Source organism: Sapajus apella, unplaced genomic scaffold (assembly GCF_009761245.1).
Source record: "Sapajus apella isolate SASKATOON/1434 unplaced genomic scaffold, GSC_monkey_1.0 scaffold4, whole genome shotgun sequence".
In the NCBI taxonomy this organism is placed as follows: Eukaryota; Metazoa; Chordata; class Mammalia; order Primates; family Cebidae; genus Sapajus; species Sapajus apella.
Window position 1 is genome coordinate 34724912 of NW_022436944.1, and position 72089 is coordinate 34797000.

Consider the following 72089-nt stretch of genomic DNA (forward strand, 5'->3'; position numbering starts at 1 on the left):
GGATACTAGAGGCCAAAAGCATGACTACGGGGTGTCTTAACTTCTTCTTAAGAGTTTTGCGTGATCACATCAAGATGAACTATTCATGTTAAAAACACCAAAGAGAAAATTCGAAAAGGATGAACTGAGATTTTTTATAATTATAATACCTAACAAAAGTGATTATAAACATCATTATCAATAATTATAGTCAGCATTATTTTAGTTATTACTATGTGCCAGTTACTGTGTTGAACACTTTATATACATTAGTTCCTTTAATCTGTAGGTTACCTTGTGAAGGAAGTATTTTTTTTTAATCATACTTTAAAGATGAGGAAGTTCAGAGAAACTAAGTGATTCACCTAGATGCATAGAAATAGTGACAAAAACAGGATTTGAACCCAGACCTGCCATTTCTTAAAAAACCATGCTCCTGGCTATTATATGAGTTATCAATATTAATTCCTCTGCTTGTGCTAACGTTGCTGGTGGAGGAGGCAGAAGCATGCGAATGGGCCAAGAGAAGCTTTTCCTTTTGCTAGATGTTTGGTAACATAAGTTCAGGATCTTTCACCCAGCCATGGTTCTGGGGTTGCCTCTGCTTCTGCTGCTTTGGTAGTTCTGGCTACTCGCCCAGTATTACACACCAGATTTCCACATATTTTTGAATTTTTTGTTATTCAAGTATAATTCACATACCAGGAAAGTCCCCATTTCAACATGCACAGTTCAGTTGTTAGTACATGCACAAAGTTCACACATCTGCAACCATCACTTCTAAGATTTCCAAGTGTTTCAGGAGCTCTTATTATAAATATGTGGCTTCTGGAAGAGCCAAGCAACCATATCCTATGACCCTGCCTGTAAAGAGTCTGCAATTTAATTGAGAAGGCATGATTTAGAAGCTTGAGGCTTCTCAGTGCTTATAATAAAAGAAAATGATACCATGCAAGAATATAAATATATATATATTACACACACACACACACACACACACACACACACATCCCACACAGGAATTGCTCAGAAAAGAGGGGAGCTAACAGCCAGGGCTACTGATTATGAGAAAGTCCTTATGGAGGGAAGGGGCAGGCCTAAGGCAGGCCTTGCAGATGAGGGAGAATAGGAGAAGTGGTGTGAGCAGCGAGGGCCATCAGATGCAAGGAACCGTCAGACTAAATGGTTCAAGTGCTAAACTCTTGCCAAGCGTAACTGTTTGCCCTACTGAGAGACTGGCTGAGACTTCAATAGAAAATAAAATAGAGATTAGATGAAGCGTAGTGATTTCAGCGACAGAGTGCCGGGTCTATTTGAAGGTAATTTATATAATCGTGACCAGAAGCTCATCTCAGAAGCTCAGGTGTGATGCTTATTGGCTTCAGTGGGAGGTATGCTTTGTGAAGCAAGGATACATTTGGCCCTGGGTTGGAAATTCCCGCTTTAAAAAGCCATTTTGTTCCATTTTGAAATAAAGGGACAGTGAAAGTCATGCCCCATGATGCTTCATGGTTACTAAAAGTGCAAAGGCATTTCTTTCTGCCGGACTGAAAAGGATTATTTTAACCATCATCTCCCGGGTTCCTTGGTTACTAAGGGAATCCTGTCTTGTCTCAGCTCAGCGGCACAGACGGGCAAGTTGCCATGACGATCCTGAAAGGCCTGGTTGGAGTCTAATACCACAAATGGAAAGACCACTGTCACTGCATGACCCCTGAGCAGGCTAGCAGTACCCTTTCTTCCCCTAACAGTTTGCCCATTCCTCCTACTGGACCCACCTCAGCTGCCCAGTCCTTGTCACTGGGGACCACAGGCTGGGTCAGCAGCTGGCCCTGTTTGATGGTAAATCTCCCCTTCTGTCCCACACTGGGCTGTTGACGCTCAGTCATAGTCAAGTCCCCATATCCTCTTGGGCATCCATAATTCTTCAAGCCAGGCCTTTGAATGGAGGAGACACTAGGTATTTATCCAAAAGCTTCACTGGGTAGCACAAGAAAAATATAGAATAAAGCTCATTTTTTCTCCTGTAAGCCAGCGAGACATAACCTGAAGCTTTTTCACAAGGTAACTCTGTCATGATATTCAGAATGAAATTACCCAACAAAAAATTTACCATCCTGCAGTAATCCTACTATTCAGGAAATATCATAAACATAAGAGCTAATGGCAGAGCTAATGGCAAGAACACATGGAAAAGATTATTTCCAGTGAACTCTTGGTTTGAAAGCTATTCCTTCTATGACAATTCTCTTGCATTGAACATGGCTTTAGTGATTCAAAATGAATCTATTCCTAGGTTTTATTTATTAGGAGAAGGTTTATGTTACCATCTGTTGGTCTGAATTAGTGGGGTAAGAATTATAGAACTGTAACACTAAAAAGAGACAGTGCAAATAATCTTTGTTCCAATGAGAAATTGAAGGCTTAGAGAGGCCTTAGTCATTACAGTTTCAGGGTCTAAGGCAGTTTCTGAAGGATAACATCGGAAATAACAGGAAGCTCTAGGTCAGTGCCTGACTGCCTTAGAAAAGCCTAGGCTGGGTCCCTTGAGAATTGGGACTGGTAATTGTCAATTAGCAGGATACTGCAGTGACTAAATCAAGTATGACACTGCTCAATCCTAGCTGGCAATCAGGAGATACGTTTTTCATGACAGCAGGCAAACCATGTTTGCTTTGATTCAGTTCAGCAGTGGTGCCACTGAGGGTTTTATTGAGTCCAGTTCCTCCTTCTGGATTAGAAGATATTTGATACTATGGGAAAAGGTGAGACCATATGGCTAACTCCTCAATCCTGACTGACCACTGTGTGTGATATATTCACTTACCAATATCCCCTTTAGCCTTAAGGGATTTCATATTTGTCATAGAGAGCCAAAGAAACCAAATATCTAAAAGCATAAGTTCTACGGTCACAGTCTTTGGCTGTACCAGTTAATAACTGGGTGACTTATTTAAGTTATGTAATCTCTGTATGCCTATTTTCTTGACTGTAAAATCCAGATAATAACAGTATTGTCACAGCAGGTTGTTATAAACATTAAGTAAAAATATATATATACTTACAGAGTAAAAATGAATACTATTAGTAACTGGACTGCAATGTTTATAGCAGAACATCAATACAATTCTTCTAACAGACCATACTGTAGACCACACCCACTGCTACAAAATGACTAACAGTTCCTTATTCTGAGTGATTGCTGCTTTCTTACAAACATCATGCCCACTCCCTCTCTGTTCTTCCTTTCTCTAGAAAAAAGATTATCAAGATGTCCAGTTGCTGAACTGTCCTTTCTTCTTGACAGCATCCATTCCAAAACAAGTTCCTGCTTCTCTGATGCCACCTTAAAATCACTCAGCATTAAGTCCAAATTCCATTTTAAGCCCCTCCCAGGTCACTCTTTTGAAAACATCCTCAGACATATGCTGCCTCTTGCTGCATCAAACTGATTAAACTCAACTTCGTATGAGTTTACGTTTTCTCCTAGTAATCTTGGCTGATGGGCTTCCACAATACTAAGCAGATACTCTAGCACACTATATGCACAAAAAATGTTAGCTATTTGCAATAGTATGGAAATCTTCTTATTCTCAACTTCTTGCATGTAGCACACCTCAAAACATGTTTATTCAATGAAGAGCCATCCTTAAGTATCTGGGAAGCAAGGCAGCATGACTAGAATAAAGAGATGTCATTTTTCCCTCAAGGTCTAAAATGTTAATGAAAAGTGTCTAAGGTAACTATAACAGCAATGAATGGAATGATTGGACAAGCAAAGCAGAGACTTTTTAGCCCACTAAAGTCCAAGTAGTGGTCAGGAATTGACTATTGTCTGGACCTGTCAAGCCAGGATAGCCAGATCTCTAGTAAAAAGAGAGGGTTGAAATAGCTACACTTTTAAATTCTTATTTCCAAATTTCTACAAACACTAATCTGACAAATAAGGGAATTAGTAGAAGAATAAATGTCCTAGTCTCATACATGGTGATTAGGCTGGAACTGGAACCCAGGACAGGAGATTGTTTGTACGGAAGGTGTATTAGCTATCCATTGCTGCATCACAAATTATCCTAAAGTTTAATGACTCAAAAAAACATTAATCATTTATTTTTTCTAGCAATTTCTCCTGGTCAGGAATTCATGAATTGCCTGGCTGGGTGATTCAGGCTTCTTAACACCTTCATGAATTGCAGACATCTGAAAGGTTGCCTAGGGCTGGGAGATCCACTTCCTAGATAGCTCAGTCATGACTGCTAGTTGATTTCTCTTCATATGGTCCTCTCTGCAGAGCTGTTTGAGTGTCTGCAGGAAATGATGGCTAGTTTTCACCATAGGGATCAATACAAGGGACAAAATCTGAAGTAACAGTATGTTTTATGATCCAGCCCTGGAAGTCATACATCATTTCTATGGCTGTAGTCTATTGCTAATACATGCCAACCTTGTTTCAGAGCCAACTCTGCTCCTCTGCCAGATGTGTTGTTTTGGACCAGCACCTAAATTCCAAGTCCGTTTCTTCATTTATAATAGAAAAATAACTACTTCCTTTCAGGACCGTTTTTTATGATTAAGAAATACAGAATTATCAAATGTTGCTTAGCATAATGAGTTGCCCCACAACGGGCACTATTTAGAAGTGTTTTCATTTTCCTTATTGATCTCAGGAAGTCTGTCCTTATTCTTCTAAAATTTAAACTCTGAACATCCCTTTTTTTTTTTTAACCCTGGAGAGGCGAGTCAGTCGCTGCCCACCCTACGTACTCCAATTCAGATCTAAAGTAGGACTACAGTGGAAGCGGAACTCTAGTTTCCGGGGAGTGAGTCCAGTGCCCGGAGTTCATTGTAAGATGGACCGGAAGTGGGTCCGGAGGCTTTCTTTCCGTCGCAGAGGGCATTTGCTGGCTGCCATTGCGACGACTCCCGGGACTGCGTCCGCTGCGTCCGCGTGGCGGTGGTGTGTGGACGCCCTGAAAGCAAAGCGGCTGGGCGCCTGGAAGTCGTCCTCCTCGGCTAATCCATGCCGGGTTGGAGGCTGTTAACGCAGGTCGGCGCCCAAGTGTTGGGTCGAGTCAGGGACGGCCTGGGTGCTGCTCTAGGCCCGGGAAACAGGTAGGAAGGTGTGTGAGAGTCTCTACGTGCACAGCCGCGTCCTGGAGCAGTGGAATGGCCTGGTGCAGTTGGGCCTCCGTTGGGTGGAGGAGGAAGGGGCTCTGTTCAGACGTGGGACACCGAGGAATAAGGGCCGCTAATCTAAGGAAGCACGTTCTAAGGGATTTAAGTGGTGATTTTAAAAAAAAACGCTTATGAGCCAGCCACTAGCAGCAAATGCTATTAGTAGCAATTATATCTTCCAATTAGTGAGTGTTTGCTAGGCACTAAGCCCCCTGCTATGTGTATTAGATACCTTATCTCATGTAGCCTCACGTCTGCAAACTAAGGTTTACAGATAAAACTGAAGGTTAGAGAGGGGAGTTAATTCGCCCAAAGCTACTTAACTAATAAGTGGAATCTTGGGAGTCTAACCTAAATTTACCTAACTACAAAAGGAGCGTAGACTGCAGAAAGCTTTACTTCTGTTTTTACCCTTCATGCAAGAAGTAAATAAACCCCTTCTTCCTGACCTCCACCCACTAAGGTCTTTCTTGGTACGTTCACCTGTTCGTAGGTTATGCCTTTTTTGTATCTTTTAACTTTGCACACCCAGTTTCTTCACTTCTTTGAACGTAGGCCATGTCATTGCAGGGAGGAGGTGAGCTTACTATACAAGATCAGTATGCCACATTCTGCCACCTCCACTGAGTGTAAAACTATTAGGTACGTGTTCACATGGGTTAGTGGCTTCTCATTTCTATAGGTAGGACTGGGTTTTTCGGCAGAAGTGGAGGGGGGCATCTGTTTATCTGCGAGGAGAAAAGTTTTTTTCTCCAGGGTAACCGCTAACCGTTTAAATGTGAGCCTTATCAGAAGGAATGTTGGGAGTCGGGGGGCGGTGAGGGAGAGTTTGGAGGGATGGAAAAAAGGTGTGCAGAATCCAAGCCCTTTCCTAAGGCCCTGACTACACTTCCCAATTTGTGACTTCTCTTTTCTGTATTAAATGGAGGAAGCTTTTAAATTGTGGTTTGGTTATTTTTTTTTTTTTTCTTTTTCCTTTTTATAGAACACAAATCTGGCTTTTTGTTAGAAGTCTGCATGGAAAGAGTGTTACTTGGTGGGATGAGCATCTTTCTGAAGAAAATGTCCCATTCATTAAGCAGTTGGTCTCTGATGAAGATAAAGCCCAGTTAGCAAGTAAACTATGTCCTCTGAAAGATGAACCATGGCCTATACATCCTTGGGAACCAGGTGAATATTTTGTATTTGATGAGCTCTCATTTCCTAACTATTGTGTGGCTGGACACATTTAAAATCTAGTAACTGCTTTATAAATTTATCATTTTTTGAATTTATTTTTCATGTGCTATGTCTGTTTTATTGTGGTTTGTTTTTGCAAGTTTATTTCCAACTTCCTAGTCTAGTTTTAGTGAATGTCTGGTAATTAATAAAGACCTCCTTGAGAAGCTGTTTTATAGGTGAAAGGAGAATCATTCTGCATACATTCTCTTGTTTACCTCAGCTAAAAAGAATATAAGTCAGGAAAGAAAGGCTGGAAGAGTATGATGTAAATTGTAATGCATTCCCCGTCTCTACTAAAATATAAAAAATTAGCTGGATGTGATGGCGCACGTCTGTAGTCCCAGCTACTCGGGAAGCTGAGGCAGGAGAATTGCTTGAACTTGGGAGGCGGAGGTTGCAATGAGCGGAGATCGCGCCACTGCACTCCAGCCTGGTGCCTTGCGACAGAACAAGACTGTCTCAAAAAAAAAATTGTAATACATTGCTTGGATGTTCAGTTGGGATGCTCTAGCACTGTAGTTTGGGCAAGCATAACCCCTGAATCCGCTCTTTGTGTCCAGTAGGTCGCTAAATCCATGTGTGGCCAGACCCAGAAGAATAAGGCCTTTTCTACTGAGTGTGTGGTCCCTGGTTAGGGTTTATTGTGGCAGTTGAATTGGATACTTAACAAAACTTCTTGGGCAACTTTACCAATTTATGCAAGAAATCTAAATGTCTTGTTGTAGACTGACATTTTAGCAATATATGACCAGTTGTGGCATCTCTATAGCCTCAGCTGTCTTCTTAGAGTTTGAGTGGTAGATGTTTTCCAATGAATAAAGTTGGGTAAGAATTGATATTAGGAAAGCAAAGTGATGAATTTATCATGCCCTGTATGAATGCCATTATTTCTAACTTATCTATTTTCTTTATTTCATACATTTATATTTGTTCATTTTACAAATATTTGTTGAGTACCAGTGTCATGCCAGGCTTGGCTGAAGGCACATCTGTAAAGAACAGTCCTATTTTACTCTGTGAATATATTAGCGTATTTCTTACATGCCTGCTCTTCATAGTGAAACCTGTTTTAGGAAAAACGATTTCATCATGTTAGCAAATGTTGAAAAAGCTTTTGTTTACATTGCTTTGGTTTTAATTGCCAGGTTCTTTTAGAGTTGGCCTTGTTGCCGTGAAGCTGGGCATGATGCCTTTGTGGACTAAGGATGGTCAGAGGCATGTGGTCACCTTACTTCAGGTAAGAAAGAAATAGAAGACATAAGGGATATCTGTGTGTTCCAAGATCTGTTTGTGTAAACCTAAACAAGTATTTGTATCCTGAAACATGGAACTGTATGGTGAAGAAAGGGGTAATGTTGAACATAAATAGTATTATAGAACTTATGATGACTTTAGGAATGTTCTGACCCTTGCCTGAGTAATGACCTTCTGATACTGGTGTTGGGATAACTGGAGCAATGAATTTTTTGTTTTTTTTTTGTTTTTTAAGTATAACCAACTTTTTACAGATCCACTTGTTTACTTCATAGTAGGAAAAAATCTCACTCCCATTTTATTTTATTTTATGGAGTTCTTTCAACTCCAAATTACAGTTTTGATCTTTTTGCTAAAAGAATATAATACTCTTGTCTGGTGAAGCTGTATTTTGTTCACTAAAATAAGCTATAATATAACAGATAAGAATGTGAGTCCTGAGACCAGATTACCTGAGCTGCAGCCCTGATTTTGCCACTTGCTGGCTGTGTTCCTTAGAATACTGCGCCTCATCTGTAAAAGATACTCTATTCTGTAAAAGAAATAATTATGACCTACCTCAAAAGGTTGTTGTATAGATTGCACAAGATGATAAATGTCAAGCCCTTGAAACAATGTTAAGTGTCCACTAAATATTGGCTAATATTGTCTTTATTATTGTGGTGGTTATTGTTGTTGTAGAAAGATCACTGATAAGAGATTGTCACTTCCCAAATCACTTTGAACAACTCAGTTGATCCTTGGAGCTTAGTCTTAGGCAAGTAATGATACAGGTGATGATTCTTAAAGTAAGAGCTCATGCACCTAAGTGCTTTGGAGTGCTGATAAGGCACAAAGAATCTGTAGACCCTTTGCAAGTTATTGTTGGCTCTCAATGATCAAGTATGAGACAATAGTTTTGTGAACTCTGAAGAAACTGGGGGTGCTTTCAGGAATGGCTGGTGAGATTGTAAATTGTTACAAAACCATTTTGGAAAACACTTTAGCATTATGTGGCAAAATTGAGACAGGTAAGCTTTGTAGTCTAGCAGTTCCACTCCCAAAGTATTACTAGAAAACTTGAACAGTAGCATCACGCTTAATCCCAACAAACTGGAAATAACCCAAGTGTCTGTACACAGTGGAACAGATAAACAAATCATGTTATATCACATAGTGGAATGCTGTACAACAATGAAAATGAACAGAATAGAGCTACACACAGTATAGATGAACCTTACAAATAGGTTGAATGAAGTAAGACATGGAAGAGTAGGTAAAATCTGATTCCATTTACATAAAGTTTAAAGCAGACAACTCTAAATTTATTATTAAGCAATACTTTCACATATAGTAATTATTAAAAAAAAAGTAAATGGTTACATAAATGTCAAGAGTTATTTCTAGGGCAGTGCTTCTCAAACTTTAGAGAACCTCAGAATCACTTAGAGGTCTTCTAAAACACAAAGATTCTGATTCATTAGGTCTGGATTGAGGCCTAAGAATCTGCATCTTTATTAGGGGATCCTAACACTGCTTGTCTAGTGACCATACTTTGAGAACTCCTGCTCTGGGATAAAAACATGAGTTGGTGATTGGGAAGAGACACACACAGGCTTTTGGGATTTTAATTCTTGAACTGAGTAGTGGTTACATGTACATTTTGTTTATACTCATTTTGTCATATATTTATGTTCTTTTCTGTATGTTGTATTTAATCATTTCGTTTAAAGGTTTATGTTTTTAAGATTGTGGTTGGTGTTAGAGGAAAGATGAGGTAAGTAACTGTAGGGAATTCCTGTTTGTCCTAAGGTCTCAATGTGGCTGGTTTGCAATGTTAAAATATATATTGGCACATGCTTTGTTTGTTTGTTTATTTATTTATTTATTTATTTTTAGGTACAAGACTGTCATGTCCTAAAATATACTTCAAAGGAAAACCATGATGGAAAAATGGCAGCCCTGTCTGTTGGAGGAAAAACCGTATCACGTTTTCGTGTAAGGATGTATTTTCATAGCTAGAATACTGCATTTTTCATTAGTTTCAAATCTGGATGAGTTTATGTTTTGAGATTGTTCCACAGCCACAAACTTGCATTTGTTTGTGAGGTAAATTGTGTATTTGGGGGAGGCAGTCTGGCCAAGCCATTTTGCCCAGGAGTCTGGGAGACTTTTGAGTTTGTTCTAGTACCTCTTCCTGTATCTGGAAGAGGTAATTTTACCTCTCAAAGCTGTAGTGTTTGTATATCTGTACAATGGGAATAAAAATACTACTTCCCTAATAGGTTTGTCACAAGGATTAAATTACGTTTTTCAGATGTGCCTGGAATATAATAGACACTCAATAGATTTGGTTATTTTGTTACTGTTTTATGTTTCATTTCACTTTCTTCCTACGGAAAATTGTCTTAATGCTTGACACAAAGAGCATGTGGAAATTAATTTTGTGTATTCTAGAAGGAGCTTTCAGTTTTTGGGAGAAAGCTGTGTAAGAACCCACATCAGATTTTTTAGTCAAGCATTTTTTTCCTAAGGAGAGTACCGAGTTTGTAGTTTTGAGTTTGGAAAAGCTGCCCATTGAGTATCCTGTATTGAATAACTAAAACCAGAAAATCTTTCTTTATATGTTGATGGTTTTCACTAAACATCTTTCAGTTTACTAGAACACGTTGCTTATGTTTTTCATTGTAAATGGTTTATGAAATGAACATGGCAGAAATTAGGATACAACCCATACTCTCTGACTGTCAAAACTATCAGGTTGTTATTGTGTGCCTACTGACTACTCTACTTTCTTATCATAGTTAAGTTTTATTGAACATTTATTACATGCCAGGTGCATAAGCATTAGACCTTTTTCATTTGTTACCTTATGAAAGTTTTCAGCCTCTGAGGCTAACACAGTTAACAAACTCATTCAAAGTCACCCGGTGGTAAGAAGAGGCAGAGTGACAGACTCCAGAGCCTTACTTAACTGCGTCTTGATATCTCCCACTGGGAGCTCATAGGCTAGTGAGGAAATAAACCAGCCATCCCAGTACAATACTGTAAATCCAAGGAGCACAGAACCGGAGATAGCCAGTTCTGCTAGGGAAAAGCCCAGGAGGTTTCACAAGAAGAACAGAAAGGAAAATGGGTGTTACAGGCATGCCAGAGAGAATGGCCTCTGCAAAAGCAGAGACAACATGCAAGAGCATGTGTGTTTGGGAAGAGAAGTGTGATGTGGCCACGTTTTAGTGTGCAGGCCTGGGCCAGTGGGGGTAGGGTCATGAAGCTGCAGCTATCAAGGTGGTGTGTGAAGGAGTTCAGATTTCATCTTGTAGACTTTGAGGAGCTTTCTAAATTCTTTAACTAGGTCAGTAAGTTGTTCAGATTGTTAAATTAATTAACTAAAATTTTAAAAATCTGGTAGGAGGGAAGGCTTTTTAGGAGATTGTTTTAAGAGACCAGGGGAGAGTTGATAAGAGCCTTTAGAAGAAGCAAGGCAGTTGCATTGAGAATGGAAGGTGCAGGGATTGGAAAGGAATGGGTGGGAGGATCCAGCTAGGTCAATGCCGATGCCATACCCTGGGATAGGAACAAGGAAAGGGAAGCTTTGGAGGACAGAGATGTTTGAGGTGTTCACAGGAAATTATAGTTTTATAAATGGTGAGAAATATTGATTGGTCAATGAGTGGTGGTGGAAGTCATTGGAATCTGTGACATGGTTTATTTTGTTTCGTGTTAGAGAAGTTAGCTATTTTGAATATTATGGTAGTATAGTCCATTTATTTTTCTTTAAAACTTTATAGTGATATCTATCCTGCCATTCTTGACAGTTTATTGACTAACAAACTTAGGTTTCAAATAACTTCCTAGTAATTGTAAAGTACAATGAGATAGTTATGGGAACTTTAAAAAAAAATCAAGTGTTTGACTTTTTAAAAATGTGTTAATATGTACCAGCCTTCATATGAATGATTCTTTGGTTTGATAGATGCCACTGTTTTCTAATTGATTGTACTTCTGTGTTTTTGTAATGACTAGCGTCATCATCTTCATTTTCATTACCAGCTTTGTAAATGGTTGACATCATTACCTTGATATTTCTAAATCAGGCATGCTAGGGTAATCCATTCCCAGCAGGTCTGTAAAGATTGCTCCCTCTGAAATATGAGGTGGTGAGAAAACGAGTGATGTGGGATCAGAGGAGTTAAGTTCTAATCCTGATTTCTACCTTTAAATCCCCTTTACTCACCTTTTGAACATCTATTTTCTTACTCATAAAAAAAGAGAATAGGACTTGATGGTCTCTAAATTATCTTTCAGCTCTGAAAGTCTCACATTGGTACTCTGAAGATTTTAATTCTCAAGAACAACTCTGGGGGAAAAAAGTACATGGGAGCTCAGTTTACTGTATTTTACTTAGTGATGAAGATGTGTTATAATCAAAATTTTATGAAAATACTTAAAGTATTACTATAACTTAGTAATAATTTAAAAATTATAGAAATGTTAGGTACTGCATTTTCATGTTTGAAGCTGTTCATACATTTTCTCTTTAGCTTATGATAGCTTTATTCTCTTCAGTGGTTATATAGCACAGCAGGGTGATTTGGATGTTGTGTTCTAATGTTGCAGTGGATTTTGACCCACTTAATTTACATAAATTTCACTTCTCTAGCATAGAAAGTACTGCAAAGGCCCTTCTTGTGTGATTTCTTCAAGATATAAAATTTCTGCGTCCAGATAACATTTATTACAATATCAAGAAAAAGCCTTGTCTATAAACTGACCTTTATTCAGAATGAAATGTGAAAATAAAGCTTTACTTTGTAAGTAAAGCATTTTTGTTTGAAAATGAAAAAGATTTTTGAAACTAAAAGTATACAGACTTCCATATTATAGCTCTTAGAGAAAATGCAAATAGATTGATTATAGAGGATTTTTTAAAAAATGAAGACCTATGAATATAAAATTTCATATATCAACATTTGGAGATAATCAGTTTTTTTATGATAGCATTAGAGCCTTTTTTTTTTTTTTTTAATCCGTAAAGAATTTATGCCTCCAAGAGATTAGACTACGTTGCCTTTTTTATTTTGTACCTTATTATAAATAGAAACTGATGTGGTACATAGTGTTTTCGAATGAGTAAGTCAAGTGGCCCTAAACATTGATTAAATCAATTCGTCTTAGGAGCAGAGGCATTTTCATTGTGGTAAGGATAATTGCAGAGAACTTTGAAGTGGGGGAAAAGAATGCAACCTCATAGATGGGATTATCCAAGTGTGACAATACTGTCAGTCTTTTAAATTGCCTTTTGAAATCATTTACGTATTTAGAAGCTTGAAAAAGAAAAAAAAAGTCTTTTGCACTGCCTCTGGCTTTAACTCTGCTTGAGCATTTGGTTTTCCTCCTGACTGAGACCTAATTAGTTTTATAATATTTTGATTTTAAAAGAAAAAAGTACTATTAGTGAAATTGGATGATAATTAAGAAGTATATTTCACCTTGGTTCTATTTATGGTTTAGTCTAAAAAGTTACTTAGGTTGAGATGTTTATATAGTCTGTTTTGTATTACTAAAAAAGTAAAGGATTTTTCTCAGAAGCCTCCAGATATGCTTAAACTTGGCATTAACAAAATAATAATATGCTTTTAAAATCATGTGGAATATGTGAATGTCAAAAATAAACTTGAAGTCTATTCAAAAATTTAATAAATCTGAATTTGATACATCAGGAAAATAATTTCAAGGATCCATACTGTTAAATGAAAATTTTGTGTTTGCTGTTGTTGCAGAAGTGAGTGTGATTGAAGATGAAAAGCAGGGGACTTGGTAATAGTGGTGTTGGGTGTTAGTGTTAGATTTCAGCATGTGGGAAGTAAAACCATAGAGAATGATTGGAATGAATTTGTGTTATCATTCTGGTGGAGGAAAAGTTAGCTTCTTGGGAGAACTCTATGATGTGTAAAATAGTCTTCAGTGGACATCAAAGTAGAGCTTCTTGGCATTTGTTGTATGGCTCCACTGGAGAGCTCCAGGAAGATTCTTATGAAGTTGTAGACTGATACAAAAATTAAAGTTCTGTGCTTATAGTCCAATGCCACCCAATTTCTTGTCACCTATAGGCAACTGAGTAAGTTATAAAGGGGTACTAATGGTTTACATTTTAAACTGAGCAAGTAAGTAAAGTTTACTGAATATTCACATGTTCTACAAACAAGTCTGACCATGCAAGCACTCCATTGGAATTTGAGGGGAGGACAGTTTGTTATTATCAGTGTCACCTTGAGTTAGTTAGGGTTGTTCAGTTGTTGCTATTCTTGCTTTAAAATTATGAGTAGCTGTTGTTTTATAATAGTTTAGCTTCTTGCCGATTTGTTCATCCTCAGAGGAAGTCATGATACATATTTTAGGCCTATAATTTTGCAGTAACTAGACCTGAAGATAGAGACCACAAACAGTAATATCGTGTTCCCAGAACTGATGCAGCAAAATAGAAGAGTGGGACGAGTTAGACAAACTTTATACCCAGATGGATGCCTGTCCTTTATCTTCTTTCTTTCTTTTTTTTTTTTTTTTTAACCGTTCGTCTCTGCTACTGTGCTTAGCTATAAAGCTAGAGACACAGATGAATACAAAACAGCCTCTACTATCCAGGTGCTCACAGGTCAGCATGCTGACCAACATGTGAGTAGATAAGTATTTGTGATATGGACAATAATTGAGATATATTCAGTGTCTAGTGTTGTTATAGACAAAGGAGCAATGTGCTCTGGTAAGGCTGCTCAGAGAGGGGTCTGGATAGGAAATATAACTGAATTTAGTACCAAAGACGTGTTTATATTTCCCAATGTGGAGAGTGCCTCTTTCACCAGAATAAAACCAACACAGGTATATCTACCTACTGTTCTGTCTTCCTCAACTTTGAAGCTTTGGAGATGCAGGGTAGGGAGGAAATCACAGCTGAAGAGAGCGGTGCAGATAGATACAGGTAAGCATACATAGAGTACCGTAGCCACTGGGGGCCTGCAGTTTCTTTATGGTTAGACAGCTGAGAGAGAAGGAAGAGCAGGAAAATAGATATACCTATGTTAGTTACATTGTGATGAAAGAGGCACTCTTCACATCAGGAAAATATAAAGGGATATAACTTTTTTGTCAAGTCCTATAGCAATCTATATATATCAAGTCGTAAGAGTTAAGATGGAGGGAAGACACAGGAATTATAATAAGATGTCCATAGGTTTTGTTTTTAATGATGCTGGTTGTAGTGACATTTACAATAGCAGGGGTGGAGAGCAGACAGCAGGATCTACCCGGAGCTGGGGATATAGCAGCAACTAAAGCAAGTCTTTGCTTTCAGGAAGCTTACATTTGGGTACGTTTGGGGGTGAAATGGGGAGGCTGTTGCATAGAACAGGAGTCCCCAACCCCTGGGCTGCAGACTGCTTTGTGGCCTGTTAGGAACAGGAGACTGCACAGCAGGAAGTGAACGGCAGATGAGTGAGCATTCATTAATACCTGAGCTCTACCTCCTGTCAGATCAGTGGCAGCGTTAGATTCTCATGGGACCGTGAGCCCTCCTGTGAACTGTGCATGCAAGGGATCTAGGTTGCATGCTCTTTATGAGACTCTAATGCCTGATAATCTGAGGTGGAACAGTTTCATTCTGAAACTACTTTTCTTGCTGTCTCCACTGGTCTGTGGATAAATTGTCTTCCATGAAACCAGTCCCTGGTACCAAAAAGGTTGGGCACTGCTGTCATTGAAGACATAGAAACAGTAAAAAATGTCTATCATGACACATGGAGATAAATGCCTTGGAGAGTAGTGCTAAAAATGTAAAGGACTTTTCTCAGAAGTTTCCTGGCATGCTTAAAAAACTGATATTAATAATATGCTTTAATAAAATAATAAGTCTGAGGGGATAAGTGACAAAAAATGGTGCTATTTCAGATTGAGTAATTAGATAAGGTAAGTTGATATTTTGATGGATACCTGAATACGTTTGGGAGCTAGTCATGCAAAAACACGGCAGAAAAGCATTCTAGGCAGAGGCAATAGGATGTGCAAAGGTCTTGAGGCTGGTGTTTGATATGTTTTTGGGCCAATAAGGGAGTGCATTTTTTCTAAAGCAGGGTGATTCAGGAGTAGAGTAAAAGATGAGGTCAGATTGTGTAGAACCTTTTAAATCATGGTAAGGACTTAGGACTTGATTCTGCAAGAGGTAGAAGCCACTGTATAAATATGATACCACTCAGGTTTTAAAATGATAATGCCAGCCTGTGAATTGAGAACAGTCTAGAGAGTCAGGAGTTTGGAAGTTTGGAGACCAGTTAGGAGGCTGTTTAAATAATCCAGGTGGAAGACAGTGGATGAGGGTTGACATTGGGTGGGATGGTAAGTGGTTGGTGTGGACTGTATTTTTAAATAATCTGGAGGAATTGCTGACGAATGGGACGTGGAATGTGAAGAAGAAAAGAATCAAGGGTGACTACAAAATTTTTGTCCTAAACAGAAGCATTATGGAGTTGCCTTTTTTATTGAAATTTGGAAGGCCAGGGAAGGGCAGGCTTGGTGAAGGGAGTTGAGTTCAGTTTTAGACACGTTAAGCTTAAGTTTCTATATGACATTGAAGTGGAGATAATGACTTGGCAGTTGGACATATGAATTATAGTTCAAAGTAGAATTTGGAATTGAAGTTAGAAATGTGGGGATATTCACATATGTGAGAACTGAGAGAGTGGTAACTGGAAGCCAAGAGAAAGCCTTACATAGAGATAGTGGGTGACCTGTGTTATAAGCATTGCTGTTAGATTCAGTAAAGTGAGTATCAACCAGTGTGGTTGACCATGTGGAGATCCTTGGTGGATGACAAGCACTTTCCATTGAGTGCTAGGGGCTGAAAGCGCCTGATTAAACTGGGTTCACAGAATGGGAGGAGAGAGTAGATTCATCAAGCCTTTCAAGGAGCTTTGCTGTAAGGGGGAGCAGAAAAATTAGCTAAAGAATATATGGTCAAGAAAAAGTTTGTTTTAATATGTGAATTATTGTGACATGTTTATATAGTGATAGGAAAGTTCCAATAGAAAGGGGGAAAATGAAAATTTCTTTAGAAGAGAGTGGGGACAGTTTCAGGAGGAAACCATTGAATAGGTGAGAAGGGAAGGAAATTAGTGTTTTTAATAAAAGTATGTATAGTTCATCTAGCAGCATGATTTCCAACCCCATTTTGACATAGAAATCATGTCAGGTGCTTGAAAATTAGCAATGCCTGGACCCCACACCAGACAGTGAAGTTACAAACTCTAAGCAGAGTGCCCTTGGCATTGGCATTTTCTAAAATCTCTTCATGTGCATCTCGTGTAACCTAGAGTAGGGTGGGAGGATAAGGGTATTAATATATGAGTGCTGGTATAGACAGTTTGATTTGGTAAAAGCATGGGGAAGTTCTCTTAATCTTTCACTTGATGAACTCAAAGGAGGAAGAGGAAACGGCTGAAGATTTTAGAAAAGGATGTGACATAGTTTCCTTAGAGAATGTGAAAATGATTTAACCAGAGATATGTAGATTGGCCAGGCCACATTAGAGATTCTGAAGTTTGTGGACATAACATTTAAATATAACATACCATATTTTCTTCCAGTTGAGAATAAGTGCAGAATAGGTAGAGTTGATTTTTCAGGGTTGAGGTTCTTGATACAGACAGTCTCCAGTCGGAATTTAAATATGAGCACAACTCTTTATTTTTCTGCAGAACAGAGGTCTTTCCTAGGGTACTATATTTGAACACTGTGTACATGGTTGGAATCTAAGTAGTAAGATTATTCACGGAGATGTAATAACATAGCTATAAATCTCACCTACCTTAAACAAGGGGAATTGGGTGCCCTTTGTTCATTAGGGAATAAGGTATGCTTTGATTTATTTTCTGGGGTATTAATAACTTGGTTTAGATCTCTATGCATTCAATTCCACCTTTATTTTCAATGTGTTACTTATGTCTGCTGCTTTTCCTCTAGAAACCTACACACATACTGGAATTTTACCGAGAACTTGGATTGCCGCCAAAACAGAAAGTTAAAATCTTTCGTATAACAGAAAATGCTGCACTTAAACCAGGTAATCTGAGGTCAGGGAGAGGAGGGAGGTAAAAATACCCAAATATAAGATTGGTTTAATGTCAGCCCTTTCACTAAAGCAAAGTGTCAAACACTTGTTTTTAAATTAAAAAAAAAAACAAACCATATCTGATTTAATCACTAGGAGCAAACAAGTCTTTTTTTTTTTTTTTTAAAGTAGAAAAACCTGTAGAGAACTCTTTGCTTTCTGTGAAAGAGGGAGGAACACTTTGGTTTTTAATATAGAGAGAATTTAACATTTTAAAAAGCCACCTCAAAGAAATAGACCAGCTTTTAAAATTCAAAGATTACTGTTCACAGGCTGACATTCCTAAAAAAACAGCCAGGCTCTTGCTTAGATAGAAGAACTCAAGAAAATATAACAACAGAAGGGACCAACCATAACACCCTATTGTAAAGATTCTTACTTAAAAATTCCAAGGTATTTTGCCTAATCCAAGGAATGCCAAAGAGTAAAGATTTGTCCTATGATTACATTAGCTCACGTGGTTAGCAAAATACAACATTTTGATGTCTGAACTTCAGAAAAGCTCCCTGATCTCTGAACTTGAGTTCTGACAAGAAGATAGTAGTAGAATGCTGTTTTAAGATATGGTATTTAATATCTGAACTGAACTGCTTGAAGTAAAGTATAGTTGCAGTAAGCTCTTATTGGTGTGACAGAGGATCAGCCTTGATATAAGGTAGAATTAAAAGTATTCTTTGAGGTTAAGGTTTTGCAATTTTAAGGCAAAGTAAAGGGAATTAAACAAATATAAAAATTAGTAGAGGAACTTAATTCATTGTATATTAGAATAGTTTATAGTGGGAATACTTTAAATATAAAGAGACAATTCTAAAATATTGGGTTGTATAGACAGTTCTGAAGCACTTTTTAATATTCTTGTTGGTATTAGCACATCTAACTTTCTTAAACTCTTTATGTTTATCATAAAGATAAAATTAAGCCCACATTAACTTTTGCTGTAGCTCGATTCATATAAAATTCTTTTTGTGAGTCAGAAATCAGCAATTCAGCCTCATAAAAGGTCACTTTTAATTTCTTTTTTAAAAATTAATACTATTTTTGATTGACAAATCATAATTATATATTCATATGGGGTAATAGTGTGTGATGTTTTGATAATATGTAGATAATGTGGATTGATTAAGTCTCTATATTCATTCAAGGTTTTTCTCTGCCTATATAAATCCAGGTTGGGTCCTAAATTAAAGGAGGTTCCCCCCTGAAATCCTACAGCCCTTTATTGCTTATACTAAATAAACTATAACTATAATCAAATTTCAGTTACATTCTCTACTACAGTGATTTCTGTCGTTTTAAAAAGTAGTGTATCTTATTTAAAGATGTTAATGTTTATTCTTCAAGATAACATATTTCTCGCTGTCGGGGGCCATGTCTTACATTCTTGAATTTGTAGCTGCACGTATTTGTAAGTGTCCTATAAATGTTTGCTAATTAATTGCCAAATAGTTCTCATAAATGTTAGTTTCAAGTTTATGTAAACAATCTTATGAAGGACTTTGATTTATCACAAAATTTAAATAATATCTCCCAAGTACATTTAAGGTAAGACTTTATTTGCATACAACTAGTTTTGTAAATGTTTCTATATACAATTAAAAGAGTATAAAGGCAATTTTTTATTCTAAATATCTAGGTGTGAACTGGAGGACTATATTTTACTGGTACAATGACTAAGTAGTTCACCCAAAATCTGATATGTAGAGGTTTTATATAGATGCCATACATACCATGATCATTACCCAGCATATGAGGGACTTGGGTACAAGTAATTGTTTCCTGTTTCTCCAATGGGTACAAGATATTTCATCAAGCCCCAACATGTTTTAGTTGTTTTTGTTTTCCCTATGTGAAAACAAGACATAGGTCTTAATTCAGTATACTGTTATTCAGCAAAACAACCAAGAATCATCAGATTTCTGTGTTTAACAGCAAGAACATTGTGCTGTCATGGGAATCACTCATTTCGAGATAGCACCACTTTAGGTCTCTGTGAAGGCACCAGTCTGTCAGTCAGGTATGGTCTGGTGCCTTCAACCTAGCACTGTGTGCCTTGTCCTGGGCCATACTGCTCTGACCCATCCATCGTCAATCAAAAGACGTTTGTTGAATAATTTCATTTTTTGGATGTTTCTAATTGCAGAAGAGAACATCTTAACCGTTTTTGAAATCAGATAGCTAGAAGCCTTCCTGAATATAGTTTATGTTGAATAAAGTTGTTTCTGTGCTGTGAAATTTCATATTGATTGTTCATTTTCTTTTCATAAGGCACTCCTCTCTATGCTGCTCATTTTCGTCCTGGACAGTATGTGGACGTCACAGCCAAAACGTAGGTCCTCATAGCAAGTTATCTTTTCCTTTTGTTTTCCTCTATTAAGAGAGAACAGAGTAAGTGAAAGAAGTACAGTCTTTCAAGTCAGTGAATAACAGATAAATATACTTCTCATTCTTAATTCAGCTCTTTAATGCCACCTACCATACTGGATTTTAAATTGTGCCAAATTACTTGTATTTAAAGAGTTCACATCAGGTTATAGCTTTTAAATTGAGATATATCCTTCTTGAAATAGGGCCAAAGGAAAGGTCACATTATTCAGATTCTTCAGAAGTTGGACCTAATTCTGTTTTGAATACCAAAGACAACATACAGTTTGGTGAAAAATGCGTTAGCAATACTGATTAAGTTCTTTTGAGATTATTGTGTAGTCTAGTTATTGGTTGTTCTTTCTAATTCTAGGTAACAGTTAAATTATAAACATAGTATTTGTGACAGTGGCTGTTGTGTTTAAGGTTTCCCCAAAGTAACGCTAAAGGTTTTTGTAATTCTAAAAAGCCTATCAGAAGTTGGAATAAGAAATAATGTCATACCCTACTTCTCTTCAGTAGCATGACGTGATTTCTCAGTACTGTGTAAATGAGACTTCTCCCATAAAAACTTTTAACACTTAAGGGTTTAATCTGGTAGAAGCAACATTGAGTTGTCACTTTATCAGAATTGCTGACTTGGGGGATTTTAAGACTGGGTAGCGCTATTTTGGTACTGTAGCTTTTTCATACCTCACCATTTGTGTCAAATGGCCTAGGTCAGTTCAGTACTGGCTATGTAATATCTAGAAAACATTTACATCTTAAAGAAGTCATTTTTCAAATATTTGTTTAGGTAACCTCTCTGTAGAATGAAATAGCCAGGCTCTTGTTATGTAGAAACTGTTCAGTATAGATTATTGGAATCCATTGGACCTAGGCTAAACAAAACTCCAAATATCAGCTGTTGTTCATTTATCTTGTTTCTTCTACATAAATGATAATTTCATTTCCCTTGATGCTTCAGTTTTCTGCTTTTTGTTGCATGATAATGCTGCAGGGATTATTCTGACTGGGATCCTCTGACAAATAAGCCGTTGTTTACAGGTGCTCTGGGATAGGTTTATAATCACAGAGATTGAGCCAGAGCAGCTTTTATCAAAAGAAACTGGGTGAGTGCTAGGATCACTTTTCTTCACACAGTTAAGATGCATTCTTCCTAGTTTCAAACATAGGCCATTGCAAAAGCTGCTAGCTGCTTTAATAACCTTCATTTCGCTGTTTTGAAATGAAATGTGGGATAGACTGGTAGTAAGGTGGGTCTTCTTTTTAGAAAGATTGTAAACCTATCCCCCTTTTTTTTTCCTGCTTCCTGATTATTGTGTACTCGTTCCTAGTTACAAGAACCCCCGAAATCACTGGTTCCTTGGTAACTCTGTTTTGCTTTCCTTTGGCAAGAACTCAAAATATTGGAGCTTAAAAGCTTTGATTTGGTTAGTTGGGGAAGTATGTGTGTTGGAAATCAGGTTATTTTGTTACTTTTTGAATTATTACATATAAAATACCACATAGTAATTTTGTTAATTTAAACACAGTTAATGTGTGAATTCCGTTATGTATTTTATACAAAAAATGGAATATTCTAAGAATCCATGCAAAGTCAGAAACCTTTATTAACATTTTCCTTGTGGCCGGACTTGTGACTAACTTGGATTAGAGCCTAGCTTTTCAAATGCCTATCTAGCTTCAGTAAATACTTTCATCTCATAATGCTTCTGTTTGGTTTCCTTGGCTTCTTAAAAGCGATTTTTAAAACTTCAGCTACCTTCTTGTAAGTGTAAAGTAAAAGAAGAAAACTTGTTTTTTGGTTTTTTGTAAGATCATTTTCATAGAAAACAAGATTGTATAAAGCCAGGCACCAGCTTTAGGATTAAGTAGTTTATAAGAGTTGGGGGAATAACTAGCCCTGGGATTTAAATTAGTGACCATCAGCTCTGGAGAAGTGAGGACCTCCATTTGAGAAGATCACCACTATTATTATATGGGCTACTATACAGTATTCTGTTTAACTTTTACTGTATTAACAGTGGGACAGAGTTTACCTTACATGTGTATGCATACCTTCATGTGGTATTTACAACTTACATGAGAACGAATTGGACTTTATTTGACCTTTTACTAAATGTTACCGATAACTAACTATGGCTCTTGTAGCTGACATGTTATTATTGCTGTAAGGTACTTTTAAATGCTTGTAGATTTATAGGATTCGTTGCCCTTCTCATCTGGAGCTGTTTTGAATTTCCTCCAAGTGCCGCATTGTATTTCCAGCTGCATATAGTCCCAGTTGATGCTGCCTCTTCTCTCTGCCACTGACTTCCCTGTGTTGTCATATGTGCATACATGTTCACATACATGTGCATGCATTTGTTTAACTTTTTTTTTTCCTTTTTAAACTCTTCTATCTTCTTTCCTTGATGCATTTTGGAACTCTGGGGCTCTATCTTCTGGATATTAATCCTGTTAGAAATGTGAACACTAGGGGAAAAATATGTGCAATGACATGGTTAAGGGGGTGATGAAAGGACATGGTTTTACAGGCTGGAGCAGTGGTTCTCATGCTTGAGTGGGCTTTATATTCTCCTGAAGGGTTAGTTGAGCACAGATTGGTGGGCCCCACCCATGGAGCTTCTGATTCTGTAGGTGTGGGGTTAATGCCTGAGAATTTGCATTTCTACCAAGTTTCCACATGATATAGATCCTGCTGGTCCAGAAACACACATTGAGAACCACTGGACTGGAAAATAGAAGGTCATCAGTTAAACCACTTTTTCTCCTCACTCCTCTACCTAGCACAGAATTCAGAATGCCTTTCTTTCCTTAACTCTGGTCAAATTATAACATACAAACATCTGTTTAAAAGCAAACAAATATAATGTAATTAAAACAACATTGCCAATAAAAGTAGGCCTATTTATTACATTTTAGTTGGTATAAAACTGAAAACTAGTCTGTTTAGTAATTGACTTTGTTATCTTTTCATTAGAAAAGAAAAAAATCTCGGTCTCTTAATTTCGTATTTTTCTTATGTTGTAATAATTTTATATTTTTAGTACTAGATTTCAATGTTTTTTTACCTTATACCTTTAGCTTTAATTGCTGAGTTAAATGTGCTTTAGAAATAACTAAGAAAATTTTTAAAAGGAACAAACATTGTCTACATTTCAAGAAAATAGTGTTAGTAGAACCTGTCTACCTCAGGAGTGAAATTGTCTGCAGACAATTTTTTAAAAAGTGACCTGTAATCAACAGTAACAGCTTCTCAAAGACATACAATTTTTTAAAAATTATTATTATACTTTAAGTTCTGGGGTACATGTGCAGAACATGTAGGTTTGTTACATAGGTATAAACATGCCATGGTGGTTTGCTGCATCCATCACCCTGTCATCTGCATTAGGTATTTCTACTAATGCTGTCCCTCCCTGCCCCCCTCCCCCGTTGTCCCTCTCCAGCGCCCCACCCCCTGACAGGCCCCAGTATGTGATGTTCCTCTCCCTGTGTCCATGTGTTCTCATTGTTTAACACCCACTTACGAGTGAGAACATACTAAACAATTTTAAATGTTCCTTTTAAAATAAAATTGCAATAGGAGACTTGCTTACAGGAAAGATACATTGTGTTTACATATACTGATGTTTGCTATAATTCTCTAGATGAATAGGTAAATTTTCTAGTGCCATGTTAGTGTGTGAGATGAATATATAATTTACCAGAATTCATTTTAATTTTTACTCTTAATACCAGCAATAGTTTTTCATCAAAAGGATGGTAGAATACGAATTTCATTTAGATTGTATGGGAAATATTTTTACATCTGATGAATAAAACTGCCTAGCAGAACAATTTTACATAGTTTTATTGTAGTATCAATAGATAATTAAGCCCAGTCTTAAAAATATGGCAATTTATGTAATTCATTCCAAATAAAATCTTTAAACTAGCATGTATAATGATGTCTTTTGTCCTTACCCCTATCCTGGTACATTTTTAAAGTTTATGTTCTTGTTCTATAGTAGCAATTATATTCCATTATAACTTTTAATAGATGATGGTTTAGAGTCTTAACGTTTTCCCATTCTTTCAGTCTCAGTTTTGAAGAGGAAACAACTATAGATAATGTATAAATAGTAAGCTGAGGTATGACTATTGATTCTATCCTCAGCATAGGATGTTTAGCCCATTCTTTTTCTGTTGAATTCTAGTGGTGCTTATTATAACTTGTAAAAAAAAAAAAAAAAAAAGGAAGCAATGAGAAAAGAATAAAACAAAGAACAAAAAGAAAACTAAAGATGCATTCTGCTGTTTAGGGAGCAGTGTTAGGTATCTCTCTGAAAGGACTTGAAGGGCAGTGATGGTAATGATGCATTCATAATGACATGGAGAGACCCTTTCCTTCGAGATGTCTTGCTAAACTTTGAATTCATGACAGTGTATACCTAAAGTAATATTTCTTCTGGCTATCTGGAATTTATTTATTTACCTAAAATTTGAAGTCAGAAGATTTCAAGTACTTAAAATATTTTTTTCTTTCTGAAAGAAGGATACTTTAAAAATCTTGTCTACAAGTCTGGACTGATTAAAACAACTCGTTTTCAGGAATAATCTTACTACTTTAAAGTTGTTGGTGCCCTTTAAATTCTTGCTACCCTTTGGCCTCAAAACAGAAAGATAAATACTTGATAATGTTATCATTAGTAATAAAAATTAAGGGGAGTGGAATGGAGGAGATTAGGTATTGGAGCACCTTTACTAAGATTCAGTTAGTGTGGATTCCTTCATTAAAATACCAAAATGTGTAAAGCAGTATTGTTTCCTATCAAAGTCTTAAAGGTGTTCAAATGTCACGTGGGCTCTTAAAAGAGTAAAGACTCTGTGGGCTGTATGCCTAGCCCTATACGCTGTTCAGGGAAGAATGTCTACACACAGTCAGAAACTCTGCCCACGGGCTCATTGTTCTAACTGGTAGATGTTTATTGTAAACTCTGGAAGGAGAAGGTATGTGCTGCCTTCAGGATACAGTTGCTGTGCTGTCCTATACATTTTCAATTTTATTTCATTTTTAAAAAGTAACTTTATATACTAGATATTGAAGCAATATGTTTTTAATGTATTAGTGAAACAGCTTTCAAGATGAGTGATTAAATATAGACAGAAATAATCTTGTAAAAATTAATCCCTCTTAAATCAGTTTATCAAAATGGAGGCCTGATTGGGAGAGTGGTGTGTTGGTAGTTATATTTAGTTGTTTTTTTTGTGCTTTAAAAATTTTATTAGTGGTCATCTATAATTGCCTCCCTATTTACAAAGTAGCATCTTTTTACTCAATCTCAGCCAAATTAAGGCCTAATAAGAGACAGTCTAGGGTGGTGGCTAAAAGCATGGCCTTTCAGTAGCTCTGTGACCTAGAATTGTAAATGTACTTCATAGCCATGTTATAAAGATGGAATACAGTGCATAGAAAGCTCTTAGCTCAATGCCTGGCACATAATAAATGCTCAGGAGTGCCGGGCGCGGTGGCTCACGCCTGTAATCCTAGCACTTTGGGAGGCTGAGGGAGTGGATCACCTGAGGTCAGGAGTTCAAGACCAGCCTGGCCATCGTGGCCAATCTTTGTAAAATAAAAATAAAAAAAGTGTTAATGCTCGGGAGTATTGGCTGCTATCACTATTATTGATGTTGCTGCTTTGTAATTTGTTTAAATTTTAAAAAGAAAGATCCATGTTTTCCTGAATAGAAAAAGTGTCTTTCGAAATGAATAGAAGACATGACATTATTAGGAATTCAATTCTGGTGTTTTCTAATACATTAAGTTTTGCCGCCTTAATGTATTAGAAATCATATTTTATGTAACAAAGTAGTAGCTTTACAAACACTCTAGGTAATTTTAAGATCACATACTTTCTACTATATTTGGAATTTACAGAGTAATGAGAATGCCCTCAAAGTGGCTTCATGCCTCTCCGATTTGCTAAAATATTTTAATATTTTTCCTCTAATCTGTTTCTCAAGAGGCACTATGACCTGAGTTGAAAGCGTGACCAGATGCTTCCATTTACCAGTGGTTTGATTTTGGGCAAGTGGCTTAATTTGTAGGGATTTAGATTTCATTATTTTTAACCTGTAGGGTCTGAGGCTAAATGGTTTCTAAGGTTTCTTTCAATTCTAAAAATCTGTTTCCAAAAAATAATTCCTCAGTTTTCCAGGTGGCACAACTCACCCTTATCTGCTAATGAAGAAATAATACACAACAGTAGATTCATAGCTCATGGCAATATGGCTTTCTAGTCTATTGAAGAGTGTTATATGGCTGAAGACCTTCAGAAAATTTATGTCCTTTCATGATCTGCAGAATTGGTCATTTGTGTTTTCTTTTTTGAGAAGAACAGAGTGTGCCCAGGACAGCAAATTTGGCGTTCTGGGTTTATTTAGTGCATTTGGGAAATTGAAGAAATCACTGCACATTTGGCTCTTTGTGCTATTGAATGAGCTAGATTTGATGTCAGAAAAGCCATAAGCAGCGCAGTCCTTGCACTCTTGTTGATAAACATGTCCCCAGATATTGATGAGAGGTTTATGATTTTTAGACAGAAATCATATACCTGCATTTCAGGTCATGCTGTCACAAATTCATCCTAAAGAGTTATAGATCTACTGATACTCCATGCCACCTTCTAAACTATATGTGAATGGAACACAAAGCAACTGGAAAATTCCACCATGACTGACTTGAGGGCTCAGCAGCTATTCATCACTGATCAAGTAGGTTTAGACAGCAACACTGAATTGGGTAAAAATTGACTCCCAGACTTCACAGGGATCTTCAGTAGAGATACTGTGTGGAAATGCAAGTAAGTAGGTAACATCTGGGTGAGTTTGCTGAAATGAGGAGAAACCTATAGCAAAAGAGTAAAATGTTTGTGCCATATTAGTTTATCATGAGTTAAAAGCCAATCCTAAGGGAGACTGTCAACTAGCTAATAAGCCTTTTATATACATGTAATATATTTTGGCAAAAAATGTTCTTTTTTGCTTATTGGAAATTTTTGTTTGTTTAAAACTAAGAGCATTTGGATATTTTGAATCTAAAGCATAGTAAAGTGATTATTATATCCTACCAGATACTCTTTTGATGTTGATATAGATACTTTGCTTTTATATTCAGTAATATTTTATCACAGTTAAAAGATTTCATCATAACTCTAGTGTGTTTTAGTGATTCAGCTCAGCTCAGTCTTGATTTTAGCTAGAAACCCAGGTGAATCTCCATTTTCCTGTTTTCAGATGTAATGTTTAACCATAACAGAAGCTGATTTTTAAACCAGTAACTTCTTCACCTTCCCATCCCCACTTCTTTTTATTAAATTTTAAAGATGTAACCTGGTTTTGTTGTATACTTAAGTCAGGAGTCCTTTCTCCATTCTGTACACAGTTACTGGTTTTTTGAGTGATGTATATACAAGTCGATTAAACTTCTTACAGCATAAAGAGAGAAAGTTAAAACTTAATTTGGAGGGCATACTCGTAGACCTTGCCTGACTGTGCTCATGGCCAGGCAGGGGGGACAGTGTATGCAAGAATAATTTGGAGTTCCTGCCAGCTCTAACCAGCTTCATCAGTGGCTGGATAAATTGCAGGACTCTTAACATATCCCTGAAGAAAAAAAAAAAAAAGAAAACTTAATTTGGAAATGGTTCTAATGGAAAAACCTCTACTTAGAGTATGGATTTCGATTTTTTTTTTTTTTAAATAAAAAATATTTTGGGCTGGGCATAGTGGCTTATACCTATAATCCAAGCACTTTGGGAGGCCACAGTGGACAGATCGCTTGAGGCCAGGAGTTTGAAACCAGCCTGACCAACATAGCGAAACTTTGTCTCTATTAAAAAGACAAAAAAATTAGTCAAGCGTGGTAGCAGGTGCTGTTTGGGAGGATAAGGCATGAGAATTGCTTGAACCTGGGAAGAGTGGTTGCAGTGAGCCAAGATCACACTACTGCACTCCAGCCTGGTCAATAGAGTGAGAATTTGTTTCAAAAAAAAAAAAAAAAAAAATTTTTTTTTACAGGTGAGGCAACTTGATAATAAAAACTTTTTTTTTTTTTTTTATGGCAATAATGGAAAGATAGACAATGTCGTAGGAAGGGTGTTTGAGGCAGAAGGAACAAAATGAACAAAGGCATGGAAGGATGGCTTATATAGGGACTCATGGAATAATGTGCTATGACTAGGAGTTTTCAGTGTTTGGAAGTCAGGTTGGATCCAGTTATTTTTTAAAAAGCATGTATTAAAGCTAAAAATATTACTGGGGAACCACCTAAGTTTGTGGTTTAGTTTGTTTGCTTGTTTTTTTTTTTTTAAAGCAGAACAAATTTTATGTGATTTAGATTATCATCTTAGGAATTTTGCTCTAGTGGCTGTGAAGGATAACTTGAAGGAGGAGTAATAGTTGGTTTCTTTCTGAAACACTGTAATCGAATGGCCGAGGCACTTCCAATTGGATCATAGTAGATGGGATTAGTAGAATTCTTGCCAGAGTGCAAGGTTGTGGAACTGCAGATTATTGCTAATAGCTTCAGGGATCAAAAAAACTTTTTTTCAACCTACAGGATAGCAAATATCTTAGGTTTGCAGACATTATGTTCTCTCTTGCCCATGAGAGAACTAACTTATTCTGCCATTGCAGCTCTAAAGTAGAGATGGGCAATATGTAAATGAATGTGCATGACTGTTCCAATAAAACTTATTTATGAAAACATACGGTCATCGCAGGCCAGTTTGCCAACCCCGCTTTTAAACCTTAATGAGAAGAGAATCAGAGGCAGCAAGAGGAAAGAGATTTCTGAAGGAATATTACAGAAGCACGAAAATAGGGAGGAAATGACAGTGGAAAGGGGCGGGACATTAAGGGGTGGAGGAAAACCCTATGGAGAGATTCTGTTTTAAAAGAGCCTGTAGGAATCTAAACACTGATGTTAAGAAATTAAATTTTGGGGGTTGTGTTAATGGTATTGTGGTTTTGTTCTTTGAAGGTATTTTTACTGTTTGGAGATCTGCACTGAAATATTTGTGAATGAAATGATAGGGTATCTGGAGTTTGCTTCATAATAATCTATTGGAGTTGTCAGAGGAGAGGAACAGCTGAAAAAAATAGGCCTCAAGTCAGTAATTGTCCAACACTGAGTGATGGATACTTAGGGATTTAATGAGTTATTAATCTCTCTGCTCCTGAATATTCCTTAAAACTTCCATAATAAAAGTTGTTTTAGTAAAAGACTTGGATTTGGGGGTTAACCTCAGAGTGAGTTCCAAAGAGTGATTGGAGAGGAAGATGGATTGCAGAGGGTGGATGGTAGATGAGAGAAGGAGTTTGTGTCCTAGTGAAGAGGAGGGGGGATATGAAGGGAAAAGAAGGTAGGAGAATTCAGTGGCTTCTCAAGGGGTAGAGAGAGACTCAGGGGATGGGAGTTTTAGAGGAAGTTCTCAGAGGACACAGAATGGATGGGTTTAAAAGCAGGTATGTGGTCGCTCTTCACCTTACGGACATTTCGTTTTATTCCTATAGACAAATAAATCCAGAATCATGCAATGAAAGGCAGTTTCCCACAAAGTAAAGAAATATGTGGTGGATTTATATTAAAACCTGTTTGTCTGCTTGTAGATGTTTGGGCATTTGTCACAATATAGCAAGGGAATGAAATTCTCATAGTAAGAATTTCTAGAGATTTATAGAATTCAGTGGGAAACATTAAATTGTGCATTCCCTTCTGCAGGATTGTTAGTCATACCTTTAAGCTTCTCCTCTCATTTTCTTCAAACCACCTTTTCAAACTAAGAGGCATGCCCATTATACAACAATGGGAAACTGTAGGACAGAAGAAAGAAGACTTAATCCCCTGTCTTCCCAGGACACAGCTATAGCCAGTAACAAATTTTTGACTTCTCTAGACTGAGCACTAGGGCTAAATAATACACAATTTCTACCCTTGGTGCACTGAAAGTGCGCTAAGGGGAAATGGACTAAGAAGCAAAGACATTAATGTTTCCTGGATTAAATTGTATTTCTGAATTTCTATATTTAGTATAGGTGCTATAAATAAAATACATCTTTTATGTCTTCTTAATTTTCAAATATATCTCACTAAAATTGGGATCTCTATGTTCTTTCCCCTTTGAGCTTTTCTTTATTTGATTTTCTTCTACCATCATTAAAAACTATAGTAGAAAAGGGGTGAGGGATTGTGACCTCTGGAAACCTTATATTCGAAATGTATCTGGCTATGCTAAGTATAGATTAGTTCATTTCTTGCTTTTGTTATATTTTTGTTCTCAAGTTGAGTAACAACTGAGAGTAGTATAAATACCTGTACCACACCATGGATCAACAGGTACACTCTGTTCTCTCTAAGTCTGAATTCAGCCAATAACTTTTCATGTTATTTATGTTTTATTCTTTTGTTTAAAGGTTACTGAAGAGGTTCCTGTTGTACAAGTATAACTACATGATGTGTTCTAGAGCTGGATTGAAAAGCAGTCTGTAATTAGCCAACAGATAATTAGCACTTTCAGGATACCACTTTTATCTTATAATTATTTACTCTTAAAATGAGCTAAATTATTTTCTGTAGTTCACCTGGCATGTGTTCTGTTGGTGCATTCACTCACACTCTTTTTAAGTAAGAGATCATCAGTTTAATAACACAGAAGTACCAGTGAACTTTCTACCAAGAATTGCCAGAGTAACATGTTCATTTAGATTAGTGTTGGCAGTCTCTCTCTCTCCTTTCTTCTTTGAAGTATTGTTTGCCAACTGATACGGTAAATTCAAATTACTCTTTAGGTATTTCTTTTTCATTTTTAAATTGCCAAGCACTGTACTTTCCAATTATGTTCTAAAATTCAGTGTTAAATGGAAACATTTGTTAACTTTCTGGAACATAATTTCAGTAAAATATTTGATTGTTCTCTTCTTAGGTGTTAATCAGTTTACATAACTAAATAGTGGGTTTTTAGTGTGTGATATGTTTTAGCCCTTTGATCAGGTATAAACATTATTTTGAGTTTTCACATCAAAAAAATTGTATGCATACTGTTCACATGCTTAATGTGAAGAATGTGGTATAAGCTACATTTAAATTATTCTTATAAAAGTAACTTTTGACCTATAATTTGATAGTATTCAGCTGTTAGGTTGTACATGTATCATTTTGTTTATATTTTTGTTTTCAAATTTGCGGTGGTAACCGTTGGCCAGGCTGGCCTCCCCTGACCTCAAGCAGCCCTCCCACATCAACTTCCCAAAGTGTTGGGATTACAGGTGTGTGCCACCATACTCAGCCTTATCCTTATTTTTATAGTGGATTTTTGATGTATTTAAAACAAACTCTATTATTCATATAGGCTTTCTTCAGTCCATTGCTCTCTGATAATTCTTTGTTAAATACATAGCAAGTCCTTGTGGAAGTTGGTTTTTATAGTCTTTTTGTCCTCTTTGTAAATGGCCTGATGCAGTACACTATATAATAATAGCAAACATTGGCGGAGTTAGGGAACACTCTTAAAAATATGTTGATCTATTATCTAGTGAAAGGTGAAAAAAAATCTTCAAGAGTATATAAAAATAATGTCACATGCCTGGCATGGTGGCTCATACCTGTTATCCCAACACTTTGGGAGGCCTAGGTGGGAGGATCACCCAAGGCTAGAAGTTCGAGACCAGCCTAAGCAACAAAACAAGATCCCTGTCTCTACCAAAATAATTAAAAATTAGCTGAGTGTGGTGGCATGCAACTGTAGTCTGTAGTCGTAACTACTCACGAGGCTGAGACGGGAGGATTGCTTGAGGCCAGGAGCTTAAGACTGCAGTGAGTTATCACTGTACCACTGTACTCCAGCCTGGTTGACAAAGTAAAATCCTGTCTAAAAAAAAAAATTTAGTACAGTCTTAAAATTTTTTCCAGTCCTTTCATTGTATCATTTGTACCGACATATTCAAAGGCAAATTTTATTTTTAATTGACACATTGCAGTTTTATTTATGGGGAACAAGTTGATGTCTTAAAATTTTTATATTGTTCAGAGGCCTCGGAAGTAATGCCACACATCTGCAACCATCTGATTGTGGGTTTTGACAAACCTGACAAAAACAAGCAATTGGGAAAAGATTCCTGTTTAATATGGTGTTGGGAAAACTGGTTAGCCATCTGCAGAAAGCTGAATTGGACCCTTTCCTCACACCTTACACTAACATTAACTCAAGATGGATTAAAGATTTAAACATAAGACCTAACACCGTAAAAACCCTAGAAGAAAACCTAGGGAATACCATTCAGGACATAGGCATGGGCAAGGACTTCATGACTACAATACCAAAAGCCAAAATAGACAAGTGGGATCTAATGAAACCTGAGTTCTGCACAGCAAAATAAACTATCAGTAGAGTGAACCAGCAACCAACAGAATGGGAAAAAATATTTGCAATCTACCCATCTGACAAAGGGCTGATACCCAGAATCTACAAAGAACTAAAACAAATGTACAAGAAAAAAAACAAACAAACCCATTCAAAAGTGGGCGAAGGATATGAACAGTTTACAAAAGAAGACATTTATGAGGCCGACCAACGTGAAAAAATACTCAACATCACTGGTCATTAGAGAAATGCAAATCAAAACCACATTGAGATACCATCTCACGCCAGTTAGAATGGAGATCATTAAAAAATCAGGAGACAACAGATGCTGGAGAGGATGTGGAGAAATAGGAACACTTTACACTGCTGGTGGGAGTATAAATTAGTTCAACCATTGTGGAAGACAGTGTGGCAATTCCTCAAGGACCTAGAAATAGAAATTCCATTTGACCCAGCAATCCTGTACTGGATATATACCCAAAGGATTATAAATCATTCTATTATAAAGACACATGCACACGTGTTCATTGTGGCACTGTTTACAATAGCAAAGACCTGGAACCAACCCAAATGCCCATCGACGAAAGACTGGACAAGGCAAATGTGGCACATATACACCATGGAATATTATGCAGCCATAAAAAAGGATGAGTTCACATGCTTGGTAGGGATATGGATGAATCTGGAAACCATCATTCTCAGCAAACTGACACAAGAACAGAAAACCAAATACCACGTTCTCACTCATAGGCAGGTGTTGAACAATGAGAACACATGGGCACATGGAGGGGAATATCACACACTGGGGTCTGTTGGGGATGGGAGGCTATGAGAGGGACAGAAGAGACTGGGGAGGTTGGGGAGGGATAGCACTGGGAGAAATGGCTGATGTAAGTGATGGGGGTAATGGAGGCAGCAAACCACCATGGCATGTGTGTACCCATGCAACCATCCTGCAAGATCTGCACATGTACCCCAGAACTTAATGTACAATTTTTAAAAAGTTCATAGAAAAGAAAGAAAAATATGTCAATTTAAATTTCATTATTAAAGCAGTCAAAATTAAAAAAAATAAAAGTTACATTCAAATTAAAAGAAATGTTTATATTGTATAATGATCAAATCAGGGTAGTTACTATACCTGTTACTTTGTGCATTTATCATTTTTTTTGTGGTGAGAACATTCAAAAACCTTCCTAGCTATTTTGTAGTATATAATAATTTACTGTTAACTGTAGATAGCCTACTGTATAATAGAACACCAGAACTCATTCCTTCTGTCTAGTTGTAGTTTGGTACCCATTAACCAACCTCTCCCCATCCTCCTCATTCCCATCCTCATCCTCTCCCCAGTCTCTGGATAACCACTGTTATAGTCTCTACTTCTATGACAGAAAACCAAACACCACATGTTCTCACTCCTGGGCGGGTGTTGAACAATGAGAACACATGGGCACATGGAGGGGAACATCACACACTGGGGTCTGTTGGGGATGGGAGGCTATGGGAGGGACAGAAGAGGGTGGGGAGGTTGGGGAGGGATAACATTGGGAGAAATGGCTGATATAGGTGATGGGGGAATGGAGGCAGCAAACCAACATGGCATGTGTGTACCTATGCAACAATCCTGCAAGATCTGCACATGTACCCCAGAACTTAACGTACAATTAAAAAAAAGTTCATAGAAAAGAAAAATACGTCAATTTAAATTTTATTATTAAAGCAGTCATTAATTAGATAGCAGCATTTTTTAGATTCCACATGTGAGTGAGATCATACATGATTTGTCTTTATGTGTCTGGCATATTTGACTTAACATAATGCCCTACAGTTTCATTCATGTTGTTGCAAATGACAGGATTTTGCTTTTTATGGCAATCATATTTCATTGTGTATATGTGCCATGTTTTCTTTATCCATTTGTCTGTTATTGCATACTTAGGTTGATTCTGTATCTTGGCTATTGAGAATAGTGCTCAGTAAATATAAAGTATTTCTTCAACATGCTGATTTCATGTCCTTTGGATATCTACCCTTTGGTGGGATTGCTGGATCATATGGTAGTCGTATTTTTAATGTTTTGAGGGATGCTTCCTTGCTGTTTTCTATACTAATTTATATCCCAGCCAAGGGTGTAAGTGTTCTCTTTTGTCCACATTCTCACCAACATGTTTTCTTTTGCCATTTTGATAGAAGCCATTGTAACTGGAATGAGATGGTATCTTATTGTGGTTTTGATTTGCATTTCCCTGATAATTAGTGGCTATGAACATTTTTTGTATACTTCTTGGCCATTTCTTTGTCTCCTTTTGAGGAATGTGTTAAGATGTTTTGCTTATTTTTAATTGGATTAAAGCATTTTTTTCCCATTTATTCCTCTATTGTACTAGTATCTATTGCTCCCTGAAACTTAATAACTTAAAATAACAAAAATTTATTACCTTAGTTTCTGTGCTCAGAAATCCCAATACAATTTACCTAGATGCCTCTGACATGGGGTCTCTCCCAAGACTACAGTCAAGGCATCAGCCAGGGTTACAGTCTTGTCAGGGTTCTAAGGAGAATCTGCCACCATACCCACTAATAAGCCATTGACAGACCTCAGGTCCTTGGTTAATGGCTGGAGGCATCCAGCTTACACTAACTATGGTTAGTTTACACTAACTATGGAAGTTGGCTTCCTTCAGAGCCTACCAAGCAAGAGAGTACCAAGATGGAAGTTACAGTCTCTTTGTAACCAAATCTCAGAAGTGACATCTCATCACTTTTGCCATATTTTATTCATTAGAAGCAAGGCACTAGGTTCACCCAGACTCATTGAGGGAGGGAATTAAGCAAGAGCATGAGTACCAGGAGGTGGTGATCTTTGGTTTCCATCTTAATGGCTGCCTGCCATATCTGTTATAAGTACTTTGAAACTTCTCAAGCTTTTTCATTTTTACTGTGTCATCTTCACAGGATTAGGATGATAAAACTCGCTGTTCAGATAAAATTCCCTGTGCTTAGCTTGCTGGTGTCTCACAATCTTGAATTAATCATTTTATATAGAATTAGACTCCAGGAAGGGATGCAGACCAGGACAGAGATAAAGGAATGTTTATTTGCAGTTTTACTTGTATAGCCTTTTCTAGTTATTTAGATAAGAAGCTTTGTTAAAACTCTAACAAGAAAGCATACACTTGGTACTAGAAAGTGTACAAGTGGGAATATTCTATGCTCTTTTCGTTATGTAAATTCTAATGTTTGTTTTGTTCAGCATTGGTAAAGGTTTTCAAGGTGTCATGAAAAGATGGGGATTTAAAGGCCAGCCGGCTACACATGGTCAGACAAAAACCCACAGGAGACCTGGAGCTATTTCAACTGGTGTGAGTATAACTAGTGAAACTCTCTCTTTAGTGCTAAATATTCAACTTCTGCACATGTAGCCCTCAGTCCTTCCTTGATATAAAGTGACATAATTTTAGTCTGACCCCAGAGCGGGGGTCCAAGAACTTGTCACCCTTTTATGGATCCTTGCCTCACTCATTTCCCAGAGCCACACTAGAATTAGTTATATTCCACATTGTTAGTTGAGCATCTGTAGTTTGGCTGTGTATAGCCTGAGTCTAAATTTAAAATGTACTTTGTGCAAATGTTGAATTCCTAGTAGGTTTGTCTTTTGATATCTTATCAGTTAGCAATTCAGAAATAATTTTCTGTGAATCGTAGGATTGAGCAGATAAGTAAATATATTGATAATGAGAGCTAGGCTTCTCACCATTGGGAAAGGGCACTGAAGTATGAAAATGAGAAAATTAAAATGAACTCTGTAGTGTTGAATTCAAATTTTAAGTATGTATTTACTGTTTGGTGAGGTAGAGGAGTGCATCCATGCACACAAGGAAAAAATGTAGCACACAGAAATGGAGCAGTGCGTGTGTGCTTATGTCTCAGCTCTGTCTACTGGAACATTGTAGTCATGTATAACAGAATATATTTGTGGAATGAATAAGAGTACTATTTAGTCTATAATACTCAGAATTGTCTTTTAAGCCTGTTGGTTACATGTTAAACATATCTAATGCCATGATGAAGTACTTCCACTAGGAGTTTCACCAGTTAATGTGAGAGCAGCTGATGGAAAAGGGTTTATATTCTGAAAATTCATGTGTTGTAAGAAGATGTCCTATTTTAGCTGTAATTCAGATTTGCTTCTTTAGATGTAGAACTATTATCCATTATCAGAGCCAAAATCAGGAACTGTGTGAAGCTGTTAGATTTATGTAAATCAGAGAAAACCAGGGCTAGACAAACTCACTATTTTAATAACTGTCCTTTAATAATTTTGGTCAAGGAACATAACATCTAAAGCAAGGAGGAGTAGGACCATTCCAGCACCAGTGGTATGAATGAAGTCCATTAAGTTAGTTAATACAGAAGATTAGTTCAAAACAGGCCTGCAGTCTATTTTTTTCTTTGAATGATGGTGTCCTGTGTCTGTAAGCCCTTGTCCTTTTTTAGTTCTTAGCCAGTATTAGGTCACTTGTTACTGAGTTTTTCTCCTGAATCTGTTTTGTAGTCTATATTTATCTTAAGAGTCTAGTCTGATTTAGAAAGGAAATCCTATAGGGGTAAACATGACTAAATCCATATTTAGTTCCTTACTGGGACCTAGCCAAATAGGGGAAAAATAAAACATTTTAATAATTTTTATCCTTAGTTTGCATTGTGGTTTGATCAGTACTGTTTAAAATTGATAGTACTTAAAAGTATTAACTTTAGTTTTCTCATTTAGGATGTTGCCAGAGTCTGGCCTGGAACTAAATTGCCTGGACAAACGGGAAACATAGATAGGACAGTACATGGACTAAAAGTAAGTTTTACAAGTGGTTCTTTTTAGAAACAGTTAAATTGTCTAAATTCAAAGGCAGCAGAATATGTGTTTAATGTGTGTCTGTGTACCATTGTTCTAATAGGCTTTAAAGTTATTGAGGAAAAGAGGATACATGAGTTGTGTGTGTGTGTACACTCTAGCTGTAGTCCTAGTAGTAGTAATGGTATTCCAAGCCATGAAAAGCACAGTCATTAAAGAGACAAAATTAGTAGTCTACTCTTGGACCTAGATTTTTACAAGATACTGTTGCATGAAAAAGTAAGATTCAGAGCATTATGTATAATCCTCCTATTTGAGTAAAAGATGGAACAAAAGCTCTCTACATATGTATGTTGCTGTGCCATTATATAATCACAGAAGATTTGAAGGGCATATACCAGGTTATCTTGGATTATTTATCATATATGTGTGTGTAGAAGTGGATGTACGTAAGGAAAAAGAGAGGAAGACAATCAAAATAGAAGGAAAGAATAGCACTACAAAAGGATTGTGATATACATCCGTTCTTATAAAAAATATGTTTATATATTTAAAAGAGAAGTTGAATTCAATCTCTACCCATGAGAAATGTAAGTATACTGTAAAGGATGCTGTGTAATTATATTTCTGTTAAACAGCTAATGTTTATATTTGTTTGCATATATGTTTTAAAGTATAGAAAGTACAGAGAAGAAAGTAAGCTACCAATAAGAACAGAGACAATCACTGGAAACATTTTGGTGCATATTTTCCCATTCTCTATTCTCGATACATTTTATATATAAATTTTGACCAGGAGAAGTTTTCTAATTTTATATAATTAAACAAGTTTTTTTTTTTTTTACCTGTTCTACACATTTTTACTCATCAGAGACCATCTGTTTGCTGTATTTTCTTCGTGTGTGATTTCAATTTCTGTAATATTTAATATTATTCATTATTAAATAGGAGCCATGGGTCACACTCGATTCCTTCTCTAAATATTTTATTTTCTCAATACCATTTTCTGACCAGTCATTCTTTTCCTATTTATATAATTTTTTTCTCCACATGAAGATCTTTTGAGGACCATCTACTCAGCCTGCTTACTTTAGAAATTAATCAGTGAGGTTGTGGCTTCTCTAGCCTCTAGTTACAGCAAGCTAGTATTAACTAAAAATAAAATTAATTTCTACTTGTTTTTATTAATGGTACCAACAGAGTCCATTCAGATATCCAAATAGACTTGATCATTCAGTCACATCTCTATTTAAAATGAGTTTACTACTTCCCTAAGATATATGTGCTGTGGTCTTCTATTACAAGTCATCTATAGGACTTGAAGTTTTTGAATTCTTACTCAACCTTCTGAAGTACTGATAAGATTATTACTTTACAAGCAACTTACATCCTCAGCTTTTAGTTACATTGTTTTAATACAAGTATATCCTAAAATTTTTGACTCTTAAAGTGTGGTTTTCTTTCATGCTTTAGGTGTGGAGAATAAACACAAAGCACAACATAATCTATGTAAATGGCTCTGTACCTGGACATAAAAATTGCTTAGTAAAGGTAAGTATAACTGTCTTCCTTTTTCTCCTTTTTGGTTTCTTACTCGCAAGCTACCAAGTTCCTATCTTTATTTTCTGTTGTTCGTATATGGGGATATTTGCCATAAAGTCTCCTTTGACTCATATATGTGACTTATAAATAAATGGCTGCTTTTCCACATGTTCTCTTCTGAATCTGTTTGCTTTTTCGTAGCACCTGAGTGAAAAAAATGCACAAGGTGACCTATGTTATATTTTTGTAAAACCAATAACCTGTAAAAAGGGTAAGGCCATGATGTATTAGTCCATCCTAATAGAATGGATGGACTCCTACAAAGGAATACCTGAAATTAGGTAATTTATAAAGAAAAGGAGTTTAATTGGCTCATAGTTCCACAGGCTGTACAGGGAGCATGGCTAGGGAGGTCTCAGGAAACTTAAAATCATAGGAAAAGGGGAAGGAGAGGCAGGCATGTGTTACACAGCTGGAGCAGGAGGAAGAGAGGGAAGGGGGAGGTGCTACACACTTTTAAACAAGATCTTGTGAGAACTCACTATCAATAGAATAGCAAGGGGGAAGTCTGCCCTCATGATCCACATACTTCCCATCAGGCCCCTCTTCCAACACTGGGGATTACAATTTGACATGAGATTTGGGCAGGGACACAAATTCAAACTGTGTTGGGCCAGTAAGCAAAAAGATGTTCAGGAATATGAGACATAAATTTTGATAACTATTGCCAAAATACTAGTGTATCTCTGTCCTTCCAAAAGGAACATGTTAGCTTTTTAAAGTGCCCCATCTACAAGTGAATGGATAAAGAAAATGTGGTATATGTGTGTTTGAGACAGAGTCTTGTACTGTCTGTCGCCCAGGATGGAGTGCAATGGTGCAATCTCTACTCACTATAACCTCTGCCTCCCACATTCAAGTGATTCTTATGCGTCAGCCTCCCAAATAGCTGGGGCTACAGGCATGCACCACCACACCTATGTGTGTATGTATATTTTTATATATGGCTGAAGAATGTTCAGAGAACGCACACACAATAGAATATTTTTCAGCCATAAAGCAGAATTAATTGCTGTTCTTTGTGGTGACGTAGATAAACCTGGAGGATATTATGTTAAGTGTAATAAGCTAGGCACAGAAAGACAAATATTGCATGATCTCACTTTTATGTGGAATCTAAAAAAGTTGATTTCATAGAAGTAGAGAGCAGAATGGTTTTACCAGAAGCTGGGGAAATGTACTGGGGAGGAGGAGTAGGAGAGGGTCTAGCACAGAGTTACAGTCAGGAAGAATACATTCTGGTGTTCTGTTACATAGTAGGGTGACTGACTATAGCTAATAATAATGTATATTTGAATATAGCTAGAAGAGAGGATTTTTAATGTTATTACAAAGAAATCATACATGTTTAAAGTGATAGATATGCTAATTATCCTATTTGATCATTATACAATATATGTATGTATTGAGACATCACACTGTACACCATATATATTTGCAATTATGTGTCAATTATAAGTAAACCCTGCCTCCACCCCCAAAAAATTTTTTTTAGCTTTTAAAAGAGTTACTTTGACAAACCAGAAATACATAAGGTAAAAATTAGATTCATGGAAAAAAAAGTGGTTAAAGGTAGACATTTGAGTGGGAGCTTTCTTATTATTACTAGTACCATGCTCTGATTACATCTTTAAGTGTTTTTCTTAAAAAATGAAAAGCTATGTACAGAGAGATTAGATACATTTTAAGAAAAACTCTTTCAGTTCTCAAAGACTGACTTCAATAAAATACAAAATAAACATTCTGCCTGGGGTTTATTCCAACATAATGCAAATTTTCTTACCTCTGAGTTTTGAATCTTCCATTTTGAAAATAAATTTGTATTAGAAGTGATGTCAGCTATTCTCCAAAGTATATTCTTCGTTGATTTTCCAATGAAAGCAGCAAAGAAATACTGAAACTTGAACCTCTGATTTTTTAAATTCAATGTTTCTTATATATTTTTCTTATTTCTAGGTTCCATTACTAACATAAGGAATAATTTTTTGAAATCTTGCAAGGAATAAGAGTTTTATTTTTTAAAGTTACCTTTCTGGGACACTTACTGACTGGATTATTCTCATTTTTCTTAAAGAAAAAAATGCATTTAAGCCAAGGCTGGTGGCTTGCATCTGTAATTCCGGCTACTCAGGACGCTGAAGTGGGAGTATAGGATCACATGGGCTCAGGAGTTGGAGGCTACAGTGAGCTGTGATCACACCACAGCATTCTAGCCTGGGCAACAGAGTGGGACCTTGCTTCTACTGAAAGAGAGAGAGAGAGAGGGGAGGAGAGAAAGAAAGAAAGATGCATTTGATGAATTTTTTTAAGTTTTATTTTTTTCCTTAAGTTTGCGGGCTTTTCCAAGTAAGGCAGTCATACAATGACAGGTAGTTGAAGCCAGAGGACTATTATTGTACTTCTCATAATATTTTGTCTTCATAATTCATATGAAAATATTTCTTCACATCCCTGGCCCCACATTCTAGATTACAGATTGTAAATAGCACAACCAAATAAAGGAGGATTATTTTTTTATACTAGAATTATACTGGACAGCAGATTAATTTTTAAATGTCAGATCCTCCTTTTCTGCCCATTTTTCAACATACATGATTCTAGGCTGGTTTTCTAGCTGAGCCTTACCATTGGTTGCTGTGACTTCTCAAGTACTTCTACAGCATCTTCTCAAGTACTTCTACAACTTCCCTGTCACCAGCAGGGATAGTCAGTTATCTTAAAAAACTGTAGTACATACAATGACATTCTGATGCAGTTGTAAATAGTTTATAACCAGTAACATTTATGACTCATGTTTATCACCTACTTCAATAAAAGATTGCTTCCAAAAACTCTATTCACTGTCATAACCAATAATAGTTTGCCATCACTGAAGATACTCAGAAGGTATACCAAAGAGTTCTGAAAAAGGAGCCTAAATACATTTTGAGAAACGGGCATCAGAACAATGTCTAGTCCCCTTTGAACTATTAACACACTAGTGAATATATTTCCAGCAAGTGTATTTGGATAATAAAAGAACTCATCCTGGCCGGCCATGGTGGCTCACGCCTGTAATCCCAGCACTTTGGGAAGCCAAGGCAGGCGGATCACAAGATCAGGAGTTCGAGACCATCCTGGCCAACGTGGTGAAACCCCGTCTCTACTAAAATATAAAAAATTAGCTAGGTGTGGTGGCAGATATTGTAGTCCCAGCTACTTAGGAGGCTGAGGCAGGGGAATCACTTGAAGTCAGAGGCAAAGATTACAGTGAGCCAAGATCGCACCACTGCACTCCAGCCTGGCGACAGAGTGAGACTCTGTCTCAAAAAAAAAAAAACTCATCCTTAAAAAAAATGTTTGAAATATGGTGCTTAAATAACTTTCTTTTGTAACCATAAGTATCTGCCCAGGCATTAATTAAGGTGTGAATTTGGTGAACATTTTGTAAGTTTTAAATGATAAAACCTTGGCATGTCCTTTCACTCCATTATTTCTGTTCCTCCAATGATTCCATAGCAGGTAAACTAGGCCTTTCTTGCCCACGGGCTTTGAGACACTCCCTAGTGGGCAGTCAATTTTATTAACATCCACTCACCTCTTGGGAGCTTTTGTTTCCTCAGAGTACAGGGGAACCAATATTATTATTTTTTTTAAATATTCTAAAGTTAGTAAAGATAGTCTTAGAGATGATCAACCTGTTTAACAGGCATGAGCTTTTTGTTTTGCTATTTGGATTCACTAAATGTGTTGAGGAAAACTAAAGAGCTATTGTTTACAGCGTAAGAGGTATAAATGTATGTTATACTGTTCATTTGTGTTCATTCCTATGTCCGAATATATAATGTATTTTCAAATTTGCCTGGTTTTTGTCCTTTTCCCGCATTTTCTTAAAAGATTTGAACTGGTTTGCTGGTAGTCATAAAAAGAATGAGGTAGATAATTGAGGGAGTCGTGGTGCAGGCAGGAAAATAAACCTTGGGGTGAGATTAAATACACAAAAATACATATACAGGTTTATACATTTGTTAAAGATGGGCTACAGACCTGCAACCCTCAGCTTTTGCACCACCGAGACAAAAATGGTTGTGAAGAGATGTCATTTACATTTCACATTCTTGAATTATAATGCTTAGATTTTATAAACGTTACTTCTTTGTCTAAAATATTTCTCAGTTATAATCTATAAAAGTATGAAAGCAACCGAGAATTATTTCTTTGGGTCATTGATGACTAAATTTTTATATCTCAAATTAGCACAGAAAGTTTTGTTGTGATTAGTTTTGTTAGGTTTTTTCCTTGGGTTTTCTTTTCAATCCAAAATACTGAGAATGTTTAAATTGGTAAGCATATGACATTTTCCCTTTTTAAAGTTCAACCCAAGATTAATGGATTGGGGGAAAAAAATTAAACAAGTTTTTTTTCTTCTAGGTAATTTACTGATAATTTCTTGAAACAATTTTAACAAGAGGGATTAAAGTAGGTCTGTTTTTCTGCACTAAGCTGTTCCTGGCAGCTGTGTACTTCACTTCGATCAAATTATTCATTTCTTATTGCTAAAGTAATTATGCCTCATTTTGCTCTGTGTATATATTACATGTAAATTTTTTTTTAAATTTACTTATGAATGAAAGCTGTAGAATGAGTCAAGCTCTGAAGAACCCAATAATGCTTTCTGAAAATAAAAATCAATGTTTTAGATCACATCAGTATCAATACTAAAGTTGTTCAGTCTGTGAATTCACAGAATTTTTTAGAACATAAAGAGTTAACAGAGCTCTTAGAAAGACTCATAGGTCTTTTATTGTTTTTGCTAAATACTAGTCTGTCTTTAACTTCTCAGTAAGAATATATGTTCTGACACACATCGTGCTGCATTTATTGTATATGAATATAGGATTGGTTGTTACATCTATAAGCAGAAAATGTACTAAGGCCATGGGAGTAATTGGGTGCTAAACCAAAAATGATCATTTTCATTCTGGTGAACACAGGACCAGATATAAAGTAGTCTCAACTTAAAGGCCCTCACCCAGGTTTGAAAATGCTGAATGATTATCTTTAAATCTTCTATCAATACAAGACTTTTTTTTTTTTTTTTTTTTTTTGACCATGTGACATAGAAATACAATCTTGTTTGTTTGTTTTGTTTGCTGGAGAAATGACACTTTTGGTAGGGGAAGAAAAATGTAAGCTAATTTTCTTAGTAAGAGAGGATATTTTTAATTACGTGCTCTTAGAGTTAAGATTAACAAAAATGCTAGTTTGTCAGGTCATTATATTTTAAAATGAATCATATAAATAAAATTCAAGTAGTAACTTTAGAATGTGATTTTATCCTGTTGGGCAGTCCTAGAGATTCTTATAGTTAAGATATAAAGTAATAATTGGTGATTTTATTCTTATGGCTGCTTGAGTTTCTGTTATTTTTTAGAATTAAAGGAAAGCATTGACTGAATTCTTTTTATATATGTAATAGTTTTGTTATTCGCATTAGAAAATATAGTAGCAGATGTTTCTTTGATTATGAATAATAGCTGAAAAGGCTACCTTTAAATAACAACTGGCATCACTAATAAAAGATTTTTGCCTTCTCTCAGGTCAGAGATTCTAAACTGCCTGCCTATAAGGATCTCTGTAAAAATCTACCATTCCCTACATATTTTCCTGATGCAGACGAAGAGGAACTACCAGAAGATTTGTATGATGAAAATGTGTATCAGCCCAGTGAACCTTCTATTACATTTGCCTAACATCATTGGATGTGGCAGAACCTTACATATCCTGTGAGCTTTGATGAGCTGGAGTGATATAATAACTACCAGAAATCATATTCTCCTTAGTCACAACAAAATCACGCTCGTCATCTTTGCCAAGGGCATAAATGTATCCTTCATACCCCCATTACATTTTGTTAAAAAAATTACCACATTAAACATATGAGTTAAGATGATTGGATTTGCTGAAATTGGTGTTTGGCATATTAGCCAAATATTCATAATTTATGGTCTTTATTCTTTTTAACTACATATGTCCCAAGTTATCTTAAGATGTCTATAAATTTAACTTTTATTAAAGTTTGGTCAATCTTTGTGAAACTGGTTGTGGAACAGTGGAAAACCATATGGGGACTATGGTGCAACCTATTTGGGTAAAGAAACTGTTTGCTAAAATGAAGAAAGTAAATAGATTTTTATTTAAATTACAGAAACATATATGTTAAAGGCCAGACAAAGGAAAGACAATAAAATAATAAATTATGGGCCTTGTTTACATTTTTGTTGGGAGAGGTGATTACTTTTTAAGTTTTATCACTCAGTTATAAGATCCATGTGATGATTTTCATTTCTCATTGATACTTTTTTTTTTTTTTTTTAAACAGGATCTTGCTCTGTTGCCCAGGTTGAAGTGCAATGGCATGATCTTGGCTCACTGCAGCCTCGACCTCCTGGGCTCAGGTGATCCTTCCACCTCAGCCTCCCAAGTAGCTGGGACTATAGGTGCCCACCACTGTGCCTGGCCAATTTTTTTATTTTTTGTAAAAATAGGGTCCCACTCTGTTGCCCAGGCTGGTCTCGAATTTCTCATCTCAAGCTTTTCACCTTCCATGGCCTCCGAAGTGTTAGGATTACAGGTGTGAGCCACTGGGCCCAACCTACCTTTCAAAAAGAATTTATAAGGACCTAAGATTGGTATGTTCAGCAAACTTTTATTAATTATGTATTACTCAAAATGTTAATGGCTTCTGGGGTTTCTTTTTAATTGTATGAAATTAACATGTATTTACTAATGGCTACTCATGACAAATAAGCTTAACCTTGTGTATAAGCAACCTCAATTTAAATACTTGATTTCCTCTGAACCAAATTCTTAATTCACATCACCCAGGAGGTTTGTTAGTCATAGTCTTAGATCTCCATGTGATATACTATCCTGGTTGTATCACGTTTCACTTTAAGTCCAAATGTAACTACATTTTTTTTTTTGCGTTTTTATTTATACTTTATCTTATTCCATTAAAAATTTATGGCAATAGATAGGAAGTCCACTCAATGAAATAGAAAAATAAGAGAAAAATATTTCGAATAATATAAATTAGTCGGTGGTATGTTGGGGGAGGGAATGGTATCAGTATCACATAGATGAGCAGGCTATGGTGTGTAGAGTTGTTACATTTAGATGGTTTGGTTTTGAGCTTCCTGGGTGCAAAGTTGAACATAAAACATTGAATTGTTACATACTGTTTGTTACTAATGTGTTTGAATCGTGATAATAATAGACTGTCATGGTCTTTAACTGGAGTAGATTACATTTAAAACCACTGCACCATGTTTGGTTAAAAAAATATCAAACTAGAAATTTTTTAACTTGTTTAAAGTTATCTCTAGCAATCATCATATACAAGGGTACAGTGCTAGAAGAATTATTTTGATGGATCAAACAAGGATATCCTCCACAACTTCTATTCAACAGTGTTCTTGGATGTCCTAGCCAGTGCATTAAGACAAGTAAAAGTAATGAGATAAATTGGAAAGTGGGAGCAAATCTCATTATTTGTAAGTCATCTTTTTGGTTATACAGGGGTCAGTGAGCTGCTTGAGGAGGCAGTCTCTCCCTTTTCTTCTTGCAGATGTACTGCTGGGCTTTCACAGACTTAACTTAGTTCAGCTGCTTTGTAAGCTTCCTCTGGCTTTTGTTTACACAGGTAGGTTTAGACCTGGCTTAGCAATGGTGGATGCCCTTCCCCCCACCAAGCTCAGTTGTTAGGGGTTCAGCTCGAACTGATGTGCTAGATGTGAAACTTTCAAGCGAGAGGGCTTCAATTTGCTGGTTTTCTTGGGGGTGGGACCTGCCCAGCTATATCACCTGTCTCCCTGCTTTCAGCTTCCCTACTTTCTGGGGAGCAGGTAGCTCCGTCCTGCAGGCGCTCTTGGTGCTAGTCAAAATGTTGACCTAGGTCTGTGCTGACAACCTGTGCCGTCTGCCGGAGCTGCTGCTCAAATCTGTGTTGACAACTTGCTGTGCTTTTCAGCCCAGTGGGGATTTCCCGGTCTGTGGGTTGCAGAGGGCATGGGAGAAGCATAGTGTCTGAACCAGGGTGCCAAGGGCAGGGGAAGTCCCTGATCCTCTGGTCATTTTCACTTCCTGGGTGAGGCAGTGCCCCGCCCTGGCACAGTTTGCTCTCCTTGGGCTACACCAACTTTCCAACCAGTCCCATTGAAATTAACCTGGTACCTCAGTTGGAAATGTGGAGCTCACTCACCTTCTTCATCTCTCTCACTGGGAGCTGTGCTCCAGAGCTGTTCCTCTTTGGCCATCTTGGCAGAATCTCCAACTATTTCTTAAATGATTCGAGTTTGAAAGTCACAATTGCACATTTATCCATGGACTACAGAACGGATATGTTAGCAGGCATAGAAACAACGTTATTCTTGAACATCATCAGAGCTCTTGGCTAACTTAGGTGTGTTGTCAATGAGCTGTTATCTTGTGAGACAAATGGACAGTTGTTTCTGGGAAAACATAATATATTTTTCCTGCATTATTTGTGAAAAGAAAAGAATCAGCATATGAAGGTAGCCAAATGACAGGAGAGCAAGGAGCAGTTTGGCAGCCAGTTGCCTAGACATAAGATGTTTTGATGAAGGCAGGGAACCTTCTCCACTTAAAGAGCCTGCCCCAAACCCAGTACCTTCTGTCACTATAGTCAGTGTTCTGTGGATCTGTTTTCAAGTTTTAAAATAACATTTCTGATCACCTTTTGGGATTACAAGTGTGATCCCTGTCTTATAGAATCAGGGAGCAAAACTTTTCACTCTCACCCCCAACCCCAACCATTCCCCACTGCCAGCAGCTTCTACAGGTACATCTCCTTTGAAGAGGATGTGGACTCCACTCTGGCAAACTAAGTGTTCAAAAGAACCATGTTCTCTAATTGTGGAATTCCTAAACGCATCTGCCTAGTCCAACACTACCAAATGTGTTTTCCCAAGAATCTTAGAGTTACTATTTCCGGCTACAGCACAAGCATTTTGCCTCAGCAGCTGTCCTTAAGTGTTCAGCTCAGAAATGGAGATCTGCCTACTATAGATAGGGATATGTGGTCTCAGTACTTGCCTGCTCACCTCTCTGGATCCCAGGCAGTACTAGAAGACTGCTCTTCAGCAGTGCTGACCACTGGACAGATAACATTGGCAATTCAGTTCTCAGCAGTGGAGCCATCTTAGGCCTGAGTTGAGCTTGAGTTTGATTTGCTGTTTTAGATTTTGTCATGAAATGGAGAAACTTTTTGTAATTAGACTTCATTCAGATTAGACATTTGTTCCAGCATACTTGGTACTAGCTATTAGTGATAAAATAAGGAAATACTGAACCTTGTATAATTCTGTAAGCCTTAGAAAGGCCAACAGATTAAGGGGTACTTTAAGAGTTACACTACTGGTCATCCTCCTTCCTTTCCAAGACCTTTACCCTACCTGCTAGGGTAGCCCAAGCTGAAATGCAAATATTAATTAGTCCTAATTCCACAGTGGCCCCTGGCATGGGTAAATTGGATGATTCCAGCTGTCACAAACATTAAGCTATAAATGAAAGTATTTCTCAGAGCAAGTATACAGATATACTTTACAAGAGTATTAAGCATTTCAGAGTCAGCAGTGCTTTTGCAGTCTTTAATGGTGAAGTACAAATATGCTTTTCAACTTTTCGCAAGGGGTGGAATATAAGGATGACCTTTACAGCTAATTTCCAAAGGTAAATTTACAGATGAGACTTGACCATGTTTCAGCACATATGGAGAAATGTGTATAGAACTATGGCCTTTTTTTCTAGTGTAAAGAGCATTAGAACATACACACATGGAAGCTGAATTCATACTTAAGGTTCTTCATGCAGAATGAATTCTGTTAGGCTGCAGGATTACTTGCCTTACATCCAGCAGCTTATTTTGTTTTACTAATCAAAAGAACCCCTCTTTGAGAAAGAATGTGTCAGAGTGACTTCTCTCCTGATTCCAGCAAAATTGAACCTACACCCTAAATCGTTGCCCAGAGAGAGACTGTTGGCTGTGTCACAGTGAAAACCCATTACGGGAGGAAAGAGCAGCATTCAGATTGCTGACTCTTGAGTCTGTTATTTGGACCTCTGGGATGAATGCATTTAAATGTTTGTATTATTCTTCATTTTTGTCAGAGTAGAAACCCAGCGAGGGCTTCCTTTGGCATTGAGTCTTGCAAAATTGTTTTCTAGCCTGCAGTGTGATGTGCTTCTACTAGCTACATTATTTGTTTTTCTGTGGTCAATTCCTTGCCCTGGGTAGGATGTGTGTTATTCTAAATATGCCTATTTTGCCTGAAGGTCACCTCTTGGGAAGCTTTCCCCACTTTTGCAGGAACTATGGCAAGAAGAATGTTACGTTTCTATCATGGCATTTATTGTGGCACTGCTTTTCATGCTTTTATGAATAGTTTTATAGTGGAGCGCTTTAGTGATGAAGTAGGGCATGTTGCTGATAACTGTTTTACTGAACTGCTGAATAAAAACAGTGAAGACAGGCAGAAGTAAGTCACCATGCGATGAGGCCACCTTGGGCAAACGTCTTCAGTAGCTTTATAATCATGTTACTTCATGGCTACCTGTTTTCTATATAGAAAGAAGTTCTTCACATGAGAGTTTATTTTACTAGTTTATTTACTAGTGATAAAGTTTCTACTCTCTTCAGGGACTTTCCTTAAAGTTGACTTTAACAACAGACATTTCTTCAGTTTTCAGTTCTATTGCTATTTCTGCTAGAACACGTCATCCACCAGCTTGTCCCCATAAGTAATAGTGGTCTCTCAAAGCATGCCCTATCAGACAGATAAAGACTTCCATCAGAGACTTTGCCTCCAGCAATCACCTAGAATTCCCTGGAATGAGAGGACTCAGTATCATTCTCCAGAAAACAGCCAGTCCTGAGCGTGCAGGATTGTCACCCTCAGTTTCATCATTTGCTTTTCTGCTTTTTAATGTTTGCAAACAACAGCAGTCCATGTCACATTTTTTTAATTATTTTTAGATTAATGAGGTGGCCTGTTCAAGTTAGACAGGCTATATTAATCTCAATGAATGCAGTCCGTAGCACCACAAAAGCAAACAAATGATTTTAACTCCACTGGACAGAGTCTTGGCATAGTAGGTGCATAATTGTTGCTTTTTGGCATTTGACTAGAGAGTGAAAGTGAGAGTTGTGATTTTGATTCTCCAAAAGCAGACTATATGAGCACCAAGTATATTTTAGGTCATTTAGAAAGTTTGAGCAAATGAGGATAAGACATCCATCAAGTTCTGACACTGCACCAAATCTGCTTTATTTCAAAAGGAGCTAACTAAACACTCCATCACAGAAGTTCTGACAAAGATGCACGGATGACTATATTAACAAGACTGTGTCTGAATAATAATAAATGGCATAAATTTCCTTATCTAAAATAGTGATTTGTTTAAATGACGAAGCAAAAATGGCATTGGAGCTGTTGGCTGACTGTCCCTTTTATTCTGTTAACTACAGAAGCACTGAATCTGATGCCCTACTTTGTGGGGGAATGGTGTGCTTATCTTCCCCACCCCTAGAGTTTGGCATGTTGCTGTAACAGCCAGCATACTGCTAAAATATCATCAATGACAGAACAGAAGAAATGGATATTTAAGAAAACGTAAAGCTGAGAGAGTAAAGTACTGATAGAAAGCAAATAAAGGAAAGATCTATAATATTGGGACAGGTGGCATCTCCCTGCTTGCGTGGAAATTTTCTTTAGCCAGTAACCAGTGATGATGCCTGCCATGGGAAGAAGGTGTAATTTTGTGATTTAATGATCCAAAGCCCATTTTTAGACACCACTTAGCCATAAAGAGAGGCCAAGGTTCTGTGGCTCAGGAGTCATTGAGGTAAGTATTTATGACAAAGTCCACCCAAACACAAGGGAATACAAGAAGGGGGCATGCCAGGCACAGGTAATTTCCACAGTGGCTCACGAAGGCAAGTCTACCTTCACCTAACACAGTAGTTCTCCACACTGGCTGCATGTTAGATCCTCACAGAAGAGATTTTAAAATTCCCAGTCCAATATTCTTGAAATTTGGGGGCAGAAGAGAGGAGGAGACCCAGACATCAGTGGTTTTTAAAGCTCCCCAGTTTGAAGAGGGACAGATAAGCTGAGATTAAGAACTACTGACCTAAAGCAACATGATACATACACAGGCAAATCATTTGCGGAACTCAGGCCAGTTAAGTGGTCATCTCCCTAAAGCAATTCAGATTGCAGATAATTCTGTAAAAATGTAATAGTGATGTTTTATATATGTATAGTATTTTATATTTTGTTTTTCCTAAGGGTACTCTCTTAGGAAAATGCTTGACATCTTGTAAAAATGCACAAAGGTTAGATGTCATCAATCCTGTGTTATAATTGAGAAAACAAGCAGAGTGCAAGTCTAGGACTTATTTGGGGTCTCACTAAACAAGTGGCTGGCGGAGCCCAAAACTGGGGCACTGGACACTTTCCTATATTCCTCTATCCTGAGAATCATGACTTTCTTTGAAGAATGCTGTAAAATACTGACATATTTGGTTTAGTCTGTTATGAACTGTGATTGGCCTCACACATAAATAATGAATTCTTTTAGGTTGCTTTAGAAATGTGTTACTTTAGTATCTCGAATCAATAATACAATCACAAGTGAAGCAAGCTGTCAATCTTGTCTAAAGCTTTCAAGTTAGGGTTGTCCTACATCTGCACCAAGTAACAAAGGTTTAAGAAAGAGTACTGAGAGGAAAAATTGAGAATGAAGAAAATTTTATCCATTAACCTAGTTTCTGTTTTTACAAACTGGGATAGATAGAGACTTATTTTCTTTTTGTGGCTGAATTTTTTCATACAATTCCAGAGAAACTGGTGTGGAGATGGATAATCTTGAGTATAGGGTGACGTTGCACCAGCAGATTCCTAGTGGTTGACTTAGTAATCAATGAATCCTTCTTCCCAGGCCTCCTAAGGGCCACTCTCTCTTAATACCTGAAGTTGTGAGACAAAACTACGTGGCATTTATTGAACACCCACTGTCATGTTTTACACATAGTCTCTCATTTAATCATCAACCACCCTGCCAGGTAGCTGTTATCTTTGCTTCATAGATGAGAACACTGACTCAGAGATTATGTAACTTTTCTGAGTCAAATATCTAGTGAGTGGCTAATGTAAGGCAAGAACTAAAGGTTGCTTCTGCGTTCCAAGTCATTCATTCTGGGAAGAGCCCCAACTTCAAGTCACCCGTTTCCTAGCCATTCTGGTGAATGCCACCACATAAGCCCTCTCTTAAGCTTTGGGGAGATATGAATCCCCCTCCCCTGTGTTGTACCTGACCACATGGCATAGACAAATTTTCTGGGAGGCAGTTTCTCCCGTGTATCCAAAAGAAAAAGTGTGCATTGTATCCTTTAAGTTCTCCACTTCTTTCTTCTCCCATCACCTGAGCTGGGAAGACAGAGTTGAAAGAAGATTGCCAGAGCTTGAATGAGTGTGGGCTAATTCACTACTGGACTGTGGAACTCTGGGTAATGCCATTCCTATTCATATTTGAGTGAAATTGTGTAATTTTCAGGGTTATCTTCATCATACTCAAAGGGGAAAAGGGTTGAGTGCTGTTGATAAAAATAAGGAAAACATTTGCCCTTTCACTCCAGGTTGCTAGGCAAGATGGTCATATTACCCTGTCAACTCCGAAATTAGATTTGAGCAAGGGTCCTGGGCCTAATAGATCTTGATTAGATCTGGAAATAACTTCGAGCAGTAAAACATGTGAAACTTATTTTTTTTTTTTTTATTTCTTCCTTTTCTTTTTTTTTTTTTTTTTCCCTTTTATTTATTTTATTGCATTTTAGGTTTTGGGGTACATGTGAAGAACATGCAAAATTGTTGCATAGGAACACACGTGGCAGTGTGATTTGCTGCCTTCCTCCCCATCACCTACATCTGGCATTTCTCCCCTTGCTATCTCTCCCCAGCTTCCCACCCCCCACCGTCCCTCCCCTATTTCCCCCCAACTGGGAAACTTATTTTTTTAATCTTGGAAATTTTTCCTTATTAGTACTACAGAGCTACATCAGGAGGCTCTAGGGGAGGATTCTCTATTGTCTCTTTCAGCTTTTGGAGGCTCCAGGCTTTCTTTGACTTGTGGCTGTTTTCACATGGCCTTCTGGAGACTTTCTTTTAGAAGACATATTCTTAGTTTCCACGCTATCAAAGAAGTCATATAAGCCAAAACTGCTTAGTTACCTAAGGCTCAATTCAAAATTAAAGAGAGTTCTTGCAGCTTTTTAAGGATGGTGTTCCAATTTTCTCTCCACCTAGCAAAGTACTGAGGTACATTGGACAGAACAGAGAGGCACCTTTGACTTCTGTGTGTCTCTTCATGGACAGACAGACCTAGAAAGAATATCCATGGGTGAGTCATTTTTCTTCTTTACTTGATAAATTAGGTTGACCTAATCAACCTGATTAGGTTGATCTGGCCAACTTTAAGAAATATAGTGATCCTTTCTCTTACCATTAAGCAGAAAAGTGTCTGAACGTGTGTTGCCCTGAAAGCATAACATTAATTATGTAATTTCCCACCTGAGAATGCATAAACCTGGATCTAATCATTAAGAAATATTACACAAATCTCACCAAAAGAAAAAAATGTATTTATCCATGCTCCTCGGTGGCCTCGCATGCATACATCCCCAGAAGTCACCCACCCCCCAACCTTGACCCCTCCTTAACAGCTCAAAAATGAGAGAAGAGATTGTATTCTCCAGATGCGTCAAATATGTGTCTTTTACGGCAAATCAAACCACCTTTTAAAAGAGAGGAAAGGCGGGCTTGGCGGCGTGCCTTTAACGCTCTCTCAAAATAAAGAAGACAAGGAAAAAAAGGAGAGCAACCGGAGGCTTTTGCAAGCGGCTGATTTGAACCTAGAACTGTAAGTCTTAAGTTCCACTTTAGTTTACTTAAATTTATTCCCTTCCATTTATCCAGAAGGAGTTAGACATGAAAAATGTTCATTGAATCCTCGTTTACTAAAGACTTAAATTCAGTAGTTAGGAAAATACTTGAGGTCGTGTTTTCCAATACTTCCTTGTGGGAAGGAAGGAAGAAGAAAAGAAGGAAAAATAAGTAGTGGCCTGGGAATATCTCTTTAAACTACAGAGAGAGCCTAGAGCTAGAATTAGCACTGCAGAGCAGTTATGCCAGTCATTTCTCCCCACTGTGAATGATGCTTGCATCTGAGGGTGGAAGCCTAATCCGACAGGCAAGTGATCTAGGCCACATCCCAGGGTCTCTGATTCTGCCAGTGCTTTTAGTAACACAGACTGATGTTTCTAAACAGATGACAGACCCCTAAGAAGATGTTAAAGGCTAAAGAAAGGAGCAGCCTGCACATTGCACCCACTCATTTATTTCCTTATTTTATCTGCTCTTCTCTTGGTTGACTTCAATACCATAGTGATATTCTTGTAAAAGTTTAAGATCTTGTTAGAATCTTACAAAGCAATCACACATCCATGTGCCCTATGCATATTACAGAAGGTTTGCTTATTAGAAATGTCGGTCAGATTAAAACTTTAATAAAAGGAGAGCAGACCTGTTGCTGATGAAAAGACTGCATACCACGAAATTCCCTAAAAATTCTAAGTTAATTTGTAGGTTCAACACAGTGCCATATTTCACCAGTGTTGAGGGGAGCCATGAGTAGAAAAGGCATGTGGGGTATAATTTTGTAAAAGTGGTTCTAAAATTTATCCAGAATAATATGAAATAGGGGCAAGATTTATCTTTCCAGACTCTAAACCATATACTCTGTCTTAAGAATGAACAAAGTGCATGTGGTACAGGCACAACAATAAGTAGATTTTAAAAACAGAACAAATACAGAAAAAGACTTTTAAAGGTCAGTTTACTAATTTTAAACTATTGGAAAACAGGAATCCAGAGTTTATACCAATAATAATAAATAAACGAGAAAAGGGAGGGCGTCGATTACAGTAGAATGTTGAGTACCAACTAATAAATATGGTAGGGGTGTTAGAGTTGGAAAATTCAACTTTATTATTAAGCTTACCATTTTGCAACCATCATGATAAAGACTGGTTTGGATAAGAATTATCAATGGATACTAAATCTAGGGTTAGGGAGGGATAGATTTTGTTGGGGAGCATATTTGTATGGTCTTAAAGTGTCTCCCCATAGCTTGCTTATTAGTTGAAAGAGGAAAATTCTAACTATACAGTGATTACCATTTGATCAAAATTAATATGTCAAATGGACAGATGAACATCATGTGTCACTGGATATGAGAAACCAAAGACATAACATCACTTATGTAATATCCCAGCTGGGAATGCATAACCCAGATCTAATCATTAAGACACATCAGGCAAATCCTGCTAAAAGAAAAAAGACGAATTTCTTCAAAAATGTTAAATGTCACGAAAGACCAAACAAAAGACTATATATACCAGATTAAAAGAGATTAGAGAGCCATGGCAGCTAAATGTAATACCTGATGCTAGACCAAATCCTGTATTGGATCAGTTGGTAAAACTAGAATATGTACTTTATATAAAAATATGGTCAATGTTAAATTTACTTGATAACCTTACTGTTGTTATATAAGAGAAATTCTTGCTTTTAGAAAATGCACCCTGAAGGTATATAGAGGTCAACAGCTATGGGATATACAACTTGGTTACTCTTAACTGTTCAACAAGAGGCTCAGAAAAAATATTTAGGTGGATGATAGAAATATATAGATAGGTAGGTAGTAAAGTAAATAGTAAAGCAAATAGAGGCAAAATATTACCAATATGTAAATCTGGGCAAAAGTCATATGGATGCACTGTGCTGTTATTGCAACTTATGTGGAAGCTTGAAATTATTTTTAAGTAAGTTTAAGAATACATAGTTATGGTTCCATTTATATGAAGTTCAAGAATAGGCAAAACTAATATGTAATACTAGAGATCACAACTGAAATTGGCAAGTTACTTCCATAAAAGAGAGGAGAGGATATTGACTGGGAAGGAGCTCACAGGAGCTATCTGTGATGTTGGACATGCTTTGTATCTGTATTGTTAATGGCTACATGAGTGTATATGTTTATGCTTAAAATTTTATTGAGTTCACTTAAAACTTATACATGTATATCTGCTATACCTCAATTCAAAATGATTTTATTATTTTTTTCTTTTTTACTAATTGTCTGTTAAGAGCAAGTCATGTATGGAAGGGTGGAAATGGAAAGTGAGGGGTATAATGAAGTGGCTGTCAGATGGGATCAAAAGTGAGTAATAGAATGGTGCCAAAGAAAAACTTCAAAATTTGCCTCAGAACTTTATAGATGTATCAGTACCGTGCTGTTTTGATTACTGTAGCCTGGTAGTATAGTTTGAAGTCCGGCAGTGTGATGCCTCCGGTTTTGTTCTTTTTGCTTAGGATTGTCTTGGCTATGCGGGCTCTCTTGTGGTTCCATACGAAATTTAAAGTGGTTTTTTCAGTTCTGTGAAGAAGGTCATTGGGAGCTTGATGGGGATAGTGTTGAATCTATAGATTACTTTGGGCAGTATGGCCATTTTCACAATATTGATTCTTCCTAACCATGAGCATGGAATGTTTTTCTATCTGTTTGTATCATCTCTTATTTTGTTGAGCAGTGGTTTGTAGTTATCATTGAAGAGGTCCTTTACATCCTTTGTTAGTTGTATTCCTAGGTATTTTATTCTCTTTGTAGCAATTGTGAATGGAAGTTCCCTCTTGATTTGGCTCTCTGTTTGTCTGTTATTGGCATACAGGAATGCTTGTGATTTCTGCACATTGATTTTGTATCCTGAGACTTTGCTGAAGTTGCTTATCAGTTTGAGAAGATTTTGGGCTGAGACGATGGGGTCTTCTAGATATACAATCATGTCGTCTGCAAATACAGTTTGACTTCCTCCTTTCCTAATTGAATACTCTTTTATTTCTTTTTCTTGCCTGATTGCTCTGGCTAGAACTTCCAGTATTATATTGAATAGGAGTGGTGAGAGAGGGCATCCTTGTCTAGTGCCTGATTTCAAAGGGAATTCTTTCAGCATTTGCCTGTTCAGTATGATATTGGCTGTAGGTTTGTCATATATAGCTTTTATCATTTTATGATACATTCTGTCGATACCTAGTTTATTGAGAGTTTTTAGCACGAAGGGCTGTTGAATTTTGTCGAAGGCCTTCTCTGCATCTATTGAGATACCCACGTGGTTTTTGTCTTTGGTTCTGTTTATGTGGTGAATTACGCTTATAGACTTGTGTATGTTGAACCAGCCGTGCATCCCCGGGATAAAGCCTACTTGATCATGATGGATAAGCTTCCTGATGTGCTGTTGCAATCCATTTGCCAGTATTTTATTGAAGATTTTTGCATCTATGTTCATCATGTATATTGGCTTGAAGTTTTCAAGAATGGCAAGTTGGGACTTCTGGTAAACAAAGTGAAATAGATCATTCTTTTTTTTGCACCTCCTCTGCTTCAAAACATAGCAATGATATATTAAATATAAAAATAGACATAGCCATGTTTCACAACAAGATAAACCACAAAAAGGGAAAAACATAAAGCAGAGAATAAACTGAAGCACAAGACTGTTAGGACATAGGTAAGAAGAAAAATGGTAGCAGTGGGATTTAAGGGGACCAAAATGCTTCACCCAAGAGGAGAGACCAAAGCCAGACTTGTTGCATGAAGCCAGAGGTTTGGTAGGAATTTCACCACTCCACCATCTGCATCAAATGAAGACAAGAAAGAAAAACTGTACTGCTGCCTATGGCATTTGCTTGCCTGGGGATGTGGTAGATCACCTTTGAAATTGTATGACCCCTAAGAGATAAATTAAACTTTCATTGGCTAAGTAAAGTATAATCAAAGGTAAGGATCCCTTGAAGCCATTTTTACTGTGGGCTCAGAAGCCAGACAGAAGCAACTATGCAAACATCAGATAAGAACAGATGAGCATTGAAATAAAAAGAGAAATAGAAAATACATTTTTAAGAGGAAATAAAATATCTCCCATTCAAAAGCCAGATTCTAAAACATAAAAAATTAAATGCAAAGAAAGAGCCAATATGGACCAGGAGCGGTGGCTCACGCCTATAATCCCAGCACTCTGGGAGACCGAGGTGGGTGGATCACCTGTCAGGAGCTCAAGACCAGCCTGGCCAACATGGTGAAACCCTGCCTTTACTAAAAATACAAAAATTAGCTGGGTGTGGTGGCGAGCACCTGTAATCCCAGCTACTCAGGAGGCTGAAGCAAGAGAACAGCTTGAATCTGGAAGGTTGATTGCAGTGAGCAGAGATTGCCCCATTGCATGCCAGCCTGGATGACAGAGCAAGACTCTGTCTCAAAAAAACCAAAACAAAACAAAAAATACAATCAACAGAACAAATGTCTTCCATATAAATTAATTTATGCAAGAGTTCAATAAAAATCTTAATATGTTTAGGATGCTGCTATGGTCTGACTATGCCCTCCTAAAATTAATACATTGAAACTTAGCTGCCAGTGTGATCATATTAAGAGGTAGGACCTTTAGGAGTTAAGTGATAAGGACAAAGCCCTCATGAACAGGATAAGCACCCTTATAAAAGAGGTGCAAGGGAGTTGTTTGCCCTTTTTTCCATGTGAAGACACAGCAAGAAGTGATATCTTGGAAGCAGAGAGCAGCCCTCACTAGACACCAAATCTGCAGGCATATTGATTTTGAACTGTTCAGCCTCCAGAACTGTGAAAAAAATTAATTTCTGTTCTTTATAAATTACCCAATCTGAGATATTTTTATAGCAGTTGGAGTGAACTAAAGCAGATGCTCAAAGAGGTAAATAAAACTAAATTTGATTCAACATAGCAAGGAATTACAAAATAAAAATAGCCAGATAGGAAACAAGAATGAATTTCTATGAAGAAGTTAAAATGCTAGAAATGAAAAAACTTGATATCTAATAAAAACTTTAGATGACTAAAAGGAGAATTAAGAAAGCAGAATATAGTACTGAGAAAGTCATACAAACAATAAAACATGTAAATAGATTAAATTTACCTATAAAAGATAGAGATTGGGAGATTAAAGAAATACCAGCTAGATGTCATTAATGAGAGCTCTCCTAAAACCACAAAGAAAGGTGTAAAGTATTTTAAAGGAAAACTGTATGTTCCAAGAAAGTATTAACAAAAAGAAAGCTGGTTGTAGCCATATTGATATCAATCAGACAATATCAAATTCAAGCAAAAACTGTTAGTGGAGATAAAGAGGAACACTAAATAATAACACAAAGCAAAAAAAGGGCTGCGTGCAATGACTCATGCCTGTAATCCCAGTACTTTTAGAAGCCAAAGTGGGAGGATACTTGAGCCCAGGAGCTTAAGACTAGCCTGGGCAACATAGCAAGACCCCCATCTCTACTAAAAAAATAAATAAGCTGGGCATGGTGGCATGCACCTGTAGTCTTAGCTACTCGGGAGGTTGAGGTGGGAGGATCACTTTAGCCCAGGAGTTCAAGGTTAGAGTGAGCTATGATCACGTCACCATATTCCAGCCTGAGCAACAGAGTGAGACCCTGTCCCTTAAAAAAAAAAAAAGTAAAATATTTTTTTAACAATTTTTAGAGTATTATACATTGGATACAATTTCATGTACACCAACAGCCAACTAGGCTACTCTGTGACCATGATGGAGCAAGACAAAAACAATGTCCCTCTGAAATTGTGTCCATAGATAAAACAAGAACAATCTAACCCATTAAAAATGACCAAATATCACCCTCTTCTCGCTAATATGAGTGACTAGTTCTTTATAAATGACAGCCTTTCACTTGCTTTATTCCTCTCATCTCCTATATAAAAATTATTAAGATGTAATAAAATTGCTCCCGTTTCTAGAGAGCACTCAATTCAGAGCAAAACCACACTTTGAACTCTCTCCCACGTCACCTATCACAAGTTCATATCCTGTAATAACCTTCCCCTAGCACATTGTTTCTGAAATGCCTCATGGCCTCTTTTGCTATTTTCCTTACTGCAGCAAGCCACTGAAGGAACTATTTAATTACAGTGTATTCCTTATGGTCTACATAAGAAAACAGGCACAGAAAGGTTAGGTAACTTGGTTATACAGGATATTGGGCTACAGGCAGTGGTCCTCCGACCTGGATGAACAGCAGATTCTTTGGAGATAGGGCCTAAGTATTCGTCTATTTTAGAAGCTCCTTACAGTGATATGCAGCCAAGATTGAGAAACATAGATGATGTTAATAGCAATACTTCTCAAAATTTCACATCCCTATTTATCACTTGAGAATCTTGTCAAAATGCAGATTCAGTAATTTTGGGTGGAGATTAAGATTCTACTTTTCTAACAATTTAGCAGGTGATGCTGATGCTGCTGGCCAACAGAGCATATTTTGAATAACAGAGTATAAAGTACCTTACAGCTTCAAATCACTGACTTTCTAGAAAAGTGCTTTGTTTATTTATCAAAAATTGTTATGTATTCATTTATTGAGCACCTATAATTTATCCAGCAGTATCCGAGGCACTGGGAATCCAATAGTAACCAGACAGAAAATGTCTCCGCCCACCAAAGTATCAGGCTGTCCAACTAAAGCAAGGAGTCTAGAGACTTAGGATCAACTTTTTATGCTTCCACTCTAGCTTAGTGACTTTGATGATGGTTGCGATCCTGATATCTTCCTTCCAGCATTAACATTTTTTTTATTTTCCCCTAAATATTATGATTTGGGGACTCATATATTGTTTCTAGATACATTTGTTTGCTAAAATAGCAGGAATTGTTTTGGGGGAGGAAGGAAAACCAATCTACGGGTCATGAAAATACAAAGTATGTTGTTATTTTAAAACCACAGCAAATATAATGGAATTTTAAAAGTAACTTATTTAGCAGCCACAAGTTAATTCTCCAAAGATTATCACAGTTTTAAAGTAGGTCAGACTGGGACTATGTGTCTCTAGACTGCACCTATAATAAGTAAAACTCAAATGTTTTCATTACACTTGCATTCAAATAGTTTAAATGCAAATTTTGTTATTTTTGAATTCAAATTTTAATTAATCTTCAAAAGCATTCTACTGTCGGGATCTTGAGGAATATGTTAACCCTGCCTTTTGTGTTTCTCCTGAATGTCAGAATAGCAAAGTCAGTTTATTTAAAACTGGAGTTTTCATTCTCTTAATGTGTGATTGATTCTAAGGGGTGACAAAAGAGAAAAGCAGTCCTTGACACCTGGAAGCTGGCCTGATACTATTAGGTGGGCCTTGGTGTTCTGTCAAACACAACACTTTCACAGAAAAACAACATAAGGGAAGGCCACTCTGACCCTGATGGATCAAAACAAAACAAGACTACTCTGTAATCATGTCTGAACACAAAGCATGAACATTGTCCAAATAAAAAAAAAACCCAACATCCCACGTTCTAGCTAATATGAGTGACTTCTGCTTCTTTGACACTTACAACTTTAACCTTGGTCTGTTCTCTCCTCCTTCTAGACAAGATTTACTAAGTAACTTAATCATAGAATTCTCCTGGCACATAATGGCCACTCACCATAGAATTGTTGAGTACAACTCCAAATTCTTGATTTCATCCACTCCTTTCTCTGACCACTATTTTCTGTTCTAGCTCATCTGCCTTTTCTCATATGCACTGATCTTATTGAGAGCAAAGCCTGGCTTTTTGTCTTCTCCAGGCCTGGCCTCAGCAGCTGAACATTGCTGAAGAAAAATCATACCACTTTAGGTTCTTGAACTTGGGGAGTATCAAACTGCTCACACATATTGTGGGACTTGTAGGACAGACAATGCAGGATATTTTCCTGGTGGTGATGTTGAACAGTGTTAACATCTGGGGAAGGAGGAGAAGTTTGAGATGGAACTGAAGGTGTGATGGAGAAAAAAAAAACTAAGAAGAGTTAGGAGTGGAGAATGTCATTTTAGAAAGCATTGGCTTCTAATGAAAGAGAGTAGCATTTAAATGTCTCTGGAATACAAAGTAACAAATTTCTTTTTAGGACATTATTCATTACTCCCCACTCCTCAATTTTATTTTTTTATTTTTTATTTATTTATTTTTTTGAGATGGAGTTTTGCTCTTGTTGCCCAGGCTGGAGAGTAGTGAAGGGATCTTGGCCCACTGCGACCTCCACCTCGTGGGTTCAAGCAATTCTCCTGTCTTAGCCTCCCAAGTAGCTGGTATTACAGGTGCCTGCCACCATACCTGGCTAATTTTTGTATTTTTAGTAGAGATGGGGTTTCACCATGTTGGCCAGGCTGGTCTCGAACTCCTGGCCTCAGGAGATCCACCCACCTCGGCCTCCCAAAGTGCTGGGATTACAGGCGTGAGCCACTGCACCAGGCCCCCATTCCTCAAATCTGAGCCACCTTATTCATAAGCCTTCTTACATTTTCAAAGGGGTTTATTTAACAAAAAAGCAATGTCAACTAGCTTTGCATGCTGAGACAGAAAATTCCCATAATAATATTCACAATGGCCATTTCTGTGAATATTACCATCATTATCACCCCAGATTGCTAGAGGACATGGAATCTTCCCACTCCCCAGCCCACAGCCTCTCTACTTCATCCTTTACTCTGTCCTCTGCTCTCATCTCTCCTATGACTTCAAATATCTTTTGCTTCTCCTATTTTGGGCCATTCTAGAGTCTTATCCCTAGAGATGCCCTTTGAACTCCCCAATCACCTGCCTTTTTCCCAAATTTATTTTTAGTGTTAATAAGGGGAGCCTCTGTGCTGAAGTCAAAGTTTCAGAGAATCTAGTGCCAATGCTCCCACAAAGCAATAGGCAGAAATTCTTTCTTGGAGATCATGGTTTGTATTAGTCTGTTTTCATGCTTCTGATAAAGATGAAATACCCAAGATTGGGCAATTTACAAAAGAAAGAGGTTTAATGGTGGAAGGCAAGAAAGAGCTAATCACAACTTACGTGGATGGTAGCAGACAAAGAGAGAGCGCTTGTGCAGGGAGACTCCTGTTTTTCAAAACCATCAGATCTTGTGAGACTTATGCACTATCACGAGAACAGCATGGGAAAGACCTGCCCCCAGGATTCAATTACCTCCCACCAGGTCCCTCCCACATCACATGAGAATTCAAGATGAGATCTGGGTGGGAACACAGCCAAACCATATCATGGTTGGATGAATAATGACCCCCAAAAGATATACATGGCCTAATTCCTAGAACCCATCAATGTTACCTTATATGCAAAAAAATAAAAGATTTTGCAGATGTGATTAAGTAAATGATCTTAAGTTAGGGAGATTATCCTTGGATTATTCTGGTGGGTCCTAAATGCAATCACATGTATCCTTCTAAGAGGGAGGAAGAGAGAGAACTGACAGAAGAGCAGAAGGCAATATGACCATGGAGGGAGAATTGGAGTGACGCAGCCACAAGCCAAGGAATGCTGATAGCCACTCGAAGCCAGAAGAGGCAAGGAACATATTGTCTCATAGAGTTTTCAGAGGAAGCACAGTTCTGTCAATATCTTCATTCAGACTTCTGCCTCCTAGAACTATGAGAGAATAAATTTTATTTGTTTAAACTACCAGGTATGTGCTTATTTGTTACAACAGCCCTAGGAAACTAATCAGAGAGACTCACACCTTTCTCTCGCACAGCTAGGTGGCAAAACAGAAACATCTTTGCCCGTGGGTCAAAAGGTTGAGAGAGCTAGTGAGCAGCCTATGCTGGAGTGCACAGCTGGGGGCCCAACACAGAAAGACAAATCACTGTAGAGCAGCAAGGCTGATCCAGCCAAACTCTCGTCCATACTTCCTTCCCATATGTCTTCTCTTGGCCTTATCCTTGGTTTTGAGGTCTCTATCCATGGCTTTTAATAGACTCAGAAGCTCTCAGCTACAAATCAGTATTTCTTGGGAAGAAGAATCACTTTTGGAGTAGGAAAAGTTTTTAAGGAATGCCTTCAGGGTGGGTGACCTTTCCTGAAATGTCATGGCCTATCCAAACTTCCAGTATTTGGTTAGGCAAACATGGGGGCTGGCGGCAGACGAATACCCAAAAAGTTGACACTACTGCTGTTTTTTAGAAGTGGCTGGAAACACCAGGGGCTGCAACCTTTTCAGAAAACCCTTTTATTTTCTGAAATGATCACTCAGTTTACCCAATTCCAGTGCTGTCCAACAGGTACCTGGAAACCAAACTTTCAACTGAATAAAAGTATTTCTAGCCTATGAGAGATACTGCTTCGCTAGGCTAGTGTGAATAGAAAAACGAAACAGTATAAAACTCTCCCAGAGTGTGAAAGCTGTGGTGTGCCCAAAAGGAGTCTCTGGATTGTTAGACTAACGGTTCTTCCTCTTTTTAATAAAGTTATTGTTTATAATTAAAATATTACATAGTATTTGCAAAATAGAGAAAGAAGGGAGAGAAAAAATCAGATATCCATTGCTCTAATGCACTCACCCACTGTTAGGGTTTTAGAATCATTCTTCCAACCCTTTTGGCTTGGTTGTAGAAAGCTATAATGAGAAAGCACTATAATTCTCAATCCTCCCTTTACAGAGAGTGTAGCCCTCACTACCCAATCTGAAAGGGCCCCTCCCTCATGGCTATCCATCACCTTACTCTTTTTATTTTCATCACAGCCCTTATCACTATCAGGACTTAGGTGTTTTGTTGTTCTTTCCTTGTCTGTTGCATGTTTCTCCCCATTAGTTCCATGAGGACTTTGTCTTTGTGCTTCACCCCATATTGTACCCAGTACCTAGATGAGTGCCTGGCACCACAAACAAATATGTGTGAAATGAATTAATTGGATTGACAGGTGAATTAATACATTCTGTATATTCTTTTTTCCCTTAATTTTATAGCTTGAACATTTTTCTTATGCCTGTATATTAATTTAACTTACAGGAAACATGAATATATATTTTCTTCTGAAAAATAAAAATAAAAGCCTGACTTCCAGCATTCTCTACGCATAGTGCTCCTACTCCATATAGGAGAGCTGAGTTCTGACTTACTATGCTCTTGGTTGAGCACTTCATGACTGTTTTCTGACTTCCAGTCAAGGCAAAGACATTATAGGGAAAAGAAATTAGGAGGAAGGGACTGAACATGGTATAAACTGTGGAAACAAACTTAAGCTCTATTAGGATAAATGGTGCTAAGTAGGGATGTCAAAGTGTCCAAGGTGGAAACTCAGACCTTATACAGTGGATTCCCATTATTCATGGATTCTGTTATTTGCAAATTTGCCTACCCAATAAACTTTCTTTGCAACCCCCAAATCAATGACCACAGGCTTTCGTGGTCATTTGCTGACATAGGCAGGGCAGCGAAAAATTTGAGCTGCCTAATACACACCTTCCCAGCACGAATCCCTGAGATCAAACAAGGGGCTACCCTGCTTCCTTGTTTCAGCTCTCATACTGCAAAGAAGGGTCTTTATTTGCAGTCTATTTTGTGTTCCATTTTTCCCATTTTTGTACTTTTTGTTAATGTCACTGTTTAAATTGGCCCCAAGGATGAGGCTGAATTACTGTTCAGTGATCCCAAATGCAAGAAAGCTGTGATGTGCCTTATGAAAAAAATACCATGTGTTAGTTGAGCTTCATTCAGGCATGAATTACAGTGCAGTTGGCCATGAGTTAAATATTAATGAATCAATAAAATATTAAGCTTTCTTTAAACAGAAACATGTAAAACAAGATTATGTTCTATGTTTTCAGCAAAATCCTTGCTTCCTTGACCAATTGCAAAATCAAAGAATCTCTGAATCCACCTATGACTTATAAGTTCCCACTTCAAGATATCCTACCTCTTTGAGCCAAACAATGTATAACCTCCATGTATTTACCTATGATTTTACCTGTAACTTCTGCTTTCTTAAAATATAACCCTGTCTTTTAAAACCCTTGCTTGTAAGCTGTCAGAGAGTTCAGGTCTTAAGCATTAGCTGCCTGATTCTCCTTGCTTGGCACCCTACAATAAATGCATTAATTTCTCTTGCTATAAATCTTAATATTAGTGTTTGGCTTTTCTGCACATAGGGCAAGTAGACCCGAGTTCAGTTTGGTAACATAGCGAATTAATCTCAATTTCCCAACCTTTGGAACTGTAAGAGATTAATAAATTACTACCTTTGCTTTAACGTACTAAGTTTTGGGGAGATTTGTCACACAGCAATGGAAAACCAACATATTGCATTATATATCTGAATTTCAAGTAAATTTTCTTTTGAAAAACTCTTGCTTAAAACAATTACAAACAACAAATTATAAAGTAATATAGTCTAATCCAACTTTCGTAATCAAGCATGAAAGGTAAGACAGTGACATAAGCAAGTCATGGCAGAGCCAGGACTAGCACATAACCTTGATTTCTACTTAATTCCAAAACCTATGGCCTATGCATCTGTTACCTATATCGTTCACTGTTGTCATTTCAATAGAGGTGTTCCTAGTCATTTTCCAGATGGGAAGTGTCATAGCAACGCTGTATTTCCAGGCTATCTTTCTACTTTCCTGAAGGATTCTATTCAGCGAGATTAGATATTCAGGGAAGAAAGTACTAAGAGTTTTGTTTAAAGAAAAGACTGATTTATCCAACCTACTTATTAAGACAAGTACCAAGGTACTCTTAAGTTTAGATAAATGTATTCTTCAGTGTTGATTTGACAGGAAGAGTTGAAGTAAATGGTAAAAGAGCTTACTGTTAATCACTATCCTGAATATAATGAATGATGAGTTGGAATTTTATGGGCCTTTAAAAAATACATATATTTTATAAACAAGTTTAGAACTCCTCAATCCATTAACTAAAAAGCTTAGCTGCCTAAACATGACAATTTCCTAAACACCAAATCAGTGATTTGCAGCATAAATAAAGCAATCAGTGATGAAAATAGAAGCCTTCACCAAAATCCACATCTGAAAGCTGCTGCCGAAGGGAGAAGGAAAGGCATTTTCAGCTAAAATTTTGACTGAAAGTGACCTAGAATAAGCTCAAAATTATCACCTCTCCCTGAAACCTACTGGCTAATTATGCTGTTTCACAGCAAGGTAGGTACAGATGCAGCTGGAATAAAAGAGAAATAAACACACATTCAGAGAGAATTCAAACCAAAATTCTGTTGATGGTATATTACACAATTTTTTTTTCTAACATAGGCCAGGTTGCAGATGTTATGCTGATTTCAGTAGTAGTTGTGAAATTGCTGGAAAATGGCTACAAGTCTTTGCTCTGTCTTTAGAGATGACCTGTTATTAGACCTCTCATTTCAACACTCCTTTTTCATTGCTTATTTATGTTCCCATCCGGGAGCATATGGCAGTGATGTGGGAGAGGCCCCAGAACTTGCTGAAGTTCTGGTTGCTTCCTCAGACTGTATAACAAAAACTAGAAGGTCTCATATGTGCAATTGCTGGGGTCACTCTGCAATTCTAGAGGAACATTCTTTCCCCTCAACTGACTCAAGATATACTTTATATTATTATTTAATTTTTATATAAATGTCATCAACTTATTGAAGACAGACATTAATAGGACTGTTAAAACAATTACAGCAATCATATTAGCTCATGCAGCAGGATCATTTACTGAGAAATCAATTTGTAGATTTCCGCAACCCTCTCTCCTCAAGTCCTAAACTGGTATTCATGTCCCTATTTCCTTGCCTTGGGGATTCTTGTAGAGGAAATAATAGAAGATGCTTACAGTTGAAAGCACATCTTGATTCCTGTGAAACCCCTGACCTCAACAAAGAGCTCAATCTGAGATGGGCAGAGAGGAGCACAAAATCCCTAGAAAAGGAGCAGGGAGAGAGACTTCCCCTGCAGCAGAGAAGAAGATGAAAGATCTATATGCCCAGGCCCACAGCCTAGTTTGTGGCAACACCTTTGGAAAGGACCCTCCAGAGGGACAGGTGTGCGGTGCACTCACCAGGAAGAGACCCAGTTTTAGGGGCCCAAAACTTCTGGAGAATTCCCTTTAAGGAATTTACACAGAATAAGACACCAGTGTTAATATTCAGAGTAAAAAAAAAAGATTGCAACAAATGAAAAATTAAAATATTTTAACAAAAACCACATGCATCACAAAATCCAGGAAAAAAAAAGTGGTAGTTTGATTAATTAACTGCCGATCATACCTCTACAATGCTTTTTTCTCTGTATTTTTGGTTGTAAACTCTTTTATCTCTTTTTTCATATAAAAGTTCTGTAACATTATTTTCTATAGAGAAAATGGAAAGATCATATATTCTCATGACTGAAATTGTTTTATTTTTTATTTATTTTGTTTTTAATTTTTATGGGTACATAAGTATATACATTTATGCAGTACATGACTTTTTTGATAGAGGCATACAATAATCAGTATAATAATCACATCAGGGTAAATGGGGTATCAATCACCTCAAGCATTCATCTTTTCTTTGTGTTACAAATAATTGAATTATGCTCTTTTAGTTATTTTTAAATGCACAATAAATTACTGTCATCTGTAGCCACCCTGTTTTGCTATCAAATACTAGATCTTTTTCATTTTTTTGTTTTGTTTTGCTTTGTTTTTGAGACAGAGTCTTGCTCTATTGCCTTGGCTGGAGCGCAGTGGCGGGATCTTGGCTCTTTGCAATCTCTGCTTCCCAGGTTCAAGAGATTCTCCTGCCTCAGCCTCCTGAGTAGCAGGGATTACAGGTGCGTGCCATGATGCCCAGCTAATATTTCTATTTTTAGTAGAAACAGTTTCATCATGTTGGCCAGGCTGGTCTTGAACTCCTGACCCCAAGTGATCACCTGTGTTGGCCTCCCACATAAATTTTATTTATTCTTTCTAACTATATTTTTGTACCCATTAACCACTCCCACTTTTTTTCCACCCCCACTCCCATTTCCAGCCTCTGGTAACCATCATTCTATTAATACTTTCCATCTCCATGAATTCAGTTGTTTTAATTTTTAGCTTCCATACATGAGTGAGAATATATTAAGTTGTCTTTCTGTACCTGGCTTATTTCACTTAACATAATGTCCTCTAGTTCCATCCATGTTGTTGCAAATGAAGGAATCTGATACTTTTTTATGGCTGAATAATACTCCACTGTGTATATGTACTACTTTTTCTTTATCCATTTGTCTGTTGATGGACACTTAGGTTGCTTCTAAATCTTGGCTATTGTGAATAGTGCTGCAATCAACATAGGAGTGCATATCTCTTTGATATGCTAATTTCCTTTCTTTGGGTTACATACCTAGTAGTAAAATTGCTGGATCATATGGTACTTCTGTTTTAGCTTTTTGAGGAACCTCCAAATTGTTTTCCATACTGGCTGTACTAACTTACATTTTCACCAACAATTATAAGGGTTTCCTTTTCTCCACATCTTTACCACCATTTGTTATTGCCTATTTTGCATAAAAGCCATTTTAACTGCAGTGAGATAATATATCATTGTCGTTTTGATGTGCATTCCTCTGATGATCAGTGATGCTGAACACCTTTTCATATACCTGTTTGCCATTTGTATGTCTTCTTTTGAGAAACGTCTATCAGATCTTTTGCCCATTTTTAAATTATCTCATATTTTTTTCCTATAGAGTTGTTTGAGCTCCTTATATATTCTAGTTATTAATCCTTTGCCAGATGAATAGTTTGCAACTATTTTCTCCCACTTTGTGAGCTGTCTCTTCACTTTGTTGATTTACTGCAAAGAAGCTTTTGGATTTGATGCTATCCCTTTTGTCCATTTTTGCTTTCGTTGCCTGTGCTTGTGGAATATTACTCAAGAACTCTTTGCCTAATTGCTCTAAGACTTCCAGTATTATGTTGAATAAGAATGAAGACAGTGGGCATCCTTGTTGTGTTCCAGATCTTAAAGGAAAAGCTTTCCATTTTTTTCCATTCTGTATGATACTAGTTATGGGTCAGTCATACATGGCTTTTATTGTGTTAAGTTATGTTCCTTCTAGACCCAGTTTTTTGATGGTTTTTATCATGAAGAAATGTTGAATTTTATTAAATACTTTTTTAGCATCAACTGAAATGATCATATGGTTTTTATCCTTTATTCTGTTGACATGATATATCACATTTATTGATTTGTGTGTGTTTAACTATCTTTGCATTCCTGGGATAAATCTCACTTGGTCACAATGAATGATTTTTTTAATATGTTGTTAATTTTGGTTTGCTGGTATTTTGTTGAAGATTTTTGCATCAATATCCATGAGGGATATTTGCCTATAGTTGTTTTTTAAAAAATATAACTTAGCCTGGTTTTGGTATCAGGGTTATACTGGCCTTATATAATGAGTTTGGAAGTATTCCTTCCTTCACTTATTATTTGAGTTTGAGGATTCGTTTTCATTCTTCTTTAAATATTTGGTAGAATTCAGCAGTAAAGCCACCAGGTTTAAGCTTTTCTTGGCTGGAAGACTTTTTATTATGGCTTTGATCTCATTACTTGCTACTGGTCTTGTGAGGTTTTGGATTTTTTTTATGGTTCAATCTTGGTAGGTTGTATGTGTCCAGGAATTCATCCATTTCTTCTAGGTTTTCAATTTGCTGGCATATAGTAGTCTCTAATGATCCTGTGAATTTTGAAAGTGGGCTGCTAAAGTCTCCAGCTATTATTATATTGGGTTCTATCTCTCTCTTTAGCTCTAATAATGTTTGCTTTATCTGGGTGCCTTAGTGTTGGGTGCATATATATTTACAATATCTTCTTGTTGAATTGGCTTCTTTATTGTCATATAATGGCCTTCTTCTCTTTTTAATAGTTTTCGTTTTGAAATTTATTTTGTCTGATGTAAATACAGCTACTCCTACTCCTTTTTGGCTTCCAGTTTCATGGAACAATTTTTTCTATCCCTTTATTTTTAGTCTGTATGTGTCTTTATAGGTGCGGTATGTTTCTTGTAGGCAACAGATTGTTGGGTCTTATTTTTTAATCAGTTTAGCCACTCTCTTTTTGTTGTTGTGGTCATTTGTTTGTTTTTGGAGACTGGGACTCACTCTATTGCCCAGGCAGGCATGCAGTGGTGCACAATTATAACTCATTGTAACCTCAAACTGCTGGATTCAAGCAGTCCTCCCACCTCATTTTTCTGAGTAGTTGGGACTACGAGTATGCACCACCACGCCTGGCTAATTTTATTTTTTGTAGAGATGAGGTCTCACTATGTTGCCCAGGCTGGTCTTAAAATCCTGGGCTTAAGCAATTCTCCCACCTCTGCCACCCAAAGTACTGAGATTATAGGCATGAGCCACTGCGCCTAGCCCACACCATATGTCTTTTGATTGGAGAGTTTAGCCCATTTACATTCAGTGTTATTAGTAATAGATAAGGACTTTATACAGCCAGTTGGTTATTTGTTTTCTGGTTGTTTCCCTCCCTCCCTCCCTCCCTCTCTCCCTCCCTTCCTTCCTTCCTTTCCTTCCCTCCTTCCTTCTTTCCTTTTTTCCTTCCTTCCTCCATCCTTCTTTCCTTTTTTGTAAAGGTGATTTTCGCTGGTGGTAGGTTTTAATGTCTTGCTTTTTTATATTTTTTTGCATCTGTTATAGGTTTCTTGATTTAAGGTTACCACAAGGCTTAAAAATAACATCTTATAACCCATTATTTTAAACTAATGACAACTTACCATTGACTGCAAAAACTAATGAAGACGTAGAGAGAAAATTAATAAAAACTCTACACTGTAATTTCATTCCCCCTGCTTTTTAACTTTTTGTTTCTATTTATGGCTTATCGTACTGTCTATGTCTTGAAAAGTTTCTGTAGTTATTATTTTTGATAGGTTCATCTTTTAGTCTTTCTACTTAACATATGAGTAGCTTACACACTACAATTACAGTGTTATAATGGTCTGTTTTTCTGTGTACTTACTTTTATGAGTGAGTTTTGTACCTTCAGATGATGTCTTATTGCTCATTAACATTTTTTTCTTTCAGATTGAAGAACTGCCTTTAGCAATTCTTGTGGGACAGACCTGGTGTTGATGAAATCCATCAGCTT

The 72089-nt window shown here is 37.1% G+C and overlaps 1 protein-coding gene, 1 long non-coding RNA gene and 1 other non-coding gene across 5 annotated transcripts; all 3 read left to right on the plus strand.

Annotated features, from left to right (window-relative positions):
- Positions 1-4827: 4827 nt before the first annotated feature.
- On the plus strand, positions 4828-45069 carry MRPL3 (mitochondrial ribosomal protein L3). 3 transcript variants are annotated; one of them, XM_032266683.1, is made up of 10 exons: positions 4828-5091; positions 6140-6324; positions 7521-7612; positions 9508-9606; positions 17620-17719; positions 20033-20093; positions 35795-35903; positions 37313-37390; positions 38864-38941; positions 44572-45069. In XM_032266683.1, the coding sequence occupies exons 1-10, from the start codon at positions 5000-5002 to the stop codon at positions 44722-44724; spliced, it is 1047 nt and encodes a 348-aa protein (XP_032122574.1). In that variant the 5' UTR covers positions 4828-4999; the 3' UTR covers positions 44725-45069. The 3 variants fall into 3 exon arrangements, with proteins under 3 accessions (XP_032122574.1, XP_032122581.1, XP_032122589.1); XM_032266698.1 differs by having other exon boundaries at positions 4994-5099; positions 44572-45068; XM_032266690.1 differs by lacking the exon at positions 9508-9606 and having other exon boundaries at positions 44572-45068.
- LOC116542051 lies at positions 23662-27782 on the plus strand. The gene is made up of 2 exons (XR_004265049.1): positions 23662-25632; positions 25781-27782. It is a non-coding gene; the product is annotated as an uncharacterized LOC116542051 (long non-coding RNA).
- Positions 27643-27779, plus strand: LOC116544965. Its single transcript, XR_004266117.1, has one exon. It is a non-coding gene; the product is annotated as a small nucleolar RNA SNORA58 (small nucleolar RNA).
- Positions 45070-72089: the final 27020 nt, after the last annotated feature.

What these genes read in the sequence shown, in the direction of transcription:
- MRPL3 (XM_032266683.1), top strand. Translation starts at nt 5,000, where the DNA reads ATGCCGGGTTGGAGGCTGTTAACGCAGGTCGGCGCCCAAGTGTTGGGT. An exon ending in TATACATCCTTGGGAACCAG is followed by an intron (nt 6,325 to 7,520) that starts GTGAATATTTTG and finishes TTTAATTGCCAG; the next exon opens with GTTCTTTTAGAGTTGGCCTT. An exon ending in CTGGAGCTATTTCAACTGGT is followed by an intron (nt 35,904 to 37,312) that starts GTGAGTATAACT and finishes TTTCTCATTTAG; the next exon opens with GATGTTGCCAGAGTCTGGCC.